We start from the raw sequence: 71782 nt of genomic DNA, 5'->3' as shown, positions 1-71782 counted from the left end.
TTCTATTTGTACATAGAAACTTGAAAAGGCTACTTGGCACTTTGGAAGACACAGCATCATCTGGTGTCAATACAGTGCTCAAAAACATGCTAAAGCAAACCACTCACATATGCTTTGCATCCTCTTTTTGAATACTTGCTTGTATTCACTGTTGTTGGTAGCTTCAAAATAAAATTTTGTGAATGGTTTCTCTACCTTGCACTTGGTATTTTAGCAAAAAATGATAAAGGAAGAAATGGCCTCCTCAATGGATACCTAGAATCCCACCACCCCTCATTCTTGAGATAGGAAATAAAAGCCAGTGATAGTAGCATCCTCATATTTAAAGGCACTCCATCACAAGGCACAGATCTATAATAATCCTATTGAAAACCTGCTCCATTATAGACATACAACGTTTGCTATAGTTGCTGGCTAGATTTAACTACTCAGCATGCCTTAACAAGGTAACAATGGCTGAGATGGGCTTATATGTGAAGTGATAAAGGAGCTAAAATGAGATTTTTGGCATATAAACAAAGATGGCTAGTTCTGATAATCCTATAGTTTGACGGCCTACACAAAGAATAAAAAATGGCCAACGAAAACAAAACCAAAAAGAGCTCACAAAGTTGACTTTGGAAGAAACAAAGCCACCATAGTAATACTTTTATACCACTCTTCCTCTCCAAAATCTCGTTCTTTCCTTTGGAAAACCTCCCAAATTCCCAACCTTTTTTACTTTTAAAAAAAGGACCATTCATCGAAAATTGAAAGATCGGGATTGACCTTGAAGAGTAGGATGAAAGAACGAATTCATGCATCAAGAAAAGAGCAGATCAACTCCAAATATGAAGTGGAAGTGGAGATTGCATGTTCTTTTTTAGCTAAAGCTTTCGCTTTATTCTTTCTAGAAAAAACTCATATCCATGATGGCGAGACCTGGCGAGACCAGAGTGAGAAAGGTTAATCATCAAAAGTGAGGAAAGGGCAAGGAAAGGAAAGATGATTGTTGAAGACTACACACACAAGTAGTCTTTGGATTTGAAGGAAGTAGACTCTGATGTTTATGGAATTCCTTATTTAGAATTCACAAAACTAGAAAACCAAACTCTCAATATAGAAACTCAGTTCCATTCTATTAATGACTCATTAAAAACTCTAACTGAAGCCATATCTAAGGTATCAGATTCTCAATTTGTAACTCCTATTGAAACTCTAATTGAAGCCATATCTAAGGTATCATGTTCTTAACTTGTAACTCCTATTGTAAATCACCAACTCCTGCATGTTGAATTGAGGCATCAACCCCTATTGTAAAATTTCCAACTCCTCCACATCAAATCAAGGAATCTACCTCTTGACCTAAAGAAATCTCAAATATTTTAAAGTACCTAAAGGCACCAATTTATAAGGATTCTATAATATGTTCTTGCAGAAATTTTAAAATTTTCATTATCTTGGGAATATCCCTCCTTAAAATGAAGTCATGGAAACCATTATTTCCCTTGGTAATAAAGAGTATAAATCATGGATGTGAATTAGATAAATTGATAAAATTACAAGGTATTGGGATGAGATAAGATAGTGTCAAGGTATAAGGAGGACTTTAAAGGGGGAGTAAATATATGTTACAATATTGAAATGGAAATGGAAGACATATTTGCAATGTTTATAGAGGAAAAAACAATGTCAAGACAAATGCATCTTTGGAAAGAAATAGGCATTAGTGACAAAAGATGCAAATATTTAAACACTGCCATTAGAGTGAAGAACATGTTATGCAGTCTCAAATCTAAAGGGAGCATTCCAAGTAGCAACATCAAGTAATGAAAGTGACTATTAGGTGTATGCCTTTAAAAACTTTACCCTACACCAAGGATTCATCAAGTGACAACTCTACCAACAACCTAGGAAATGTATGCCCAAGAGACTTTACTCTCTAACTAAAAAGATAGCCTAAGGCAAGGGTGCACATATTAGCTAGTTACAAAAGATAATTTTACTTAAAAATAAGTTTGAAAGGGCATGGGAAGCTTGGGATAATTGTAATATGGGTAAAAGTAGTCTAGTCCAATATATATCCATTTATGGAGAGGCAATCCTTAAATTAAAGGGATAGATGAGTTTCAAGAATAGTATGTTTTATAAGGTTGAGGTGAGAAGAAATTATCACAAAAGCTTTGAAGAAGCTATTAAGCATTTAGCAAATATATGATGATACGATTGGGAGGTCTGGAAGTGGGACTATAGAACAAAGTAGCTTTTTTTTTAATTCCCAATTTAGAATGAAAGGGGCAATTTAAAAGGGGGATTCTCATGTGCATCCCAAGAATTTCCAAATACAAAGGTATCAAGAGGATTATGAAATGGCTATGCAAGAAAATATTTACTTCAATGTTAGGCAAAGATCCATGAGCCAAAGTCCCAAATAAACCTCCAAAAAACAAGCACATGCAGTATCACTTAAAGGTACTGAAAATTACACAAAGGAGATTTTTATCATGAGGATATCACCCATGTGTGTTGCCTATCATCGGCAATGGGGTATCCCACTTTCAGTCCTCATAATTTTGGTCCTCTTTAAAAAGGCTAGGTTCAACCAAGTAGCTCACCTTGGTCTTTAGTATTACCAGTAAACAAAAAGGATATGTGCTTATTCATAGATTACCAAGCTTTAGATAGAATCTCATTTAAAAATAAATAAATATTATGCCTAGCATTGATAAGATTTTGCTGAATTGCAAGGAGCCAAATATTTTACTAAAATTGATTTAAGATTTGGATATCACCAAGTACAAATTAGAGAAGAGGATATACCTAAGACATCATTTTATACTAGGTATGATGGGCATTATCAAAAATTTCCCCCAAAAAGGAGGGTTTTATATTAAAAAGTCAAAGTGAACTGTTATAGTAGATACAACTGTTCCTTTCAGAAACTGGGACCATTAATGCCTAGAGAATCTAGTATTCTTACTTTGGGACATACATGCCAGGATGAAATCATGCCATCGTGACAAGCGTCCTTGACTACTTGGAATCTTGTCCTTCTGCCTCCATAGTTTCAAAAGGGAAAATAGTTTTTTTTTTTTAAATTCTCCTTTTGTTATGCAAAAAAAAATTAAACGACAGCCTCTGCTGTACAGAACAACTCGACTGCAAACTCAGATTTTGACCCCAAAAAAAAAAGGACTACTCCCTGGAAGCTCCAGGCAGGCTAAGTAGGTGCGTTCCGCCCTTAAGGTCCTAGGTGCCTTAATTTTTTCCCATTTGCCCAAATCTGTCACGTCAATTCATATATTGCCGACTGCACTCAGAATTAACTTGCAAATATATGGCCTGGTTTCGTCAACGGCGCCTGTGTTTTGGTCCTTCCAATTCATCACGACGGGTCATCGCCCCGCTCCATTTGCACGTCATTAATCCACCAGGGAGGTCCAGGCCTGGAATTCGTTAACTAATCGAATCCCTGTAGGCTTAGCTTCTGGCGTAAGCACTACCCCGCAAGGCCCATCCGTAAGGGTGCGCCACACTATCGTAGCTCATGTGTTCCGCTCGTCGAAGGCCTCCCTCACACAACTCAACCAGCGCACTATTCTGCCTGGAACCAATTTCTCGTCGTCACGTACCACCACGAAGATCATCGTCACGGGCAATGATCTTGCAATCCATCACACGTCACGAGCAACCGTAAAATTTTTTTCTCTGCCTGCTGTCCGTCACAGCCTACGAACCCCTTCCCTTACCTTGAGCTCTGATACCAATTGACACATTCTCTATTTTAACTCTCTCTCAGATCACGGGCGATGGCACTAGTTATTTCCACCCAGCCATACTCTCGTGGATCGTAGGTTTTCAACAGATACGTCTTTTGTTTTTTTTCATCATGCATATCCACAAGACCCACAACTCCCTAAATGGTTCCCCTTGCCACATGTCAACATTTTAGCCCTTTTCACTTGGTACACCATTTACCCCTCTCTTGGGGCACATTAAAGCCATTTGGCCCTTGGCATTTTTGCACATTTAGGTGCACCTAGGCCTTAGCACACAGAACCACCTAGTCAATGCCATTTCACCCTCACCTAGGACCTTGGCAGTTACTTCTCTTGACCATTTCATTTACGCACATTAAATATTACAAAAGTCAGTCATCTAAGAGAAAATGCCCATCGATCTTTCCGAGGTCATGCTATCTCGGCTAGAGCATAACAGACAACCTTATACCATTTTCCCTCCACAAGCAGCAATGCCTGGTGAATATCCAAGGCACCAAACAGTAACACTCATACTGTTGCTCTTTCACAGAGAGCCATATTAAACCCACCAATAGATAACTAAAGCTACTATATGTACTATTGTCCATCCCGAACGAAGCTTAAACCCCAAAAGAGGGTTACTTGCATCACCAGAAGCACCGCACCAACAAAAGGACCAGCTAAGAAGAAGGTGATCTTGACTAACGAACCTTCCATACAAAGGCAAACCCAATGAAAGCTAGAAGTGCTACATCAGCAGAAGCACCAAGAAGTAGATCCCGCATGAATCTCCAATCGTTGACCTCGTAGAAAGCAAAGTTTAAAAAAGTAGACCTATCCAACGAAACAACCAGAGCCGGAAGGTGATCCTGACTGACAAATATTCCATACAAGGGCAAACCCAACTAAATTCGATCTTGAAGCATCAACCAGTTCACTAGAAGCTCACCAAGAGGCCATCCCCAATTGTCAACTTCGTAGAGACCAAAGACAAACAGCCAGGGAACGACATGCAAGCTAAAAATCCACTCAAAGGAGCTTTCAGCCTTACACATCACCTTAGTCGATCACGAAGCGTCTACCACGAGCTCACTAGGAGGCCATCCGAATCGTTGACTTCGTAGAGACCACAGACAGACAACCGGAGAACCACATGCAACCTAAAAACCCATTCAAAGGAGCATAGCACCAGATTAGCAGAAGCACCACCATCGCAAGAGCCACTGAACGCAAAAGCTCCATGCAACGGCCCAATCCCAAGCTTGCAACCCTCCTCTCCAATGAATGTTAGAGAGCCACCGCTTGTCGAAATAATGAACAAGACACGCACCAGCAGCTAGACTCATCAAAGCCAGAGAGTTGCCGCTTAGAGGGCATTCTCGCGGGCTCACTGGAGAAGAGGACGCTTTCACGGCAGATTTTCTGCAAAGAAACGAGGGAACACAACACTGCTTTCTTTGCAGCGATTTTCAAGGTGCTCTCATCTCTGCTCGAGGCGATGCAACCCTCTTTAGAAAATCCTATTTATCTGCTTAATGTCCATGGATTTTGAGATTGGGTGGCTTGGGAGCCTCTCATTCTCCCAGTCAGATTTGTTCTTACACAGCATTCACTCTTGTACACCATCTCATGGGGGAGATTGGATGGACAGCTCGAGATGGATCTTTACTTCAGCCCATCTTAGATCTCCCTCTTCCCCTATCATCGCTACCATTCTAAAAGCTTGGGGTAGCTTCAAAGGCACTCTTCAGAGAGTTTCACCCTCCTCTCGCGAAGAATAGATAGGCACCTTGCCATGTGGAATGACTCTATATTGAATGAGCATGGCAGATCACTAGGAGTGTCACATTATATGCAGTGGTCTAGATGGCAGGGGGACCTAGTTCCATAGTAGGTGCTTGGAAGCCCTTTAGAAAGCTTTAGAGGATCAGAGACTAACCAAAAAAGCGTAGACACGAACCCTTCTTAACCTCCATGGTGTAGGTTCTACTGATTACAATTGTACAATTACATGGCTACATGCCAAGACTGGGAACCTCATCCATGCTAGTTCATACAAAATGAATAAGTAGAACCATGCACGAATCAACATGTTCACATTCCATTGGCACGGAGGTGAGAGAGAGAGAGAGAGAGAGAGAGAGAGAGAGAGAGAGAGAGAGAGAGAGAGAGGTTATGAAATATATATATATATATATATAAACAAAAATATGTATATGTATATATATATATTATATATATATATATATATATATATGTATTTTTAAACAACTTTGTGTGTGTGTGTTTAGAAGTTTAGTTTAATGAAAGACAACTGAAAATTCTTTAATATATGTGTGTATGTGTACGTGTGCACGTGTGTTGGTATGCATGTATACGTTTTTTGAAAATTTTCTAAAATTCCTCAAAGTTTGAGATTTATAAATGAAACCTTGGGTTTTATTAAAGGCAATCTATGATCTCAACTTCGAGACCAAGTGGAGTGGGTCTCTAGTCCATCTCGTAGATGAGTCAGGTTACTCATCTTCTTTAAAGCCCCCTTCAAATGGTCCCCATTCCCTCTCCCCCTTTAGCACTTGCCTTCTTCTTTAATGTTCCCTTCTTAAGTGGTCCCTCTTAATTGAAACTCCTCCCTCGCCCCTTTATCCCTTAGTTTAATCATGCCCTTTCTCTCTTCCTTTTCACCCCTCTTCTCATCCCAACAACTAATAAATGGGAATTTCCCATTTTTCAATGTATGGGGCGACATATGGCCTAACCATCCACAACTAGATTGCTTGGCCAGCTGGGCTCTTGATGAATACTTCTCTCTTTTGCTATCTTGTTGAGGTTCACATGAGTCACGTTGTCAGAAATGATGCAGAAGATTGATGTTCAATTGCATGCAACCTTTTCTAGAGATTTCGTTATCATCCAGTCCTGCTTGCACTTGATGTTGTTCATGTCGACAGTAAAACGTAGTTTTTCTTTTTTTTGGAGGAAGACAAATTCCTATTCTTTGCACTGTAAGCAAATCTATTGTCATTCCACTTCGAGCGAACGACGGGGAGATGTATTTCAGAAATGTATAAATAATAAATCAAAACCAAATTGAGACAGAAGCATGCAACTGTGACAGGAATAATCCAAACCCAAAGCTGCATTGCATGTACGACAAAAGTTCCAGCACCATTTGCAACTTCATTGGATCCCTTTTTTCGAAGGCACAAATGTTTATTTTTTGGGTCAAATTATGTTCCTGCGCTTTAGAAAATAGTACTTCCGCGCTCTAGCCGGATGGCCCTCGAGCGTGTTGTAACCTAATGGACCTACTGTGTTGTGGCTCCTTATGTAGTACTGCTCTAAAGTTCGTGCTTTGTCTACAGTGTCTGTTGTTTCCAAAACTTTGATTTCGAAATTTTCTTTGAAGGGCTTGTAATGCTGCAAGTCCTCTTTCATTTTCGCCGGTGGTTTTTTATTGTGCTGTTTGATCCTCCGCGGTAGGTCCGTCGTGCTCCCTATGTATTTTCTGTTAGTTTCTATTGTTGGGTTTGCACGTGATGCAGTAGACGACGAGGCTCGCACGATTTCCTTGCGCGGGCGCTTCAGTGGAGGCTCCTCCTTCATCTCGAGGCTCGCGTATTTCAATGTCGTACCTACGTCAACATTGACAATTATGTTAGTCATCGAGGTTTTCGGTCTTTTTTTTTCGTTTGAGGTCCATAATAGAATGCATTTATTTACTTGCCCTGGTTTTTCTCTGTTGGCATGAAAGGATCGTTTCCAATACCGAAGCGCTCCTCGTATAAGTCCCTGTCGAAAATATACGTAAGCTTCTCCATTGTCATCACTGAGTGCGTCGCGTCGTGCGTCCCTCCAAATTGTTCCATGAATTGTTCGAGTATAGCCGTTCCTTAATCGTGCGTCGTGTCCCTCAGCAACTCCAAGGATACGTTGTACCCGTAATGCAGCAGCTCGCACGCATACACTGTGATCCCTTTCGTCTTCGTGTCTAGTAGCTTCTGCCCCTCCAAACTTTCCATCATCCTATCGGTCTCATCGAACTCAATGTCAAGCTCGACAAGGATCTCTTTGAGGAGTCCTGCAGGAGGAGTGCAATCCATGATGAGTTTGTTGTTCTTGCAACTCGTTAATTCTTTTTCTCAATTGTTGCAGTTTTTTTTAATTTTCGGAAGCATTACGTACCATTTGCGAATCTCAAGTCTCCCGGCTATCTTTTAGCTGGCAAACGCCTATTACAGTTGTCAATGAAGTCGCGTAGTTCCGCATACGTGTTGAAGCCGTTGATGTAAGCTCCCCGACGTTCTCCTGCATTGTTTGCTAGTCGGAATTGCTTTGTGGTTAGGAAGAACCTCCTCTTTGCTGGTGGAGGTTTTGTTGCCTTCGCGTTGCTTTTGTATAGCTCAAATAGCTGCTTGCAAGCACGACTTATTACACCGTCTTTTCAAATGAATCTTCAAGAAAAAAAGATTCTTTCATGCTAGTGGAATTTACCTTGTCTGCGTCCATGTCTTATGCTACAATGTCCCGAGCTTTCTGATTCTCTACACCTGTTCTTGACAACAGACAAGATATTAAAACCATTTTCCTTGCACGCATGTTTGACGTAACATATTCATGACTTGTCTCTGCCTTTTTCAATCTCTGGTAGTGAATACCTTTATGCGCGTGGTTGTGTTGTCGGCTGTGAGAACTCTTGTGGAATTGGTCTAAATATGTCTGGATGTGGGCAATGTAGTATGCGCAGCCTCGTTCTCTCAGTCACTCTGGACAACATCACGTATGCTAGGCCAGGGGCAAACACTCCTCGAAATATGAGCAGCGCTTTGTTGGATATGGTTGCGCCTTGGGATTTGTGTCTCGTGATAGCGTATGCTAGGGTTAGTGGAAATGTGGACTTGTGGAACCATTTTCCATTTATTGCCTTTCGCTGATGCTTTGAGTGTCGTAATGTGAGCACGGCCGCTGTTGTGTCCACGACGACAGTGATACCGTTGATTTCTCCCCTGCTAGATGCATTGATGCTCTTGATTTTGCACATTGCTCCATTTGCGGCACCTATTGCGAGGTCGATGTTTTCCGTAATCATTGCCTTCGCCCCCACACAAATTTTTCCTATCTCGTTGAAGCTTTTGTCCTCCAACCATTCTTTGAGCGCTGGTTCGCTCGTGGCGTTACTGTGTATTTGAACATGCACAATCATCTCAGGAGTGTTGAATTTCTCCACAAGCTCATCGTTGAAGGTAGCGACATCGACTCTGTACGTGCAAATGATGGTTGTTTCGGCATCGATGAAGTGGCATGCACCTTCCTTGTCGACAATGCACTGCCCCAAACAGTCGGAAATCTCGTCAGTTGTGGGCGTCTTGAGTCTTATGGTATGCAAGAATGCCAGGAACAGCATGTCTCGTGCATATCGCACCGAGAATTGCATGTGGTACATTTTCGCTTGAGCCCAATGCACGGAGGACGTGATGTGGCACGGCTCGCAGAGATCCTCGCGGTGTTTGCAGACTGGCGGTAATTGCGCCAGGTCACCAAAAATTATGAGCATTTTGTGTCTGAATGGCTCATGCAATGTGCCATTAGTCACATTGACGATTTGTCTTACCACGAGATCGAAAGTCATCCTTGTTAGCATGGACATCTCGTCAATGATGATCGCGTTGGCTACCTTCATTGCGAGGTGTCGCTCATCCGTCTCATGGATGTTCAGTGGGAACTGACTGTTGCGCACAGGGATCTTGAATTGGTAGTGTACAGTGGTTGCAATCCCACTCAGCCGCGTCGCAACCGCCCCTGTTGATGCACAGAGTATTGCCGTTTTGTTTTGCACTACCAGATGCAAAACATAGTACCGTATCAAGAAGCTTTTGCCGCTACCTGGTGTTCCACAGACAACGTGCAGCCCCGAGCTTGTTGAAGCTAGGCTTTCGAAGACTCTTTGTTGTTCTACGGTCAATGCGGCATTGGCGACGGTGCGAAACTCGGCCATTTTTCCCAACATCCTCGCGCGTGTTGGCCCTTTGACGGTTTGCTAGTCGATGTTAGGCGCTTCCATCAGGCAGTCTCGGATGATCGCAACCTTTTGCAATATCATATTGATCAACTGGTCCGTGTGGTCAGTCGCTAGCAAGTTCCTTTGCGTGTATTCGGTCACATATATCTCGAGGTCCTCGTTGCTCAATATGAGGCCGCGCATTTGGCATTCGACAAAGTAGGATCCAGCTGTGTTGGCAGGTGATATGAGCTCCGTTTCATTCCTGAAGCTGAGTTTTCGCAAGAGCACGTTGTAGAAGTACCCCTCTGGTTGATGTCCAGGGTGGTAGTCAGTGAATCTGACTACTCGCTCACATTTTGCGATCTTGTTGCCTAAGAGGTCAAGACCGACCGTTCCACATTGCGTTTCCTTGGGCTTTCGGATCACATATTGCCTATGGTAATCGTAGAACGTGCTATCCTCAATGACGCTCGGTCTCCTGCAGTATATGTCGACCGGGTGCAGGGTGACGTTGTTTCGCGAGATGATGCGTTGTCTTAGAGATGGTGGGGAGGAGTCGACATAGTGAACGGTCTCGCTCCTTGTGATTGTTGGTATCTGCATGCAGTTTAGCGCGGCCTCTGTTGGAGAGGTTGGTTTTGATAGGAGGCTCGCGGTGATGAGTTTCAGCTTTACTTCGTCGAGATGTTGCAACCCCAAACGCGAGGCGTCTTCTGAACGGATGTTCAGTTTGCCCATTGGTTTAGATTTCATCGCGTACTTGAGGAGGTAGTGAGAGATTGAAGAGTTTGTCAAACACTGTATGTTCATGTGCGCACCCCACAACAGTAACACGGAAGGGTGGTAAGGGACGACGTTTTCGTGCTCATGTCCTGGCCCTTTCGTGCTCATGTCCCGGCCGGTAATACAACCAACGTTGCGTCAGAGGGTCGAGAATGGGTTCATATTCTGGTTGTGTTGCGAAAGGGAAGCCGTGCTTGCAATTGTGGTGTGACGGTCCGACGTAGCACGCTTTCCTGCATACGTGCAACTGCTTCCTGAGAACTAGTTCTCGCAGCCTTGTGTTTCGAGGATCCAGGGCCTCGTCCCTGGGGATGTAGGCCGCAATCTCATTTGCAATTCGCCGACGGTCATCATGGTGGACCCACAATATGACATGGGCGTGTAGGGAGCCCCTGTTTTGTATCTCATAACGAACGACATGGTGTTGTATTCGGCCAAGCAGACCGTCGGATCAAAGCAAATGATTGCGCATGAACATGTGGAAGCGTGCGTGGAAAAGTGCCACGCATTCAACAGGACAGTCCTTCCAAGTGAATTGCGCATTATAATGTGTTGCGATGCTCTCGATCACATTAATTTCTTGCCACCATGTATCGGTGACCTCGTCTGCAGTGAATGTCAGAAAGAAATCTGGGAGGCCCCAAGCATCGACCATCGTTATGAGGTCCTTCAGTTGCCGTCGATGCCATGATGGGGACCCCGGCATTGTTGATGGCATGCTGTAGCAAAGCACGTGTCTCATTGCGTCTTCATCGGTCGTGGCAGGGTTGGATTTCCTATATTGGTCGATGTCTCGTTGCAAGCATGTAGAGTTGCTTGAATTGGCAATCATCACTGCCTATTTTAACTGGAACATGATCAACAAGTACGGCTTGTAGAGCGTGTAGATAGAGAATAAGGTGCATATTCTCATTTTCACATAGTTGCTGAACTGTATGCAGCCATCATAGTAGCCCCATCCGAAAGGGAACAAGAAGGGGAACACTGCTGACTCCATGGTTATGTCAACGCATGCACTGCCAGCTGCTGCTACTCCGTCGACGTGGAATGAAGCGACCCTCTCTGAAAGCATTTCTGTACCCCGTAGCTGTATGGAGGCAAACTCATGCTTGTCCCTTGCATCAAAGGCGCGATGGTTCGCGGGGTCCACCATGTTTTGCAAAAGCAGGAGCTTAGGCTGAGATTTCGCTATTGACATTAACTCGAAGGGAGCTGTCTCATCGTGTACTTCCAAGATACCTGCAATGGTTTGAGGACTCAAGATGCACATACCCATCTTGATGTCCGCACGCTCTGCTAAAGAATTGTACTTGCGCAATATTGGATTGTTCTCGATGTTGTATGCGAGCACACCTGACAGCTCGTTCGTCACGATTTCTTGAGCCGAGCTTAGTGGGACGTTTCGCCAAGATATCAGAGGATTGTCTAGAAGTGACCTTCGATCGAGTATGCCACGAGCAATCGCATTTGCAGTCATGGTAACTGAAATGGATATATCTATGATGCTTAGCAGTTGCGTGTGGAGGTGGTTTGTTTTAAGCAACTGCCGAGAGTACTGTGGCATCAACCGCACAATGTATCTGCTCCACTGGGCATCTCGTGTGCAGCTTTGGCATTTCCAGTAAGTCACTTGCATGCCCATATTCTCGTAGGCATCCAAAAGTATCATGTTTCCGAGTGCGGCGCTGTGGCTCAAGATGCCTATGCCTTGCGAAGAAACGATCCTTTGGTTTGCAGACAGTAGCGTGGTTATGCCACAGACACCGCAGATTTGAAGGCTAGAGAAAATAGCCACGCAATTACTAACCCATTGATTGTATCTATCTGCGATGGTCAACCACGATGACGTAGCTGGCCTCAAGGACATCTTTCTTGATGTTATATCAAGTTGAATAGCTCGACCTCTGGCTGCGCTGAGCGTTGACGAATGGTCATGTTCGAAGGAGTTTCTGGTGGTCATTTCTACATCGTGACATGAATCGATGTCTTATGTTCGGGTTTAAACACCTACAGGGATTAATAATAAAAACCATTCGAAACTTTGCTACAATTTCACTCACGTGGTTTTGTCTAAACGCAACAGGAAAAACAAAATGGACTGAACCTCTATCTTTAGAAGGTGAAAGAATTGATAAAATAACTTGAATCAAGCAAATACATTTTGTTGTGTGTACCTTTAGGAGAAGACACTCGTTTGGAGGCTGCAAACATCTCGAAAACAGAAGTGTTGCAGACATGATTAGTATGTTGGTCGAACCAAGCAAATGTAATGTTCCCTTGCAGAAACAAAATGTGCGAAGAAGTGTGCATGCTCAAGATGAGGTGTAAAAAAAAAAAAACCATACGTAATGTATGGTGGAGAGCTGGCACATGTCTCTCCAAAAATTATATATCATAGGGGAACGTGCCATCCCCCCATTTTGAATAGTCACCTCCAATGTTGGAGGTGTAGCGCATTAATGCGGACCAGAGCAAGAGACGGTGCAGAAACATTTCAGAATTGAAATGACCGTACATTCTATTTACGTGGAGTATCCTTTGTGACGTCCACAGCTCGACGAGAAGTCGCCTATTTCTTTGCTGGAATGTTGGAATCTGAAAAACAATCATGATTAGTCAATATGCATTCCTCATGTTCTGCATGTTTGGATATGTTGGTGAGCATATGTGCAATTTCCTAAAGATGATAAATTCAAGCACAAAAGCTATACACAATCCAACGATCAAAGATGTTCAAACCATCAAGGTAATCATCTTCACACATCTTCGAGCAGTTGTAGTTACAATTTTTGCCTTTGCAAGATTCCAAAAAATTACGACTATGGAAATATAAAAGTGCGTATAAATAACATCTTATTATATCTAAAATGATTCACTATGTCCATGATCTTATGAGCTGGCAATAGTTATCATTGACACTTTTGCAAACTTTGATCAGATCGCAACAATTATTGATGTTTGCAACTATTCATAAAGATTACAGGGATATAATCAGAGAAGGAGATACTTTAATAACATTACTATATGATAGATTGAGATCTGGGGATATCATTCAAGGTCTTCCGAAAGTTGAGCAGTTGTTGGAATCTCGTTCGATCGCTTCTGTTTCAGCGGGAATCGAAGATATTTCTAGAAAATGGAATAGGGGTGTTATACGACTAATTGGGAATCTTCGGAGTCATTTTCTGAGTGCTAGAATAAGTGTGGAACAGCGTCAATTGGTTCTGATTGACTAAATCTGAAAGATTTATGGATGTATATCCGTCTATATTAAACCCCTTCAATAGATCAACGCTGGTTTATAAGATGAAGGCTGTCCTTCTCGTATTCCTCCTCCTAAGAGTTTAACATCCCCCTACCTGCTCAAATCTCAAACCCTCCGTAGCCTTGAGCATAGCGTACGTCACAAACTCTACCTTGCCTCCTTACCTAGCTTCCACAAAGATTTGCTGCGAGAGGAGAGCTCTCTCAACAAGGCCCTACAGCATTTACTTGAGCATCTCTACCTCGCTATCAGTCTATACGCCATGTTTCAAGGGGACATCTTCACAGCTCTGGCGTCATTGCTTCTTCAATGAAAGACAATCACGGAGCCTAGTCCAAGCAGCACGTCTTCTTGTTATGTTCGTAAATTTTGACACTGCAAAATGAAAGAAATCGTTGGCAAAGATCAATTGTGCCCTTCCCCCTCCCCAAACCTGCCAGAAACGAGTAGCCAGGAAGATATAATAAATTGCGAGGATGATGACCACCTTGCAAGGAAGGCAACCGCCTCAAAAGATACGCTCACTAGGAGTACCTCTCCCTCCCTCGAACAGCAATACAAACTCACCCTGGTCATTCTAAAAGGCCGAATTTGAACTACGTCTGAATGGAAATAAGTCCCAACTTTTAAGCTCCTAATGTTTAAATATGGCTGAGAAAGCGGATGGCTTAGTTGAATTTGAGAGCTTTCCACTGCGCTTGAACCTTGCAGATAGAAAACTTATAGCGAACCTTGCAGATTTTTGTCCACGAAAAGGTTTTGGGACTCTGCGGGCACATACGTAGAAGGGTTCTAAAGGAAATCTACCACATCGTTTTTCCTGATTGACAAGTTACCATTTGTCAAGTTCTCTCCACCACAGTGTGATTGACGATTGACCATTTTCAAAGTTCCCTCCACCAAGCAAAGTCTTTTGAAAATCTTCTACAAAGCCATCTATGCTTGTGAGCCCCGCCATGCTGTTTCAATATCGCTATCCTTCCAACGGCCTCATCTAAGAAATGAGTAACTTATTGGTGTGTGGCAACGCCATTGGGAGGATCTAGATCGATGGGAACACAAAGCAAGAACAGACATAAGAGAGACTAGTACACAGTTGGAGCCAAGAAGAAAAAGGGACACAAATAAAGAAGAAGAGGACCTGAGCGATGAACGGTGATCAAGAAAAAGCAAGTACAAAACCAGCAATGAAAAGTAGCTGCCAAACCACCTGATTCTGAAGCTCATCCATGTCGCATGACCGAAAGATATAATCTCGATTCGGGCCTTGGCTTTTTACGCAGCTTTTCAAAAGCTTTCAAAGCTTTTGGGCTTTCAGAATTTAAAAAATCTAAGGGTGTATATTGTGCCATGTGGAAGCAAAGGATTTCAGAATTTGAAAAAACGTCCTAGTGCTGGCCAAGTAAAAACCACGTGTAAACCTAATACTATCCGAGCTGATAACCCTAAATTTGCACGCTTAGGCACAATTCCCGTTAATAACACCATTTTTGCCAACGTTAGCTTAGACCCTGCCATGGCAGACCAAAAAGTAGTCCATAACAATGTTAGGTATGTCCCAATGAAAGTTTTCATGAATGAAGGAGGAGCCACAGTGCTAGTGAGTGAGCTCCCTTGTTTGAACGTGATTAAAGTATCGTCTTAATTTTACAGTCTCAGCAATAACATAAAACCAATGGCGCTTTATCTCTGTTGGGTAGCTTCTTCGTCGTTATCATCGGCGCCTCATCTTCCGATCGAGCCCATATCCTTGGAGAGATGGCACGTACACAGGTCAGTACGTTGCGCTCCGGCTGGGGATACGGAAGAAAATTTTGATATGCACAAGGGTCGGATCCTGCGGTCGTTGCCTGTTCCAACCGAGCTGCATTGTGATTGCAGTGCCAATATTGCAGAGGTGGTGGTAAGCCAACTAAAAGGCAGCAAGGCTGGTCATTCCGATTCTTTAGATGGGCAAAATCAGAATGGCCCTGGGAGGAAGGAAGACTGCTCTCCTAGAAGCTTGAATCAGGGGATCCTTGGTCAGCTGGGTCCGGAGACGGACGTTGCTACCTATGCCTCGCTTCTGAGGAGTTGCACTAAGGCCAAGGCCCTGTCTGACGGTGAACGTGTCCATGAGCACATGACAAGGCGAGGGTATGCGGGCAACAGATTTTTGAGTAACCTTCTCGTTGACATGTACAACAAATGTGGGAGGTTGAGTTATGCACGTGCTGTGTTTGACAATATTGCCCATCGGAATTTGTATTCTTGGACAATTATGATTGCTGCTTTTGCCCAGAACGGGCATTGCAAGGAGGCCTTGCAACTTTTTAGTGAAATGCAGGCAAAAGGATTTGAACCAGACAAGATCACTTTCCTCTGCGTGTTGGATGCCTGTGGCAGTGTGGCAGCCCTAGAAGAGTGTCGAGAGATGCATGCTACCCTTACTGGCAACGCATGGGACTCGGACGTCGTTGTGGGGACAGCCCTAATCAACACCTATGGCAAGTGTGGGAGCCTGGATGAGGCTAATGCCGTCTTTGCAGCGATGCCGCTGCGGAATGTGGTCTCATGGAGTGCTCTGATGGCAGTTTCCGCCCACAACAGGTACAGCAAGCAGGCCCTACAACTGTTTGGTCAAATGCAGGCAGAAGGCTTTGAACCAAATGAGATCACTTTCGGCTGCATTCTGGACGTGTGTGGCAACATAACAGCCTTAGAAGAGGGTCGAGATATGCATGCTGCTGTTATAGGCTGCGGATGGGACTCAGATGTGGTGGTGGGGACAGCCCTCGTCAGTATGTATGGTAAGTGCAGGAGACTGGATGATGCGAAGGCTGCTTTTGAAGGGATGCCAGGGCGGAATATTGTCTCCTGGAATGTCATGATGGGAGCGTATGCACAAAATGGGCACCGCAGGGAGGCCCTACTTCTGTTTGGTCTAATGGAGACAAAAACCTTTGAGCCAAACAACATCACATTCATTTGTGTCTTGGATATATGTGCCGGTATGGCAGACTTAGAAGAGGGTCTAGAGATCCACGCTACTATTGCTGGCAGTGGATGTGAATTGGATATTGTTGTGGGGACAGCTCTCATCAATATGTACAGCAAGTGTGGGAGCTTCAATGATGCTAGGGCTGTTTTTGCAGAGATGCCACTTCACAATGTGGTCTCTTGGAGTGCCATGATGGCAGCATGTGCTCAGAATGGGCATGCCAGGGAGGCCCTACAACTCTATGGTCAAATGCAAGCAGAAGGTTTTGAGCCAAACAAGATTACCCTAATGTGCACTTTGGATGCATGTGCCAGTATGGAAGCCCTAGAAGAGGGCCAGGAGATGCATGCGATCATTGCTAGCAATGAATGGGAAACAGACATTGCTGTGGGGAATACTCTTGTGAATATGTATGGCAAGTGCAGGAGCCTAGATGATGCAGAGGCTGTGTTTGGAGAGATGCCACTCCGTGATGTGGTTTCTTGGAGTGCCATAATGGCAGCATCTGTGCAGAATGGGCACAGCAAGGAGGCCCTACAGCTGTTTGGTCAAATGCAAGCAGAGGGCTTCATGCCAGACAAGGTCACCTTTTTCTGCATTTTGGATGCATGTGGCAGGGTGGCAGCCTTAAAAGAGGGTCAAGCGATGCATGCTGCTGTTACTGGCAATGGATGGGAGTTGGATATCATAGTGGGGAACACTCTCATCAATGTGTATGGCAAATGTGGGAGCTTGGATGATGCAAGGACTGTGTTTGCAGAGATGCCATTGCGTGATGAGGTCTCCTGGAATGCCATTATGGCAGCGTGTACCCAGAATGGAAATAGTAAGGAAGCGCTAGAACTCTTTCATCAAATGCAGACGGAAGGTTTGAAGCCAACGAAGATCACGTTTATCTGTGTTTTGGATGCGTGTGCCAGTGTTGCAGACCTAGAAGTGGGCCGGGTGCTGCATGCTACAATTGCTCATAATGGATGGGAAGCAAATGTTGTCCTGGGTAATACCCTCATCAGTATGTATGGCAAGTGTGGGAGCCTTGATGATGCAAGGTCAGTGTTTGCAAGGATGCCATTGTGGGATGTGGTCTCTTGGAGTGCAATGATGGCAGCGTGTGCCCAGAATGGGCATGGCAAGAAGGCCCTTCAGCTTTTTGGTCAAATGCTGGAAAAGGGGTTTGAGCCAGACAAAATCACCTTCTTTAATGTTCTTACTGCGTGCACCCATACAGGTCTGGTTGCTGAAGGAAGGCGATACTTCGCCTCTATGACCAGAGACCATGACATAACCCCCTCAGTGGAGCATTATGTGTGCATGATTGATCTTCTTGGTCGAGGAGGACTGTTGGAAGAGGCAGAGGACCTGATTCACAGCATGGCATTTGAAGATTCTGCTCCGGCATGGTTGAGCTTCCTTTCATCGTGCAGAATTCACAATGATGTGGAGCTTGCTGTGCGTGCTGCAAAGTTTATGTTTGAGCTAGATCCACAGAATGCTTCACCATATGTATTGCTGGCAAACATGCATGCTAACACAGGTGGGTCAGCTGATTCGGTGAAGGTGAGAGAGGCAGTGATCAACAATGTTGTGGAGAAGGTGCAAGCTCACAATTGTATCAAGGTGAATAATGTGGTGCATGAATTTGGTGTTGGAGTTACGTCACATCCTCAAGAAGAGGACATACATTCTGATTTGCAGAGATCGAATAGGTGCATGAAGGAAGGAGGCAGGATATGTGCCCTGACACCAATGCAGTGCATCATGATGTGGTGGAAGAAGGGAAAGAATACATGCTTTGCACCCACAGTGAGAAGCCATTGCTTTTGTTTTCATTTCCATCCATAAAGGAATGATTATTTGCGTCACCAAGAACCTTCTTATATTAAGTCCATCTCTATATAGGGTGGTTCAAAGAATTATAGTTATAACATGCTAATGTTTTCCACTGCATTGAGCATGGGGTGAATGTTGGTAAGATTGTTGTCAAACCTCTCTTTGCTTAAATTTTTGCTTGGTGAGATTTATCCTTTCTTCAAATGATTTCATTGTGGCACAAGGACCAGCAACTATCTCCATGATGGCTGAGTACTGCCTAGCAATGAGTATGGGAATGCACATTTCAAACAGTGTGATAATCTGAAAGAGGGTTCTAGGAACTTTTCTGCAAAGATAAGATGATAATACAGTTGTTGCAGAAGCTATATGCTATCACACAGGAGGAATGGGAGTCTGTGGTGGATTATTCTGGCAGGTTCTGCGCCTTGGCTTACCGGTTCAAGGTAGCATGCTGTCCCACAAATGGGTTATTGGTTGATTGTTTTGTGCTCGGTCTGCAGAAGGAATTGATGATGCATCTCTCATGACATGGTACAATCAGCTGCTTGAGTGGAAAGGACAGAGTCAGAATCCTCTGTAAATGAGAAGAAAATCAAGAAGGATAACAGTGAATTGGCGGGTAGACTGATGGAGGCCTTCACCCTCAGGCAGAAAGCCATGGAAGATGGTTCCCAGTTCCAACCCAGAGTGTAGTAGAGTAATCGCTTGCTATTATTGCCGGCGTGTGAAGGGCCCTCGCCGGAATGAGCATCCCTTGTGGCTGAAACACCAAGCAGAGGTCAAAGAAGTACTCAAGAAATGGAAAAATGAGCAGTGGGAAAGGAGCCGGAGACCAACATGGTGGTTGTGAGCACAATATCGGTTCAAATTCTAGTTAGGATGCCCTAATGCCCTAGTAGTAACTCGCTCCTAGAAAGGGAAAGTGTGGTTTGCCTTACTCGGGAAAAGTCCCACCAGAAAAAGGAAAATCAATGAGTTGGGATGAGCAAAAGGCGGGGCGGAAGAAAGCTACGCAACTTATCTGGAAGGCTCATGCGAAGCAATAGGAATGGAGGAAGAATGTTTCCCAAAGCTCGGATTTGGAGGAAGAATGACTTTGGATGGCTCCTTTTCAGGTGTGCCAAGCTTAGGCTAGGCTCACACCACCCGCTGGCCATCCTAGGTTTTGTGAGGGATGCCGTCATAGTTGGCCCAATATGAGGGATGGCCCCAGACACTGACACAAAAGATGGCCAATTCCTCTGATCGCTACATGATTGGTCCATTCCATCTCTTCGAACCGCTAGACCAATCATATGTTGGTGCCATATATAGCAGCCTAAGATGGCCATTCCTCCAATCGCTACATGATTGGTCCATTCGATCATTTCAAACCGCTACACCAATCATATGTTGGTGCCATATATAGCAGCCTGATGACTGTAGGGTGGTGTGAACAACACACCGGGCAGCCATCCTCCATCTCCTCCATGAGCGGGCAGGTGGTCTGAACCCATCTTTATTCAGCAATACTCGAACTTGCTGTCAGGTGATGTGACTGGTGATTTCATGACGCAAGCCTATCCTCCCTCCCATGCAATGGATGGAAGCTAAGGTGATGGACAAGATAAGTGACAGTTTGTCGCTTGATTTGCTTTCTTCGATGAGTCAGATAGACTAGGAGAGCATCGGCTCACTCTTTTTCTGCTTCGGCATGCCAAGATACTAGAAGCTTCTTCATCAAGACAGACTCCCCTCCCTTCGCCCCCCAATGGAGAAAGTTTGCAAGCGGAAAATACAGGGGGAGGTGGGCTCAGTGCCATGTAGAAGGTTTCTCCGTGATCAACTCGGCTCAGTTATGCTGGGGCCCTCTAAATTAGTCGGTCTCTCTTCAAAGGATCGAATGGTAAGAAAGGCCAGGTGACTGCTAAACTCATGACCAAGATTAGAAGCTGGTGTGGGAATGCCATGAGACGGGAGAAGATCCTGCAAGAAGAGAAGTCCATGTCGGACCAAGGAAGTCACTGTGATGGAAAGAATGGAAAGTTTGTATCGGGTACGTGTCTAGTCGTCAAAGTGCACACTGGTTTCATAGACGAAACCGTCAAGTGGCTCAATTCGCATGCTGTAGTAGGTGTCATTCATGGTCCCCATCCTCCCGTAGCCTTGCTCGAGGGATGGGTGTGTTCAAATTGGCTTAAGAAAATAGCTGGATTTAGCTGGATATCAGGCTTATGCGGTTATTGTTTTTCTTTTTGCAAAGTTGGAAATGTGGTAAGAAGTCGATAAGAAATCAACTCCTATTGGTGCAAATGTGGGATGCTGATTTCAGTCACGATATACCCCTGCCCACTTAGGCTCCTATCTGGGAGGAATTCCCTGATCTCTCCCATTAGCCTTCTTTTCCTAGCTAGATGTTCTCTGTGCTTCTCTAGGCCAGTTTCTAGGGAATGAACATGCATGTTCCATTATCCCTGGAGGCAATCCGCAAGCATTTGTAATGGACTTGGTTGTGGAACCACCACAAGCTTTAGTTTAAAAAGATGAACAGGGAGGGAGGATGGTGCATAAGATCTTCTATAAAAAGATTTTGAATTCATGTTTTTTGTGTGGGACAGGTTCAGGTAGATCCAGAGAAGAAGGTAAGTCAGAGATACGTCCAAAGAATTTGGATGATAATTCAAGTGTTCACGAAGGGGTGGACAAAGCCATGAAGGTGAAAAGTGTAAAACTATTCAATCATTCCCTAATCCTTTGTTCTTGAGGATCAAGATGATAACTCAGACTCAGATACAGATAAAGGCTCCATGTGAATGGCTCATTTAGAAGATAAAAACGAAAATCTTCAGATGGTAGGGACTCCAGCCTTCTCTTGCAAGGAGGAAGGTCATACTAAACCATCTCCTTTATCCCTCTATGATCTATTCTTTGTCATGCTGATGACCTTCTAAAGCAGGCCTACTCAAATTCAACTCACATTTTAGAGACTTTCGTTTGGGGATGATAGGTTAGATGGGAGGTTTCCACCTTACCCAAAGCTGAAGGAGGATTACCTTGAATGGTTAGTTGCAGGTTTTATGGGGACGTCATTAAAAATAAAGACTCCTACTAGAAGGCACTTTAGGTATACTAGGCTAGCTCGTTATAAAAATTGGATGGAGTACCCAAAGTATTGTCTGCCTTGTTTGGAAATGAGCCTTGTATTAATAAAGGTTCAGGTTTGTAGAGGGCTAAGTAGAAGGGTTGGGAGTTGATGGGAGCTTTATTTTTCTGGAAGGCTTTTCTTCTAGAAGGACAGGTACCTTTACTTACAAGGACTTGGTTTGGTTCTCTATCATATGGAAGGAAAGTCAAGTTGAACAAGAAAGAGGTTCGTCCGTATGTGGGACAACAAAGAGCAATGTTCGTTGCAAGATAGGGAGCTCACCCAAACGATCAAGTTGAACAGTTTTAATCTATTTTTCATCAAAACTAGGATGCAGATACGTCTAGGATGGATGGGACGTAGGCATATGAATTCTTAGTGAATTCCACTAGAAGGGTCAGAAGAACCTAACCCATGTTCCTCCCATCTTCTTTGTTCATCAGAGGATCTTTGATTCTTTGAATAGAAAGTGGTTAAGGAGAGACGATGGAGAGGTTTGGAGGATGAGTTTCCTAAAATTCGAGACAAAAACATTTACCATCTTGCTTGTTAGGGTTAGTTGTATATTAGGCTGTGTGGACAAGATGCAGGGTAACAAGAAAAGGTTAAGGGCCACCCACTTACCATTGTTGGTTCAATGCTCCTAAAGACACAACCCACCTTTCCTTAATTGCAGGTTCTCCAAATGCATATGATCTAGATTTTGTTAGTTTAGTAGTTGCCCACCTCTTATTGGGGGATACTCCACCTAGATGGCAGGGGGTTGGAAAGTTGTGAGAAATCGTAGTAGCCATGTTTCTCGTTGACCCTATTTTGCTTAAAAATGATTACACTCAACGAACATGAGACCTTCAGTGGTGGACAATGATATACACTGACTTCTTAAATTCTTGAAGCTCTAGATCCCTCAGAAATTTAAGTAGGAAAAATGCATTTCTTTAGAAGTTCATGGTTGTTTTTTGTGCAATTAGCAAGAATCAAGTTACAACAAGGTGTTGGCACCTTAAAATCTATGACCAGATTGCGGCAATAATGCAAATCAAATTATTGGCATACGAATTTCTAGGACCTGCACACTGCATCCATGGTAGCGGCAATGAAGAAAATCAAATTATTGGCATACAAATTGACCTGCATCTAGTACACAACTACATCTATGGTAGCTTCTACAAACTCAGAAAATGAGGTTTCTTCCATAAATAGAACATCCTCTCCTTTGTGTCCATTTGTTAGATTTGGATCACAATATGCACGTACCATGTCCTACACCGCATCGGGGAATGGCAAGAAGCGAGTTTGTTGAGCGAGTTTTTTTTTGCAACCAGCATGTTTTGTTCCACCTATTCCACTTGGGACCTCTCTCTCTATTCTCTCTCTTTGCAGCATCCCTCTCTCTCTCTCTCATATTGATCCTCATCAAGTCTACATGGTGTGTAGTTTGTAAACACAAAAGGCCTTCATTTGATTTTTATAGCTTCTCAATTACATCTCTCTCTCTCTCTCTCTGTCTCTCTCTCTTAGCAAGCTTGTATGATACGTAGTTTGTAAACACAAAAGCCTTGTATTTTATTTTTAGAGCTTCCCAATTTCATCCACTTGAAGTCTCTTTCTCATTTCTATCTTTGTTCTCCGTATAGAACCTCTTTCATGTATCCCAGATTAGCAAAATACTTATTGATTCTTCTATACCAACCTCTGGGTGCTTGCTTTAAGTTGTACAGCCTTTTCTTGAGATAACAAACCTAATGCTCTTTCCCTGGTTCAACATACCTTGCTGGTTATTGCTTGTAGACCTCCTCATCTAGGTTACCATAGAGAAAAGCATTTTCAACATCTAGCTGGTATACATTTCATCTACTCAGTGTGGCTAGTGATATCAAAAATCTTATGGGGTCCATCTTTGCTTAAGTCTCATCATAATCTTGACCATATTGTTGTGCAAATCCTATGCAACTAGTCTGGCTTTGTATCTTTCAATGCTTCCATCTAGATTGTACTTTACTTTGTTACCCAATTTGTTTGCAATGGCCTTCTTTCCTAGTGAAAGGTCACATAATTCCCAAGTGTTGCATTTTTACAGAGCTTCCATTTCTTCATTCATAGCAGTTTGTCATTCTGGCTTGTCAACTGCATCTTCAAAGTACACTAGCTCTTTTGTAGCCATGATGGTTGTCATAACATCATAATTGGTGGTTTCAATATGAATTGCTTTGCCTTTCTAAGCATATGTCATCATTGCTAGTGGTCTACTTTTCCTAGCATACCGTCTAAGTTGCTACTCTTCTTGGGGATTCTCTAGCAATTCTTGCTCTTCTTCATCAACTGTTTCTGTAGGTGACTGAGCAATCGATGTGTCTATCTCTTGTGTATTTGATGTTTTCCTTTCTAATTCCTCATCAGAAATTACATCTCTGGAGATTATGATCTTTTGGTTAATGGGGATCATAGAACTTGTATGCTTTGCTCTCTTCACTATAGCCAACCATGATGCATTATTGTCAAAGTGCGGATCGTACTAGCCTAATCTATCACTTAATGAGCATAAAGATCATGGAGGATCGAACCAAATACTGAAAGCCATGGGGAGAGGGACATGAGTATGAAACACTCAATCTATTTCAATCTATATGTCAACAATACATGATAGGCCTCTTATATAGAGAGTGCCCTTTGAATAGTCAACACATGTGTGCTCCTCTCATCCACAACTCTCCTTGTGGATATTCTCAATCCACATCTCCACATCATGTAGTCCACATCCTAGGGTGGCTACTTTAATTCTTTCCTATACCATAGCTTAGCCCTTTAATCTATGTGCTCATCGCACCATATCTCAACACCTCCCCTTGGAGCCATGATACTTTGGCTACTGCAAGGTGGTCAGATGTGAGTTACATTCCATTACCTCCCCTTAGTGTATGCATTGCTACTTAAGGTGGTAAAGTGTGGTTTACATGTCAATACCTCCCCTAGGTGCTTTCATATCTACTCTCAAGTGGTCAGGCTTGATTACAAACATATAGGCATGGTTGGCAAGGGTTTTCGCTTTTCAATGCTTCATGTCAATGGCGTTTGCTTCTTCGCTTGACGTAGCTTGATGCATGATGCTTTGTTCTTCCATGTGCCTTAATGCTTTATGTGTGGATGCCATGCTTCGTGCTCTGGTCATCTCATGCACTTGTGCTTTTGGCATGCTTATGACAATGATGTGTGCATTCATGCTTTGCTTTTCCATTTGTTGCAAAGGACTTACCAATTGATTTCTTTCAATATTGGTAGTGTCTAATTGCATACAATGATTCTGACTTGACAGGCGCATAGAGCTCAAAAAGATGATCAGTTTTCCTTTTTGGAGCGTGTCCAAATTCTTCCTGGATTGCAAGTTACGACTTGTCGAAGTTTTTGCGAACAAGGGGCCTTTGATGATGTGGCAGCATAGGGAGTCACATGTAGGATTTCAAACTGTGCTTGGCAGGGTCTATGATGGAACTTAACTAATCTTACCCTAACCATGGTTATTGCAGGTGAGTTAGCCATGGTTTCTTTTGGGTTGCTTGACCATTGATCAAGGCTCAACTAACCCTAGTGACTACAAACTCAACCATAGTTACATGTTATCCTGTGCCACGTGGCATTTTTTTGGAGAAGATATGAGAATACGTTCATCATTTGGAGAAGAAGACAGTGGAGCACTCGTTCTGCTCTCGGTGCATATCACTTTGCTGTATGATTGCTACGTATTGCTCGTTCACAAGTCAAGTTTCTACTTCTCGTGATGCTCATAAACTGCATAGCCTATAGATCCGAGAGCTACCACTCCTGCTAGTTGTGCCTTCGTCTTGTGCCTCAACTGCACTCGCTTTACTGATCTGCTCGTTGCGCTGGAAGGTCTTCTCCTGCCCACCAAAAGAGTCGCATTCCTCCGTTTTGCTCTAAGGTTGCTTGAAGGCTGGAGCACGAAGACGTTGGCTATGTGGACCTCAAGCCACGTTGATGGAGGTGTGTTGGTTGAGCATCGCCTGTGGGGCGTAGAGTGGCAAACGGTCATTGGGACTATGAGCAGCCGCCGTCGAGAAGGAGCTCTGTTTCCACCATAGCTGTGGTCAAATTTGGCCAATTGTTTGCTCACCTCGTGCCGGTAGAGATCTTTCCAGCCAGGTTCAACACTGAGTGCCACGTGATGTTAGCAGCGGTGGGCAAGCTGGGAGCGGTCCTGGGAGTGTTTAGCTTCCAATTCACAGTGGACAATCCCAATTTGAGGCTAGATTATCCCAGTTACAGGCCTGGCCATAATATTATCATCTCTAATGCACAGGTCTCTACCCATGGAAGCCTTGCTTGCTGCAATTTTCCTTCGTGTTGTAGCAGCAGAAGGTAATGCAGAGAGGATCTATGGAGGCGTTGAGGCTTGTGAAGTCATTGGCGATGTAGGCGTTGGTGGCACAGTTGACTCCGTGTGCGAATCTGCTTTGCAGAAGAGAGTCGTAGCAGGAGATGTGAGCTTTGTTGCAGAAGGGCGTGCGTCGGAGACGATTGATGCAGTAGCAATTGGTTGTTGGCGCGATTGGCCTTGTGTTGCTTGTTACATGCCGAGGTGGATGAAGCTGCAGAATCGCATGTGGGCTGCGTGTGTGCTAGAGGCCTTAATGAAGCCTTGCCTTTGAGGAACTGGGGTGACTAGCACTAGCAAAGCTCGACTCATGTCTCCTTCTCAACAAAGCTCAACTTATGTCTCCTTCTCAATGTAGAAAGCACTCTCTCACTCCGATCTCTCACAAGAGATATCTTTCCCTAAGGTTTACAAATCTCAAAATAACTGAACTCTCTCTTACAAAGGAAAGAAGATATGAACGGAAGTTTTCTCTAAAAAGTGGACGGAGATTTCTCTAATGAATGGAAAATTCTTCTCACAAGGATGGATGAAGATCTCTCTCTCTCAATCTCAATCTAGGCTTAGCTAAACCTAAGCTCTGATACCATGTCAAAGTGCGGATCGTACTAGCCTAATCTATCACTTAATGAGCATAAAGATCATGGAGGATCAAACCAAATATGGAAAGCCATGGGGAGAGGGACATGAGTATGAAACACTCAATCTATTTCAATCTATATGTCAATAATACATGATAGGCCTCTTATATAGAGAGTACCCTTTGAATAGTCAACACATGTGTGATCCTCTCATCCATAACTCTCCTTGTGGATATCCTCAATCCACATCTCCACATCATGTAGTCCACATCCTAGGGTGGCTACTTTAATTCTTTCCTATACCATACCTTAGCCCTTTAATCTATGTGCTCATGGCACCATATCTCAACAAGTACGTGTCTTCACGTCCAACTTTCTGCGATGATCATCATATATGTGGGCATATGCTATGCAACAAAAAATGTGGAGATGCCCAATGCATGGCATGTATCAAGTGAATGCTTCATAAGGTGTCATACCTTGAATTGGTTTGGTCGGAAGCTGATTAAGCAAGTGGTTTGTAGTGGCAATTGCTTCTACCTAATATTGATTCAGATGATGATTTGGACTGAGCATTGCTATAGTACTGTCTGTTAAAGTCCCATTCTTTCTTTCAGCTATTGAATTGTATTGAGGAGTATCTGCACATGTGAATTGCCTTTGAATGCCAATACTTTTGCAAAAAAGTGCATGAATGTTGAAGACATGTATTCATCTCCTCTGTCTGATCTCTCTACCATGGCTTTGAATTCTTGTAAAATATTATCGATTTCTCCTTCATAAAGTAGACCCAACAATATCTACTATAATCATCGATGAAAATCAAGTAGTACAGTGAATCATTAATGTTCTGCAACAAGCCACCAAATGTATTTTTTTCATTGCACAATAAAATCTTCCTTAATCTCCTTCATCTTTGCATGCTTTGAGGTGTTATTTATAAGTGTAATGCTCATCATCTCCAACTTGTGGCTTTATGCAACTTCACACTCACCTAGCTTTATGACAAGCATAGGCTTGCTTGTGGAATCTGCAAAATTGTAAAAAGCAATGTATTGAGAATGACCATAAAATAAAATTAGCTTAAGAAACAAGAGAAATTATACTTACTCCTTGCTTTCATATTGCAAAATAGCACCATTGTCGCTTGGACTTTCTATACATCCAAAAGAACATTATTAAACTTCATGTACTCAAATGTAATTTGTCTTTGTTTTGTCTAATTTATGTCATCTTGTTGGTTCTTTTACTTTTGTAGTTTTGTTCTCTTGGTAGCTTGTCTACAATTTTTGTCTATGTCTTGCGTTTTGCCGTATTCATCCTTTCCAACACCATGGTACCTCATATGTGTAAATCTTGGATGTTGAATTGGTTTTTCTCCTTGCTAATCTAAAGTATTTTAGTCTTGGCAAGAATGGATCCTTTAAGCCATGTCATCGAATTGCTTTAAGAAAAACATCATAAGCAGTCAAGTACCCTATGTAAACTTAGCTCACCAACAGGAAGGAGGAGATGCTTGAATCAACAGTAGTGGTAAAAAAGGGATCAACAGCCTCCAAGAAGGACTTTATCCCTTAGGCTTTGGAGGAAGAAAAGAGAAGGACCAGCAAGCCACTGAAAATTTTGGTAAGAGGCCTCACAATAGGTGATACCCAAATGGCATATGCTAAAAACCTTGATCACTAAGATGGGGGTCAATCTCATATGTGAGGTATCTTGGAGGTCAGGCAAGGCAAAGATACCAATGAGGCCATCAGTGGTGAAACTCTATACTACAACAAACATGTCTACCCTAATGATCATGAGGGCAACTTTGAAAGGGACTAGAATATATTTGGATGATGATCTTACTCTTCTACATCAAGAGCATAGAAAGGCGGGAATGGTATGCAAGATGGCAACAAGAGAAGCATGAAATGGGCTACCTACACAGATGGTAAAGTAATTATCTGGAAGAGAGTAGACAAAGAACAGAAGGAAGATGGGAGATGGATAGCACATAATGTATCAGGCCCATGGCATAAGTGCACAAGGTGGATTGAAAATAGTAGTATAGAATTGCAATGGATTGAAAATGGTAGTATGGAACTGCAATGGCACCCTTTGGTCTTGATCTAGGAAGTTTCTCAGAGACATACACTGATAGGGACATGATTTTCTACAATGAGACACATGAGAGCCTAGAGAGAGGGCTGCCCATAGTGACATGATATACGTGGGATTCAAACCTATAGGAGGGAGCCTATAGGACTTGACATACACATGAGAGCCTAGAGAGAGGGCTGCCCATAATGGTATGATATACTTGGGATTCAAACCCATAGGAGGGAGATGAGGAGAAAGTGTGGGATTTAGGGTTCTAGTCCTTTTAGATCATACCTGAGAGAATTCATATTTGTGTACGCAGAGAGGAGCATGCACAACACATGTGGATTCAAGACTAGCTACAAAATTCACGACTAATCTTCATGATTGTAGCGTGCTATTTTCCCCTCGATACATTATCCTATGCACATGAGGTCACTATAGAGGGATACATGCCATATGAGATGATATATGATGACATCACAAAACTTTCTAGGTAGGGAGACATCCTCCTCTTGGGTGACTTCAATGTACGCATAAGGGATAGACAGGTGGCTTTCTAGACTTTGCATCGAATTCCCTTATAGTACCCAAGCTAGACCCAAAAAAGCTTGGGATAACGAGGCAAGTTATAACATGATGAGTGATATGTGCAATCAAAGAATTGTGTAAGTTCTATATAGTTTAAACAATGGAGAAGGGTGTGAAAATTGGAGGATCTACAAAGGAAGAAAAGTCTCTTCAAATCCAAATACTACGTGTTCTATTCAGTTTAGAGCAAGGCCACTAAGGACCTTGAACTAGAAAGGATTCAAACTAACTAGAGGATTAAAATCTAGAGAAATGATCTAAGGCTAATACATTACATCTCAAAGAAGTATTTGTGAAACCATAGTATATTTAGTTTTGGTTGTAGCCGTACTCTTAGTGTCACTAGATCCCAAGGCAATCAAATGTAGAGTTTTAAAAAAGTCCATTCTTGAACACTAATATTATTGGTTCTATAAAATATTTTTCTGTCATTTATTTAAGGTTGAATTGGGAGCTTTCATAAAGGAGAGGGGTTTTTTTTCATGTTGTTTTTGGTTTTTTAATTATGACAAAAGTAAACGTCTTAACAATTGATCTCTTCTTGATAGTGCAGGCAATTACACTCCGCCGCAATGTTGCTACTCACTAGACAAATAGCACTTTGCCATGAGAGGTGGAAGTAAGCACATTACTTTTTCTTCTATATGCGCAATATGTTCAATTTTGGTGCCATGTGACATGTTGCTTCGACAATCCTTGATTGAGGAAAAAGTAGAATCAAGTTTTGATATTTATTGCGTTTCTTTTCTAAGGTATTGGCTGAGTAAAAGTTGCTTGGTGTGAATAATGAATGGGATTTGGTGGAAGTAGATTAAGTTCCCTAAAGGTCAATAGGAACAATGTCTCCTTGTATTTTCTCATGTATAATGTGAGTAGTTTAGGTGAAAATATTGTGTGTCCTTGCATAATTTGTTAGCTTTTAGGGTAACACTTTGAATCACATGTATGGCAATGAAATAAAACACCATGGCCTGTCATGGGACAACTGTTGTGGTGGAATTTACATTCAACACTTTTGTGAAATTTTCGTTAACACAGAGAGAGAGAGAGAGAGAGAGAGAGAGAGAGAGAGAGAGAGAAGTGTATGTCATTTGCTAAGGATTAACTAAGATCCATCTTGAAATTTTTGATAAACTTTCATTGAATATTAAAATTATAAATAAAACTTGAAGTTTTATTTCTTGAAGTTTATGATATCTTAAGGTTGAGACCTAGCAAAGCGGGTCTCTAACCCATCGTAGACGGGTCATGCTACTCATTGGTTTAAAGCTGCCAAGGCTAGTGGTTGGACCACCTTGGAAAGGGAGAAGGAACGTTAGAGAGGAAGAGTGGTATAAAGGATTGGTGACTATAACTATATTTGGATATTCCTAGCAAAGTTATGAATTTCTTAAAGCCCAAATTGGCATTGGTGCCCTTCTCTGGATACCAAATTGGGCTTAAAAGTTTTACTTCAAATCCTTCTCTCTCTCTCTCTCTCTCTCTCTCTGATGCCAATTTGAAATTCTTTTAAAGCCCAAATTCTCTTGTTATTTTTATGAAATTCCATCTCTAGTATAATTGTGTGCATGCTAGCTCTCCTTTGGAAGCCTTTTTGAGCTAAAGAATTTGCCTAAACTGGTGGAAAAAGAAGATAAATTATCACGACAAAAAAGGGGAGAAAGAGAGAGAGATGTAGTGGATCAAAACACATTGGTTGCCCAAAAAAACTCGCTCCTCACACACACTCCATCGCATCATCTTGCCCATGAATGCTCTCCTCTTGTATGGGTACATGTTCAAGTTTTGGGGCTTCTATTGTGCTCCTCCTATTTGCCTTTGCTTCTTTTGGCACTACAAAGTTCAAGGGAAAGACATTACTATTACACTTTTGTAGCAAGATGATCTGATTGTGACAAGAAGCCATGAATGCTTCATCAGCAAGTTAAATAAGACTTATTTGTAGAGTTTGACATGAAAGATCTTGGACTTATGTACTATTGTCTTGGAATTGAGTTCTGGAGAGACTGCCCTTTATCCTCATCTTCACCCTTCTTATTTGTTCATCCTCTTTCACCTCTCTCCCTATCGGCTTCCATGCCCCTTTGCTCCTCCTCTTCTTCTCTACCATTCTCCTCCCACTTTGCTCTCCCCCCCGATTATCACTGTAGCAAAGCTAGGGATCACCCCTTCCATTACCATAGCCTCTTCCTCCCTCGCACTGACAATCCTTGCCTCTTAATCATAAAGCGAAGCTAGCAGTGCCTACAAAACTTAAAATTTTATTTCATGAAATTAAAGCCATTTAAAAATTTCACCTTGAGACCCAGCGGAGCGGGTCTTTAACCCGACGTAGACGGGTGAGACTGCTCGTGCCATCTATGGCCAGAAGGGTGCCGCACCAAACTCCCTTGGAAATATGCCTTTAATTTTCTTCCCCTCCCACGTAAGGATAAATAGTTTTTGTGGTGGTTGTCGAAGTCAAGAATGTTTGAGAGCCTCCTCCTTGGGCATTTGGATGATGGTGAGAGCTCCCTCCGACCTTAATATGTGCGATGAGTCGTTCCAAGGAGCTTAGCACATGGTAAGAAATAGGATGGGAATGGGAAAAGGTGGTCCCATGCATATTTCTATCCTATTCCCATCCCACCATGTGCTAACAAAAAAAGAATTAGGATGAGTTTCGGAGGAAGAGGACACATGGCATCATTTCATGTGTTTAAGAGGTGGGGACCTTGTGGGGACAAGGACACATGTTATCCTTCCATGTTTTTGAATCCCTAAAAAGGGGGAACCTATTTGGGTTGCCAGGGTCTAGAGGCCATGGTCGGATGGGAGAAAAAGTGGCTACTCCCACTCTAAATCCATCCTAGACCAATCATGACAAAAAGATTCCCTGTGCTAAGGCCCTAAGTCTGGATGGCTGTTGGGTCGGCTATTCACGCTTAGAAAACTGGCCACTCCACGGCCATTCCCCTACTACAGCAGCAGCACAGTGACCACTATTCTATTATATTCAGTTTCAAGGGCACGTGAAACGTGGCAACCCTTTCTCTCTCCCCCGCCGCCTCTTTTTTTCTTTCGTGCTCCGCTCTACGAGTTGAGACAAGCTCAAGAGTAAGATAGCGTGCAATTAACTGCAATAGGAATTTAAGCTCTCTCTTGTATTCGGAGAGAGAGAGAGAGAGAGATGTGGGAGGGCGGGTAGGCAGGCGGCGGGTTGTGTGTGTGTGTGTTTTTTTTTTTTTGGAGAGAGAGAGGGGGAGCCGGGGGCACGGTTCTTTCGTGCCTGCTACCTGGTGTGCCTTATAGTCTTGCCCTCTGTGTAGGGATTATGTCAGCTGATCAAGAGCTCCATACCATACAATGCCATCTCCGCACCACTTGTTGAAGTTCAAGCCATCGCCTTCTCGAACCGAAAGTCGAAGCAAGTTAAGGTCTATTTCTGAGAATGCCAGCCATTCTTGTTTCGACCCCAAGCCATCTTTTGATCTCAGACACTGTGAATCATCTCCACCTTGCTGGTCCGCATACAGGATCTTCCAGTCTCAGTTTTTGGGATACCTCATCAAACCTTCAGAGGTGGCTGACTTGTCGCTTTGGCAGGGGAGGTCCCTCCCTGCCTCCGAAGCTGTATCTCGTGTGTTTGCAACTTCTTCCGTGCAGGGGCCAGTATGGCAGAGTTTTGGCTATCATTCGCGCCGGAGTCTGGTTGAGCAAAATCAGACTGCACGATTGAAACAACCTTTAAAGGCGACTCTCACTCCCACAAATAGTGGGATTATAAGGGGCAGGCATCTAAACACCTGGGCTCTTGATGTACAGTCAGAATGTCTCACTTCGGCAATCATCAGTTACGGTCCGTGGGAACAGGAACTGCAAGTTTTGAATTTCAGAACTTACAGGCAATCAGAATTGACAGGAGGCCTGAGGCTCAACTTGACAGCCAGTTTGCGAGAGGGGGGAGAAATTGGTGGTAACAAACATACGTCCGACAAAAGTGGGGGGGGGAAAGGAATTCAATCACAGCTCCAACGGCTTCTAAGCACGACGGTAGCTTTCCATGTTATGCGTGCTAGACAATGGCTCCCTGTGGTAAGCGAGCTATTTCAAAAAGCAGTGCAGGGTGCTACTGCGGGATATGCTACTGTATCACCTCTAGGCTTGATCTTTGATTCTTCCCAAGAGGATGATAACGCTGAAGTAAAGGAGACAGACAGAGACAGGTATGTGCTACTTTTAGTCCTTCGTGACTTTCAATCGTAGTTTCCTTGTAAATTTCCTCCTATAGATGCCCATGTACCATTATAGGCATTTTCTGGGAGTATTTTCTTTTCAAAACAGTTCCTCTATGCAAACGATGTTTGTCATCATGAAGTCAAGTTTTTATGCTTTGCGGTATTATGCCTGCCCATACAAGGAATTCTGGCGAAAGGTGAAAAATAAAAACATGAGAGGATAACAGAGAGAAGAGGGATGGAAGGGAAAAAAGAGACACAAGGGTTGGGTGGGTGGGGGAGAGAGAGTTTATTAAAGTCTATGAAAGACCAAAGGGTCTATGAGACTAAAAGAAACCTGATACAAGGAATACAACATAATCACATCATATCAAATCTAATACATGAGAGAAATCTGAACCTGTGGTCGGGGTGGGGGGGGCCAGTGGTGAGAGATGACATGAAACTTGTGATGGAGCATCGGCAAGTGGTCTGTGCATGTGGTCTGCAGCGGTCCTAAGTCTAACAAGAGCGACAGTAACACCCGTTGCTCATGCCCCCAACCAGCGAACATGGAGGGAAGATCCTCAAGCACGATCTGTGTGTTAACATGCTGTTGAGTTTGTTGTGTCACTGACTCTAGTTTTCAGCCTCAGTGGGCCAACACAGGAAGAAATGTGCAAGGCAATGATTAAGGACACACAAGATTGATCTGCTGCAAATAGAGGATGCCAGTCGCTGGCTGCAATGCATGAAAATACAGCAATGAAGCTGCTCCACAATACATAGTCATTGGGGATTTCATATTAGCTAGTCCTTGCTATGAGTGATGGAGTTTATGGTTTCAACCTAATGAGCAACTATCATGAGATTGGAACTGTGTTATGCTCTAGCCGAGATAGCATGACCTCGGAAAGATTGGTGGGCACTTTCTCTTAGATGACCGACTTTTGTAATATTTAATGTGCGTGAATGAAATGGTCAAGAGAAGTAACTGCCAAGGTCCTAGGTGAGGGTGAAATGGCATTGACTAGGTGGTTCTGTGTGCTAAGGCCTAGGTGCACCTAAATGTGCAATAATGCCAAGGGGCAAATGGTTTTAATGTGCCCCAAGAGAGGGGTAAATGGTGCACCAAGTGAAAAGGGCTAAAATGATGACATGTGGCAAGGGGAACCATCTAGGGAGTTGTGGGTCTTGTGGATATGCATGAGGAAAAAAAGAGAATACGTATCTATTGTAACTTGCGATCCATGAGAGTATGGCTGGGTGGAATAATCAAGTGCCGTCACCCGTGATAGATATTGATCCAAGAGAGAGTTAGAATTGAGATTGTGTCAATTGGTATCAGAGCTCAAGGTAAGGGAAGGGGTTCGTAGGCTGCGACGGACAGCAGACGGAAGAAAGGCGTGGAGCGCAGAGGTGACGCAGGGTTATCATTTGCATCGCCTGTTCGTGACGTGCGATGGACGGGAGGATCGTTGCCCGTGACGATGATCTTCATGGTGGTACGTGACGACGAGGAACTGGGTCCAGGCAGAATAGCGCGCTGGTTGAGTTGTTGTGAGGGAGCCCTTCAATGAGTGGAACACGAGTTGCGATAGTGTGGCGCACCCTCTACGGACGGGCCTTGCGGGGTAGTGCTTATGCCGGAAACTAAGCCTACGGGGATTCGGTCAGTCAACGAATTCCAGGCCTAGACCTCCCTGGTGGAGCACCGACAGGCGATGACCTGCGTATCATAACTATCCTGATGAATTGGAATGGCCAGAACAAAGCTGCAGTTGCAGGCCATATGTTTACTATTATAATTCTGAGCGCAGTTAGCAGCAAATGCTTTGGACGTGACAGATTTGTGCACAGAAAAAAAATAACGCCCGGGATCTTCTGAAGGAACGCCCATACTCAGTCTGCGTGGAGCTTCCAGGGAGCGCTTTTTCGTCTTTTATTTAAAAAAATAAAAAATAAAAAAATTTTGAGCTGCAGTCGATTCGTTCTGTACAGCAGGGACTGTCGTTTATTTTTTCTGCAAAACAAAAGGGAAATCTTAAAAAAAAAAAAAACTATTTTCCCTTTTGAAACTATGGAGGCAGAAGGACAAGATTCTAGGGTGAATCCTAGTGAGTCTAGAGCACGGTCTACACAACAAATGTCACATCACACAACACCTACTTTGGTCGGTAGGATTTCGGTATTAGAAGATGCTTTACAGCAAATTATGAACCAGCAGCTTCAAGTGAACGCTGGTGAGAATGAGATTAGGGAGATGGTGCAAGCCTTGTCGGCTAGGCCATCTAGAATTGATAAGGGCAAAGCTCCAACAGAGCCAGAGCCCAGTATACATTCATCAGAGCGTGCGAGGGTCAAGGTGCCTAATATTGCTAACTATAGACCGGAGAAGTACGCTGGTCGGATGACCGAGCGCAGTTCTGATGTGATGGAGGTTTGGTTACACAAGTGGGAAGAAGCCTTCGCCATTTGTGAAATCAGATCTGATCTGAAGAAAATCCGTGAGGCCACTCACCTGTTTATTGAGGCAGCGAATAGATGGTGGATAAAGCAACAGAAGGATGAAGTTGCTCCTACCACCTGGGAAGGGTTTAAAGCTGAATTTAAGAAACACTTTCTTCCACCTGATGAAGAGTCCCGAGCTTGGGATGCTTATAGAAACCTTCGTCAGAGGAGTCTGTCGGTGGTAGAGTACATTGACAAATTCAGGGAATGTGTTATGAAGATAACAGACCCTCTCCCTATGTCGGTTCAGTTATCTATGGACTGAACGACAAAATTAAAATGGAAGTTCGGGCTAAATATGTGACTACATTAGATGAATCTATTGCAGTAGCCCTGAACTATGAGGATGCCAGAGGCAGATCTAATGGATTTGTGCATTTCAGAGGAAATGGACTTCAAAGACACGTGTCTCGCAGCCAAGTGGCCAAACCAAGCTGGTGAAGCCGGTTGAGGGACCAACAAAAACAGGTACCACCGTTGGGGTGAAAAGGAAAATAACTCCAATGGCAGGCCGTGCTTGGTCAAAGTCCTCGTTGACCCCTGAACAAAAAGAGAAAGCTAGAAAAGAAGGATTGTGCTTCGGCTGCCTTCGGCGACATCAGTGGAAAGATTGTCCACTGAATAAAGACCGTCGCACGGCTAATATGATATTATCTGAATGCGACGTGGAAATGCAGTAGAGTCCCAATGCGGAACATATGCAGATGCAATTGGCGGGACCTTCTCAGAGGTTAGTACTTGTGTTGTTAAGTGTGTCTGTTACTAAGTTAGTAAGCGGTGTACCTGATAACATCCTTTCCAAGCCCGCAGCAAGGGGGTATACGGTTTTCGATGAGCCCGAGTTGATTAAAATGAAAGGGCAAGTAGCTTGTCGTGATATGATTGTGTTGTTTGACTCAGCGTAACACACAATGTAATCAACTCCAAGCTGATTAAGAGGCTCAAGTTAAAAACTAGTCCGTCTGACTATGCTTATACGGTCAGGATGGCGGACGGAAGTTCAACTGAAGTATGGGACCAAAGGGTTATCTAGTTGGAACTTCGAATTTAGGACTATGTTGAGAAGCTGGACTTTGAATTGACCAGACTTGCTCACGCAGATATAGCCCTGGGCATGGCTTGGCATTTTCGAAAAAATTCAGTCATTGATTGGAAAAAACATATTTACTAGTTCAAGATGAACGGGGTAGAATATGTTTTGCGAGGTGAGAAGGATGTACCTCGAGGACCATTGATTTCAGCCATGGAAATTCGGAGGACTCCGAAAGAGTTTCTGTGTCTGTGTATAGCATCGGTAGAGTCGATTGATGATGCATCGACTAGCACTGAGGCTACCCAAGATGGGAAGATGGCCGAGTTGGCTAAAGAGATATCAGAGAAGTTCTCTGAATGTTTTAGGGATGAACTACCTTATGGGTTACCTCCAATGCGGAAAGTTCAGCATAAGATTGAACTGATCCCGGGGGCAGAACCTGTAAATAGGCCGCCCTATAGAATGAGTTTTACTGAAGAGGCGGAGGTGCGTAGACAACTGGAAGAATACCTCAGGTTGGGGCAGATTCAACCAAGTTTCTCACCTTTTGCTTCGCCAGTGATATTAAAGAAGAAAAAGGATGATACGTTTCGCCTCTGTATAGATTACAGAGCATTGAATAATATCACTGTTAAGCACAGGTATCCGATGGCTCGGATTGATGATTTGCTAGATGCATTACATGGAGCCGTGATTTTCAGCAAGATAGATCTTAAGTGTGGCTACCATCAGATCCGGATTAGAGCCGAGGATGTGCATAAAACCGCTTTCAGAAGTAGGTTTGGTCATTATGAGTTTTTGGTAATGCCCTTCGGACTTACCAATGCTCCAGCGACATTCGTCATGCTTATGAACGATTTACTGCGTCCGTCTATCGGAAAGTTCGTAGTACATTTTACTGACGATATTCTGATATTCACTAAAAGTATTACTGAACATCGTGAACACTTAAGAGTAGTGTTCAGTAGTTTGAGGAAAGCCAGTCTTTATGTAAATAAAAAGAAAACTATACGGTGTATGGTTAGGCTTGAATATTTAGGGTTCATAATTACTCCACAGGGGGTAGAAATGGATCCGAAGAAAGTGGCTACGATACTAACTTGGCCAATCCCTCAGAGTCTGACCGCGTTGTTGCGATCATTCTTGGGATTTGTTCAGTTTTATAGAAGGCATATCAAAGGATATTCCGGGATAGTATCGCCATTGACTGATCTGACCTCGGATAAAGTACCTTTTATTTGGGGACAGAATCAACAAGAAAGTTTTAACACCATAAACTAAGCTGTGGTCACAGGACCGGTGTTAAAAATAGTTGATCCCTAGAAACCGTTGTTCCTGGAAACCGATGCAAGTGGCATTGCGGTAGGAGCAGTCCTCCTTTAAGAGGGAAGGCCAGTAGCCTTTGAAAGCAAGAAGCTTTCTCCCTCTGAAAGGAATTGGCCAACTCATGAATTAGAGTTGTATGCAGTTATCCATGCTGTGAAAACATGGAGGCATTATTTGTATGGTTCAGAGTTTTATGTGGATGTGGATCATGATACTCTGAAACATTTTGTAAACAGCCTAACTTGAGGGGCCGCCAAGCTAGGTGGGCAGAGCTCATGCAGGAGTTTAATCTAACGATTCGGTACCGAAGAGGAAAAGATAATAAGGTTTCTGATGCGTTGTCTCGCATTATGCACAATCTGAGTTTCACGGTATTAGAGAGTGCTCTAATGACCGAGATCAGAGAAACTCAAAAAGTGGACGAGTTTGTCTAGAGCTTATGGCCTAAGGCTCATGTGTTAAAACCCGGGGAAAATGGAAAGGATGACCTGGCATCCAGAAAAGGCCAAACTTATGCAAGATATACCATAAGGGATGGTATGATAGAAAGAAATAGCAAGGTTGTAGTACCTAGTCAGAATGATCTCAGGCAGAGAGTCATTCGACAGTGCCATGATAGCCCATGTGCGGGACATCCAGGAGTCGAGAAGACATGATCTCACAAAGCGAGATTTCTTTTGGCCAAAGATGAAAAAGCATATTCATGAATATGTGACACGGTGTTTCTGGTGTCAGGTAAGCAAGGCCGAGCGGGTGAAGCCACCCGCACTTTTACAGCCCTTGGAGATACCACTAGGTAAGTGGGAGAGCATTTCCATGGACTTTATTGTAGGGCTGCCTACGACACAAGGAGGGTATGCCTACGACACAAGGAGGGTATGATTCTATCCTTGTGGTGGTTGATCGTCTAACCAAGATGGCTCACTTCATTCCGACTAGGGAGTCTGTTAGTGCACCGCAAGTGGCGGATTTGTTCATTAGACATATCTTTCGTCTGCATGGATTGTCTTGATCCATAGTATCAGACACAGATGTCAGATTTACCGGTCATTTTTGGACAGCGGTATTTGAAACACTAAGGATTGAGTTGGGAATGAGTAGTGGGGATTATCCTGAGACGGATGGTCAGACGGAGAGAGTCAACCAGATTTTAGAGGAATGCTGAGGGCATATGTGTCATTGAGGCAACATACGTGGGACAAGTGGTTGTCATTGTTGGAGTTTGTCTACAATGATAGAAACCATTCCTCTACAGGGTTCAGTCCATTTGAGATGAACTATGGTTATAGACCAGCAAATCCAACTATAGTTGGAGTACCTCAGAAAGTGCCTAGTGCCGCGAACTTTGTGGTTCAGATGCGGGAGATGCTAGCACTTGCGAGAGCTAATATCCGCCAGGCTATGGATAGAGCCAAGGTGTATGCGGATGAAAATCGGTCTATAAGAGTATTTAAGGAAGGAGAAAAAGTTTTTCTCAAAGTTCCTTCGCACTCGAAGTCGTTGACTTCAGGAGAGTGTGCTAAGTTATCACCTCGATAATGTGGGCCGTGGTTAATTCTAAAAAGAATAGGCAAGGTAGCCTATAAATTAGAATTACCACCGGGGTGTAAGGTGCACCCAGTGTTTCATGTTTCTCGTTTAAAGAAATTTTTGCATATTGGTGACTCACTAATCGAAGGTGTGGTTTTGTTTCAGGAGGTAGAGGATAATGCAAGATGTAAACCAACAAGAATCCTGGACCGAGGAACAATGCAAATACGAAATCGGAAGATACCCACGGTGTTGGTTGCATGGCATGGTCAGCCTCTATCGGAAGCTACCTGGGAATCCGTATACCAGTTACGGAGAGTGTTCCCAGATTTCATCATCGAGGACGCTGATGCTTGAAGAGGGAAGGAATGTTATGCTCTAGCCGAGATAGCATGACCTCGGAAAGATCGGTGGGCACTTTCTCTTAGATGACCGACTTTTGTAATATCCAATGTGCGTAAATGAAATGGTCAAGAGAAGTAACTGCCAAGGTCCTAGGTGAGGGTGAAATGGCATTGACTAGGTGGTTCTGTGTGCTAAGGCCTAGGTGCACCTAAATGTGCAATAATGCCAAGGGGCAAATGGTTTTAATGTGCCCCAAGAGAGGGGTAAATGGTGCACCAAGTGAAAAGGGCTAAAATGATGACATGTGGCAAGGGGAACCATCTAGGGAGTTGTGGGTCTTGTGGATATGCATGAGGAAAAAAAGAGAATACGTATCTATTGTAACTTGCGATCCATGAGAGTATGGCTGGGTGGAATAATCAAGTGCCATCACCCGTGATAGATATTGATCCAAGAGAGAGTTAGAATTGAGATTGTGTCAAACTGTTAGAGACTCACTGTTCCCACCTGTGAGCCCCCGTTTTGTGGGGACAAGGGGCAGTGAGGGTAAGGAGGGATGGGAAAGAGAGACTCAGCAAACAGCAGCAATTTGGGGGGGGCTCTATGCCTTCCTAGAGGCAATGGACTGGCTGCACAGGGCACCCTTTTATAGGGGCCTGTTGCAGGACCAGTCGGTCCAACCAGGGCCACCGACCAGGGCCGACCCTGGTCGGCCCATACTTCCCTTCATTCAGCTATCCAGTGCAGGACAGAAAGCCTCTGTTTTAGGCTGTGCTGTGCACTCAGATTTGGCATCTTCTGACAGAGAGAATTCCTTCAGTTTGTCTCAGACTGACCTGGTCGGTTTTCCAGACTGACCTGGTCGGTCCCCAGTCAGGGAACCGACCCTGCTGGTCGGCCATACCAGCAGGCCTGGGCAGTGCCTATAAAAGGCCCATACTTCCCTTCATTCAGCCATCCAGTGCAGGACAGAAAGCCTCTGTTTTAGGCTGTGCTGTGCACTCAGATTTGGCATCTTCTGACAGAGAGAATTCCTTCAGTTTGTCTTAGCACTTGGAGTTTTGTATTGCTCCCCTGGAGCCAGTTTTCTGCCCACCATCCGGTGGATGAATATATGCTCTCTCTGCCTAAGTTTTCTCTGAGTGAGTATTGTATCTGTGATCAGTTATCTGGGGGTGCCCACCATCCGGTGGATGAATATATGCTCTCTCTGCCTAAGTTTTCTCTGAGTGAGTATTGTATCTGTGATCAGTTATCTGAGTTGAGTGTTGCTAGAGCGGGAGAGATCTTGGCTGGAGGTTAGAGTGATTCTTTCCTTCTGTTTTTCTAACACAAACTGCACTATGTGTTGTACTTTTAGAGGATGAGTTTTGGCATGTTTTTGGATTCATCTAGATATATGCTTTTGCCATATTAGCGGACATGCAAATTTCACCTTGTGAAGTTTTTGTCCATGTTATGGCCTGTTGATATTGCGATAAATTCTTTCTATCTTAAGTGGTGCATTGCCCTATCAGCTAGATTGTTTAGGCATTTTTTTGCTTGGGTGCTTGTTTGGGAGAGACTAAAATGAAATCATATAGTCTTCACAAGTAGTTGTAGCTTGAATGAATAGAATGTGGACTACTTTTTGATAAGCCTTCTCCTTTGGAGCTAGCCTTTGTCATGATTGAGTGTCCCCTTCACCTCGGGAGTGCTGACATAAACCTTGTACGGAGACCTTTGTATAAATGGCTGCTTAAGTATGTGTGGGTGTGGATTTGTATCTGTGAGAGCATATGTTTATACCATGGTCTACACCCATTGTTGGGCGTTGATGACGTCAGTGGGGATGTTAGAGTAGCTAGCCCCTGCTATGTGTGATGAGTTTATGGTCTCAACCTTATGAGTGACTATCATGATTATTGGAACTGCACTATGTGTTGCATTTTTAGAGGATGAGTTTGGGCACGTTCCAGGATTCATCTAGATATATAATACATAGTGTACCTAGTCGAGGAGGTGCGACGGAGAAGCCACCTTTGACCCCTTAGAAGGGCTAGGGTCAAGCCTTCCAATGTCAATGATTTTGTGTGTCCCAATTAGAATGCATTGACACCGGCCCGAGGTGCCGAATGCCACATGTTGACCAATACATAAGTGCTGTCCCATCTGTCAAGAGAGGGGAGCCCTAAAATAAAATTCATGGCTATATTATCCTGTGGCTGAGCCAGCCCAAAGATTGTTGTCCACTTTGCTGTCATGCTACTATTTTGAGGCATACTTCAAGTCATCTCTTTAAAGACATTGCGGTGGGAATCTCTGCTTAAACCCATGATAGGTGTAAGAAGCTTGCTTGCAGAAGCATGATTTCCTTTGTTCATATCTTCATACCTGACAATTCACAAATCGAAATCTAGTATTGAAAATATTCACATTCACATTCACATTCAGATTCATATAATCCAGTTTCAACTACACAGATCACATAGAGCTAGAGTTTAAAGAGAGAACAAATAGTAGTAATATTGATGCAGCATGAGGTGTGAATAAGAACAACTACAGGTGTACATACAATGAGTATATAGAATCCTCCAAAAGAGTCATCTCACGTTGCAAGCAAATTGGAGTCGCAACGGTTCAAATCTGCAAAACTTCCCACAGGGTCAGAATGCGCCATTAGATTCTCCAAGATGGAACAAATCTGAGCTATCCACCAAGGTGAAAAGACTATCTTCATCGAGTCTTCAAGCCAATCTCCTACGTTTCTTCACACATGCACAACACCGCGTTTGCAAACCAAAGTCACCAAAGTCCTAGAGCTGGCGATTTTGAGCTAGAAGCATGGATCAAGCTGAGACTTCAGTGTCCAAGGCCAAACATCAATTGTAAGAACTGAAAAGCTTGTGCATGTGCCAAACTAGATCAATTACAACAAACAAGGTGTCTTCAAAGCCACACATAGCATAAAGAGGTAGACGGTGAAGCACGAAAGCTAGCGGCCTGTTTTGAGATGGACTTTTAAAGGTGGTGGTGGAAAAGTTCTTCCAGCTGGATAGAGAAAGATAGAGCACTATTGGAAGATTACCTTGGCTCATGGATTGAGTAACAAAGCCTAGAAAGGTATTGCAAAAAATAGAATTTGTGATTACAAGTTTAGGGTTGGGATTAGCCAAAAGTAAAAAGCAAAAAGTAGAATGTAAGAAAAGCTAGCTTATGTAGTCCAACAGTGTGCACATGGTGACTTGTGTCATCTAGTTTTACTAGGGCTTCCAAATACTTTGTGGGAGCAAGAGAAAAGGAGAGAGAAATGAGTATAATTATCAACCACAAGTTACGGTTAGGATTGATTAACGGAGCCTAGATGAGAAAGATATGCCAAAAAATGGAATTTGTGAATGCGTGGGTTAGGATTAGCCAAAAGTAAAAGCACAAAGAAAAGGTAGCTTATCTAGTTCAACACTGTGCACATGTTGACATGTGCCATCTACTACTAGGACTTCATAATACCCCTATGTTCCATTCTATAGGAGTCTACCAATCCAAGTGTTTGGCTGGACTAGGTGGACTAGGCATAGGTGTGTTCTAGGTTTTGGTATCGTAGGGAGTCCACCTTGGGATCCCCACAAATGAGCCCTCCATATTTACACGCACCCCCCCCCCCCCACACACACCCACCTTTTTAAGGTCATATCATTTGTGCTTCAGCGCTTGTTAGGACAACTATGGCATTCCTGAAGAAAATCCGTTTGTTCATCTATATTGCTTTTGTTATGTGCCTTAGTAAGGCAATCTACAATGTACTGAATTTGGAAGGGATGATCAAATGAACTCTCAACCCAGTGCCATGTATTGCTACAATGGGAGTCTTGTTCATTATGTAGACTGCTGTAGCAACTGCTTCAACTTGCTTCTACCGCCTCGTGGGCCTCTCCTCTTGCAAAGCTATAGCTTTCTGTTGAATTTCGAGTGGTCCCACGCGTTGGTTGACTGGTTGACTGGTTTTTCTCAGCTTTGGAGGACTTTTCGGTGATGAAACTTCTCCAAAACCTTCTCAATGCATTCCTCTCTGAAGCATGCTTCTTTTGAGCCCAAGAACTCCCATTTCTTCGCGACAAAAGTGCTTCCTTTCGCATTTTTCAGTGGAATTCTTGCTGGTCGGCTCTTGTAAATGCTCTTTCTTCATGCCTTTGCACTCCTCCTTGGCTGAGAATGCAATTGGGCATTGGCTACTATGTCCTCTTGGCGATTGAGGACTTGGTTCGAGTTTTCAGGGCTTGGTGAGTTGTGATTTTGCTGTTGCAATTTCTTTTTGCCATAAGCTATTGGTTGGCCTCGTGTGCCGCCTCTTTCTTGGCTCACAGGTGCCCAGGCGGTGCTACATGAGTCATTCTTTGGTTGGGTACTTTGCTGATTTTATTTTGGAGCTTTGAAAAGCTTTGTGAATGCCATCTGGAAACCACTCAAAGAGAGTGCAGCTGGGATGCAGTGTGATTGCATCTGGACAGCCACTGGAATTGCACTCGGAAAAGAGAATGCCTTTGGGTTGAGTCTATGGGTTAAGTGCACTTATGTGATGGTGTTCTATGCTTGAAAGCCTTGCGAAGGCTTAGTGAATTGGGGCTGCGTGCTTAGTTGCAAGGAAGGTCTCCCAGATGCAACTTGTAATCATTTCACTGTGAAATATAAAGAAATACCGAAAGGGGCGCCATGGTGTTTAGGGCCAATCGGGTGCACTTGTCTATGTTTGTTGAGCAGGGGCATTCTAGCCTTCATCCCTTTTTTAGTGGTTTTGTTTGTGAACAAATGGGTAAATGCCAAATGGTGATCATGCAATGGTTAATGGTTGTGATATATGCTTTGTGAGCTGTAAATAAGTACTGAAGTGATTAAAGGTTTAGTTCCACTGCCCTCTGAGTGATTAGAGGCTGGTTTCACCTCTACTCCTTGCAAGGGCCACCCTTGAGGAGTCTCTGAATGAACCATGAGCTTTGGTCAAAACAAAATTGAATTTCCTTATCTGAGAAGGTGCTGATCTTAATTCAGAGGCTGCCTGGTTGGCCAGATTTTATAATGAAGGCCAAGATTGGGCCAAGTTAGTGAGGGTAAGGCTAATTCCTCCAGGGTATATTTAGGCCTAGGAAGGGCAAAAAGGAGATAGTGTGGAGGAAGACTATACAAGTCCACCTCCCCACCCTTTGTACTGACTTTTTGATGTGACATCTAATCCTATCTACGGCTGCAAATCTGAAACATTCAAGGGAGAAGCACCCTCAACACATGGCAACTCAGCTGGAGTTTGAGAGGGCAACCAACGTTGTCCTTGGTGAGGTGGGTTAGGACTTTAATGAAGGGCCACATGTCAGGCATGCAGGTGCATGCCCTTCTTCCACCTACCATCTCTCTCCCCTCACCCTCATGGAGCATTCCAGACCTAGCAGAAGCACTCTTGGCGGATTTCGACTCTTTGGCTGGCCCTTGTTGCTGTTTTGCTGCTGCTCTAACTCTTCCTACAGCTCTTGCACACAAATCGAGGCAGCCGAGTTGTCGGCACGCAAACTGAGGCATTGTACGGCTGTTGGTGCGATTTTCCTAGGCAGTGTGCAGCGCATTTAATGCGATCTATACAGCTGTACAGACCTATATGGACTCAAGGTGCAGTTTTTGAGGTTGTTGTACGGACTTCTTGGCATGCATCTCGATGCAGGCACGGATCTCGAGGTGATTTGTGGCTGGTTAGAAACGAGGTTCGAGGCCTAGATCCCAAGGTCGAGGGCCGAGGCTTTGGGGTAGATCTGCAAGCCTGTGTTTGTCTTCAGCCCTTTCCTGCCTCCCTTCCGCCTTCTTTCTGTTCTTCCTCTCTTCCCCCTGAGGCTGGAAGACACCTACCCCCTGTTGGGAGGCTGGTTAGTGGATATGCATGAGGAAGGATCTTACCCCTCTGCCACGAACAACGGGTATTTGGTTATTGTCTTCTTTTTATTGTTATTTCTCATTTTGAAGTTAGCTGCAATGTTCTTTTCTTGTGTTTGGAGTCCTTTCTGGTCCCCACAGGCTTAAGTAAGCACTCAGAAGCAAAGGGTGTGCCTAGGGAAAGGCCAGAGGGATAGTGTGTTGCATGTGAAAGCCTTGAGGTTGCTTGGGTACAGTTTGCTAGTGGTTTGGATGCTTGGATGCCCTTTTTTTTTTGCAAAAAAGAGACTTCTATTAAGTAAGAAAGAAACTCGTTAGAGCAAGCTCTATGCGGAAATACAACATGCTAAGCATGTAATAAAAAACCTCAGAGGAATGAGGTAGAAAGAAACCAAGGCTGAGGTTAAAAATGCCAACTCAACCCTGTAGAAGTCTCAGCAAAGAAGGGAGAGTCTCTCCAATCTCTGAGAAAAGTAAATCTCCTAGAGGAGGCTGCTCGAGATGATCCTTGCATGGTTGCCCAAATGGCCATCAGAGTGTGTACCGTATCTGTCCAAGTATTGGCCAAGATCTGAGAAGGGTGAACCTGAGAACCCTCCAAAGCCTCAGTGCATCTGGCTCTCCAAATGTGCCATGCTGCAATGCTAGCTAAGACCTCCTATGGAGAGTCGACCGAGGAATGAGCAGCCTTGAAGAGAGTGGCCGGAACATCCTCTAGAGAGCACGACTCCACAAGGTGTCGTCGGATGTGAAGAGCCGAAGAGGAGTCAAGTCTCTCAAAAAAGACGTGGGGCCCTGAAAGAGTAAGCCAATCCACTGATCCCCAGGTCATATAGAAAGGTAGGCGAACAAAAGTGCTGAAAAGTCTTGCAATCCCCTTCCATATGATTCTCGCCTGTCGGCAATCCCAAAGGCAATGCTGTATTGTCTCCAAAGCAGAAAGGCAACGAGGGCAAGAAGGGTCAGCTCCGAACCCGGATCTCCATTGGTTTACTGCTATCCCACCATGAATAGAAAGCCAAAAGAAGAGAGTGATTTTTCTATTCCGGTGGGATTTCTAGAGCCTCTGTCAAAAAATTTTCTGCAAGTCAGCCGAAATCTAAAAGTTCTCCCAATGATGAGCTCTGGTAGGCCTCCAACCCCTACAGCTGAGCTGGAATTTTTTGGCATTACTAACCGTGTAAGGAAAGAAGGGGATGCCCTTCTCTCAGTGCTTGGATGCCTTTGGGTCAGGTCAGAAGTGGATGCCTAAGATTACCTTGCTAGTTGGATCATAATGGTGCACTTGGATTAGATGCCCAAAAGACGGGCAAAGAATTTGCAGAGAGGAAGAGTGCGGGGGTGAGCCCCTAGTGTAAAGCATTTCCATTCAGAAGCATTAAATAAATATCGAAAGGGGCGCCAAGGGCCAGTGGGTGTTTTGTGTACTGTTTTCACTGAGCAGGGGTGTTCTAGCCTCCCTATTGTTGTTGTTGAACTTTATTTCTAAGTACTGTTAAGTGATTGAAGTGACTGAAGCTTGCATTGTGGCTATTTATGAGGTTTATGACTAAGTAGACGAGGATTACTGCCCTTTAGTTTCTTGAAGGCCGGTTACACATCCCCCAGAGGAATTAGCCTTGGATGAAAACACAATGCATCGTGCAGAACAAAACCCATGGGAATAGCTGGAACTCATGTGATTATGAATGATGATCTTGCCAGGATGGATTACCAGCCGCATGGTCCCGGAGGTACCACAACCTCCAAGGCAAAGGAATATATCACATTTCCTTTTGACCCCGGTGGTATGCATGCTAAAGTATGTCCTTTTTATGGCAGGGGCCTTGGTGCCTAACCATCACCTGCAATTTTGAGGACAAAATTGTTTTTGAGAAGGGATGGATGTAATGAAGGCCAAGATTGGGCCAAGTTAGTGAGGGTTCATGGGAAGCATTGCTTGCGTTTCCATATACCCAACATCTTCGCTTCAATGAGCTGTCTTTGCAGTGCATCTCTAGTTATTCTGTCCTTGCCAAATGTGAAGAACTGAAAATCGTCTTCATTATAGCTGCTGTGTTTAGTCGCAAACAACTCCATGAGTTTATCTAATCCGTCAGCATCCCTTGGATCTAGAGTTTCACGTATGAGACAACATAGGGCTCCAAAACTTGGATGATAGCATGTAGGCCTTTTGTATTTCTTCCAAAGATGGCACATTTGCTGACACATGATGCATCCAGCCTCTGAACAGCCAAATAATCTGAGAGAGACAAATCAGGCCTGCTAGGAGCCATGTAGGCATGGTCCCATGAAATTCCCTTGTCACTGGATACACCAAAGTCCAACCCTTCGACAACAAAATAATTACACACATTGTTTGAACCTATTTTGGTAGACCAAGGAGGGGCATTGGATGAAACAACAAAATGCTAGATTCCGTTTGACCTCCATTTGCTTTGGGCTGAAAAGGGTTAGCTGTCCATGTTGTCGTAGTAGTAAGAAGACAGCGCCAACATGCACGGAGAACAAAGGCTATCAGCCATGTGCAACCCAAAGTGCATGTGCTGACCCATAGTTTTGCATTTGCATGCCATATCGACTGCATTTGAGCATCATTGAGCAAGTCGTCTCTGCTATAGTCCTCAAATACAACTAACCAAGATCCAGTCAAGCCCTCCGAAGAGTACGCCTTCTTTGTTGAAGGAGAGGCATGGCCTTGCATACATTGATATTCAAGATATGCTGCAACCAAATCTTTAACCAAATTACCATTGGCTGGTTGGATGCTTCTGCCCCTTTTCCCGCACAACATCGCAGGTTGCATGTGGCTTGAACATTAAACTTGGAAAGAAAAGGCCTAGCCATACATTCTCGTGCAATCATTTTGTTCCAAATGGCTCCTTCAAGTTTAGCTAGTTTTCGTCCAAGTTGCGGCCTGTTGGTATTGCGATAATTCTTTCTATCTTAAATGGTGCGTTGCCCTACCAGCTAGATTTAGATTTAGATGCTCGTTTGGGAGAGACTAAAATGAAATCGTTTAGACTTCACAAGCAGTTGTAGCTTGAATGAAGAGATTTGGACTACTTTTTGATTAGCCTTCTCCTTTAGTGCTAGCCTTTGTCATGGCTGAGTTTGCCCTTCACCTCCGGAGTGCCGACAGAAACTTAGTACGAAGACTTCGTATAAATGGATGCTCAAGTATGTGTGGGTGTGTGGATTTGTATGTGTGAGAGCATACTTTTATACTATGGTCTACACCCACTGTTGGGCGCTGATGACGTCAGTGGGGATGTCATAGTAGCTAGTCCTTGCTATGCATGATGGAGTTTATGGTTCTCAATCTTATGAGTGACTCACGTGAGATTGAAACTGCACTATGTTGTGTTTTTAGAGGATGAGTTTGGGAATGTTCCTGGATTCATCTAGTATCTGCTTAAGCTCTCCATATAAGGGACAATTCCCAAGATTGAAATCATTGTAGGGTTTCCAATCAGCTGATAAATGAGGTTCCATATATCCTTGTTGTGAATGGACTGAAATAGTGGCATGCACATAAGGCTGTGTAATGCATTACCCCTTGTAAAGAATTGCATCAAAAATTTCAGATCCATAGCCACAATGCTCAAATCTGGAAGTACAATGGCTTCATTCTCGTCCAGGCTTGAAAGCATGTCTATTGAGCAGCCATTCATTTCAACATCATGATTCCTTTCTATGATTACATTTTGCATGTGGGTAAGTTTACTTTGGCATATCCCTTGCTATCAAATGTGTGGTCTTCTATATTTTCGTCCTTTATGGAGACTATACAATGCTGGATACTCACCTCCTCAAAAACTGTCCCCTCAAAGTTTGCATGCCTAGAAGGATTGAGTGTAAGTGCATCCATATCCTTATTTCGTTCTGCATCTTAATCAATATCACAGATTTGCTCATCATTGCTCGGCGCCTCATCTATATTTTCACCCATCAGGCCTGCTTCATTGGCACTGTTATGTAGGCTAGTCTAAATATAGGCATTTCTTCCATTAGTTGTCACATTCACCTTGGCTACATAGACAAGTGCGTAATGGTTCCCTAATAGGAGATTTTGTCGTATGCTGTGACCCCTTTGTGAATCCTTGTCCAGGGACAGTCAGGCACAAGCTACGTAAGTCAGTCTCTCAGCCTTAGGTCAGGTTGGAAGATCAGTCCTTGTTCACTAGTACCCACTGGAGAACCGTACGGTAGTGTTTCCATCTTAGGTTTAGGGATAGGTTTAGGTCCAGCCTAGGATAGGAGCTCTTGGGATGATCCATGACTTGCAATGGTTGGCCACGATAGCACCAGTTATGAAGATTGCCTCTTGGGATGATCCATTTCTGGTAATCACAGACGCTAGCAATGTCGCCATTGGGACAATTTTACAGCAAGAGGATAGTTTCGGATTACAGCAGAAAGCTTAACGATGCCGAAAAGAACTATTCAGTGTGTGATAGAGAGCTCCTCGGTGTCATCCAGACATTAAAACATTGGAAGCCTTTCCTATACGGACGGACTTTCACGGTTAAGACAGATCACCAAGCCCTTAAGTGGCTTTAGACAATGCCTAGTGTGCAATGGAGCGTTCGGCAACAATGGTGGAGCCAGATATTTCAGTAGTATGGGGGAATGATTGAGTACGTTCCCAGCAAAAACGACCCTGTTGCCGACGCTCTCAGTCGAAAAGGTTCCATCTAGACCATTGAGCATGCCACTGTGCTTGAAATTAAAGGAAAGGATCTTGATAGCATGAAGGCACAGTACGCGGAGTCAGCAGAGTTTGGCACACAGTTCCAATTAGCCACGACGCTTGCTCCAGGCGACTACTCATTAGAGGATGGTTGGCTTTTCTGTAAGAAAAGATTATGTGTACTCAAAGACAAACGGCAACTGTTTCTTCATCATGCCCATGACGCCCTTACTGGTGGTCATAGAGGTATCAATGGGACTTTGGAGAAGTTAGAGCACTATTTCTATTGGCCAAAGATGCGGAAGGACGTATACGGCTATGTTCATAATTGTCAGATATGCCAAAAGGTCAAGGCTTCCCATAAGAAAACGGCAGGGTTACCTATGCCATCACCAATCCTCGACGGTTCTTTTTAGGACATAGGTATGGATTTCGTGGGGCCACTTCTAGCATCCATAGGTACGCGTAATACTCAATGTCTTACTATTGTTTATCGCTTTAGTAAATATTGTATACTTATTTCCTGTAAACAAACGGCCAGCGTTGAAGATGTAGCTCGTTTGGTTATCAAGTATTGGTATCCCATTGGAGGGTTGCCAAAGACCATCACATCCGACAAGGACTCCAAGTTTACGTCTAACTTTTGGCGAGCCTTGTTTGATAATTTTAGTACTAAGTTGCAGATGTCCAACGCTTTTCATCCGCAAACGAACGGCGAGACGGATAAGTATTATGGTATGGCATTTGATATTTTGAAATCATATTGTCATGATGCTCAAGGAAAGTGGGAGCAGTTTGTTCCGCTTGTGCAGGCCATTCTGAACGGTACCTATTCTTCGAGTATTGGTCGCACACCTTATGAAGCGACGTTTGGATGGCGGTTTACCTCACTCCTCAATCGGATGGTGTCTCCATCTCTTGAAGCCAACAAAACCACCAAATCAATGGCAGAGATTACAGAGTCCGTGAAAGCCCCATCGCCAAAGCTCAAGCATCGTATACGCGCCATGCCAACAAATCTAGACGAGATGTCCAGTATAAAGAGGAGCAATGGGTGTATTTACGTATTATAAGCAAAGATTGAAGCAGGTGGGCAAGCGATGCCCTAAGCTGTCCTTCAGGAGCTTCGGACCATTCCCTATTATTCAGAAGATCAACGATGCCTCAATGAAGTTACGCCTTTCAGACAGTTGGATTATGAACAATGTGTTTCATGTAAGCTTGGTTGAAGCCATATTTTGAACCTCCTCTGTCAGAGATTTATGATGAGCAACCACCTGAAGTTCTTGTGGAAGTTGAAGTTTTGCAGCCAGAACTGACCCTTCTTCATAAATTCAAGCAGGGTAAGGATGCAGAATCCGAGAGTTTTACACCAAGTTCTGTAATCGAGATAGCCATGAAGCAGTGTGGTTGGACGAAGATTTTTTCCCAACATTTTTCCCAGATATTGGTAGACTACTTGGAAGCAATGAACCTACCGCCAAGTTAAGAAGGAGGGAATGTCACATGCATCCTTGCACTTGGGAGCAAAGTGACACACTGGCTACATCGACACGTGCGTAATAGTTCCCTAATAGGAGATTTTGTGTTATGCTTTGACCCCTTTGTGAGTCCTTGTCCAGGGATAGTTAGGCACAAGCTACGTAAGTCAGTCTCTCAGCCTTAGGTCAAGTCGGAAGATTAGTCCTCGTTCATTAGTACCCACTAGAGAACCACAGGGTAGTGTTTCCGTCTTAGGTTATAGGATCTATCACTCCTAGATTTCACTCTCTCACTCACGCAGTAACCCTGCATTCCAACGTTGTTTACCTGCATTCTAGAAGGAAATAGCGTTGTTGACTCGGGCTGACAAAACGGGCATAGGTCGGGCTAACATGATGTCGGGCCAAGTAGGGCTTGGCCGTTAGTGAGTGGTTTTGTGAGTAGGGGGTGGTGCTAGGAGCGACAGGGAGTGTCGATCAAAGGTTCTGCTGCTGGACGATTCAATTGCTCCCGTTTGCATTGTTGGGATGTTTGGTTCTAGTCGCTAACAGTCGATGCTAGTTGCTTGTTGAATCTGCTATCATTGTTCACCCTTGTGTATTGCCAGTCACCTTGCGTTGTTGCTGATCGAAATGTGTGCTTTTGTATGCTAGTACCTTGCCCATACTGTAGTGCGGTGAAGGTACCCAAATGAACAAGTGCTATGGGAATGAGGAGAACTCACAGAGCCCTAGGAAGGTGCTCTGATACCAATGCAATGGAGGAGGCAGGGTGGATTGGAGAAGGGGATAGAGGGAAGAGAGAGGAAGAGGGAGAAGGAGTGAGAAGTGAGGAAAGGGGAAGAGGGAGAGGAAGAGAGAGAGAGAAGGGTGAGGGGAAGAGAGGGATAGAGAGAGGTTGGGAGAGAGTGAAGGCACCTCGTAGGAGGGAGAAGGGAGTAGATAGGATTAGATGTCACATCAAAAAGTCAGTACAAAGGGTGGTGGAGGTGGACATATATAGTCTCCCTCCACACTATCTCCTTTTTGCCCTTTCTAGGCCTGAAACATACCCTCACTAACTTTTTTTTGCCGAAAAAACAGTGCTAATTATATTACTTCGAGAACAAGATACAAGAGGTCAGCTTATAGCTGACGGGCTGCGTTCACAAATCGGACACAGCCCTAAAAGGTAGCAGAATAAATCATACTCTCACGGAGGGATAAGACGAGTGTGAAATGAACAGCCATCGGGTTGGTGAGTAGTGCCACCGAAGGCCCTGCGTAGTCTGCTCGAAGAAGAGGCCCTGTGTGTCCCAAGCCCGGAGGAAGCGTCTCCGCTTCTCCTGACCGGCCCGGGAGTCTCCCTGAATCTGGTCCCACTGGCCTCTGAGGGTATGAATAATCTCACTCCAAATCTCCGCCATGATCTGGGCAGTCGATAAGGAGGTGCCACCGAGGATCTGCGCGCAGCGCGAGGTCCAGATGTGCCACCCTGTAATGCTGCTAATAATCTCCCAGACTGGTTGCCTCTCTCGAACTCCTGTATCAGCCTCTGCTAGGTGCTGCGGGATGCCCTCGAGCGGCCCCCACGTCCCTGTGTGATAAGGAAAGTGAGGTCCTGCTGGCATGCCTCGAATAAGTGATGAAGACCAGGTGCGGTGCTGCACCAGCAGAACGCGCCCCAAGTGATCAATCCTAGCTCTGGTGCTGCGCGAGTAAGAATCCCGAAAGTCCACCTCCACACTTCCTGGGCGCGAGTGCAGCTCCACAGGCAGTGTTTTGGTGACTCCTCATCCGCATGGCAAATCTGGCAGCATCCGTCTTGGCCTATCTGCCTCAACCAGCTCCCCACTGGAAGACCTTTGTGGGCCAGAAGCCACAGGAAGTATGAGATCTTCTGCGGCCGCCAGCTCTCCCACAAGGCCTTCCAGAATGCCTGCAAAAAGAACCTGGAAATACCCTGTGCGTACCAGATGGGTCGCTGGGTGGGGGGGCGGCTCTGCATCCTCCCAAGAACTCGCCTGCCCAGAGTCGTGCTGTAGGCGAAGAAGGAAGTCGGCCCTTGTCCTGTCACAATCTCTGGCCACCACCACTCTCCTGGGTCCCAATCAAGCTCTGACAAGGCCCGCCCCTCCCAGAGCCAAAGACGCCAAAGCTGCATCTGGTCCTGCTCGATGCTAGGGTCGGTACGCCAGACCTTCCCCAAAAGGCCTACGACCCGAACCCTCTGCCATGGGAGTAGGGGGTCGATGAGCGCATCCTCTCTCCTGAGTCGTCCATCCCCAGACACCGCGAAGAAGGAGATAGAGGAGTCATCCATACGTCCTGCGATCACCAGTGGGATGCCACGGGGGGTGAACTGTCCCAGCCAGCGGGCGTCACCAGGCATGAGGACCTGAGGCTCAGGTGGAACCAACCAAACAGCTGGGATCGCGCCGTCGATCTCCGTGCGTCTCGCCTGGGCTCCACGTGCATCTCCAGCTGCGTCTGCAAGATCAGCCGTCTCCAGATGTCTGTACGTATCCCTCCAAACTCGAAGGGACCGGGCTGGCCCCCTCATCCAGCCGTCCCACCTGATATGTGATCTCTCCCCCAACTGAAGGCCCTCGGCATCTCTGACCTGACCGTTCCAGATAAGCGGCTGGCGATCGATCTCCTCCTGACAGCTGAGAGGGGACTGAATGAGACTGAGGCGGAGCCGCCTCCAAACCATGAGGAGGCTACGAACGAGTGGGGAACGGGGCTGAGTGAGCGGGGCGGAAGTGAAGATCCACCTGAGGGACGGTAGCCACTCTCCACCTCGGTGCGGGACACAAGAACCGACTCCCTGCTGAAGTAACATCTTCCACGTCTGCCCCCCCGGGGTCAAACCGCGGATGACAAGCTTGCCTAACAAGGCCTGACTCTGAAGCTCTGGATCGATGACCCCCAGGCCACCCTCAGCCTGCGGAAGAATGACTGTCTGCCAAGCAACCTTGGCTCTGGTATCTCTAAGACCATCCTCCCCGAACCAAAGGAAGTTCCGAACCAACCTCTTGAGCTGTGCCACACTGGATCTCGAGAAGCACCAGCAGGAAGCCACATACCAAGCCGTGGCTAGGAGGATCTGGTTAACTACCAGGGCACGACCTGCAAGAGAGAGCTTAGCAGTGCTGCAGAAAGCCAGCTTCCGTCGGATGGAGTCTAGCACCGGGAGAAACTGCTGAGCTGGCGTGATGTCTAGGCCAACCTGAAAGCCAAGGTATCTAGCTGTCTGTCCCCGTGGAATCCATCTGAAACCCAGAAATCGCCCCCACTGAGAACACGCCCCAGGGTCTGTGAGAAAACCAACTGATTTGTTCCAGTTGATTTTCGCACCAGCGGCCGAGCAGAAGACCTCCAGGGCCATCCGCACCCTCTCTATCATCCTCTCATCGTCCTGGACATAAAGGGCTGTATCATCTGCGTACTCCGAGTCCAAAAGCTCCGTGTCCTCCCGGAGTGGAAGGCGAACACCCCTGATCCCTGTGGACCTCGCCCGAAGGTAGTAAGTCATGGCCTCGGCGAAGAAGAGAAACAGGTAAGGAGCAAGGGGGCAGCCTTGACGCACTGATCTCTCCAAGCTAAAGCGCTCACCCATCCTGCCTCCAATGATGACCCTGCTAGACGCTGTCCTGTACAAAGCTGAGATACCCTGAATCCAACTTGCCGGGAAACCTAGCCGCTCCAGAGTCCCCTCCAAAAAGGACCAGTCCACTCGATCGTAGGCCTTCTCGAAGTCGAGAAGTAGAATGGCAAGGTGTGATCCGCTGTGCTGAGCCCACTCCGCCGCCTCTGAAAAGGTGAAGACATTATCCAGGATACTGCGATCCTGGACAAAGCCTGTCTGAGTGTCATGGATGAGGTCTGGGAGTAGAGGCCGAACTCTGGCGCTGATCATCTTGGCGAGGATTTTGTAGGCAGTGGTAAGGAGAGTGATCGGACGCCACTGGCGGATCTCCTGTCTATCTCCTCCCTTCGGGATGAGGCAAATCAGTCCCGAGGAAAGGCTCTCTGGCATCTGACCACTGCTGAAAATCCCCTGCAGAGTTGCAAGGAGGGGCTGATGGATCTGGTCCCAGAAGGAGGTGAAGAATGCCCGGGATAGCCCATCCTCACCTAGGCATTTCTGTTCGTCGATGGCCATCAAGGCCTCCAACATCTCATCCATGGTGAACGGTGCCAACAACGTCGCCTGCAATCTAGGCTGGACCAGGGATGGAATGTGCCTCCACACCTCCTCACGGGCACGACTAGCACGAGGGGCAAGCGGCTCCTGCTGGAAGAGGGTCCTGTAGAAGTCAGTGGCCAACCCCAGGACCTCCCCCGGATCCGTAACGATGTGACCATCCGCTGTCCTGAGACTCCGAAGCTAATCACCTGTAGCTCTCTGGCCATGCGTCCTGAAGAACTCCGTGCACATCCGGTCACCCTTCCGAGCCCAGAAGGAGAGAGAGGCGTGATAGGAAAACTCTGAGCGACGCTGGAGTGTCTCCTCCAGAAGGGCTCTGGCTCGAAGGGCCTGGATCCGAAGCTCCTCCGAGCCCGGGGAAGCCTACTGGAGTCGTTGAATGGAGGCGAGGTCCCTCCGAAGAGCTCTCTCTCTGCCCCACCAATCCTGTCGAACCTGTAGGGCTGCGAGCTGGCAGATTTGGCTGGACTCCTGCAAAGCCTGCGCAACCGAGTCAACCAGATCCACGCACTCGCCCCAGTCTCTGTCCCAAAGACTGCAAATACTGCTGCGCACGTCCACCCTCGAGAAAATGGAGTCGGGAATCCTGCATGACCGGGGGGGAAGGGTCTGGGCTGTCGAATCTAATGATAGGAGCACAAGCGCATGGTCGGAAAGTGTCGTCCCTGGAACTATACCCGCGTGACCGCCTCTGCTGATGGCCCAATCACTGACATAAAATCTATCAAGCCTCTCTAGGAGTCTGCCTCCTTCCCTGCGGAAGCCCCATGAGAAGTCCAGGCTCCCGTGCCAACGCCGGAAGGACGGGTCTCTCCAACTGTCCCTCCCTCCTGTCGCGAAGATGAAAGAGTCCCAAGCTGACTGCTCTGCCTGAGCCATACCTGTGAACTCGCCTGTTGGTCCTCCAAGGTCTCCAGATTGTTGAAGTCACCTCCAACAATCCAGGAATCCATGTCTGGAAGAATCCCTGTAAGTGTCCTCCAGAAGGTGGCTCTGCATCGGAGGTCTGTGGGAGCATAAATGTTGAGGATTCCTATTTTGGATCCCTCCAAATCCAGGCCTACCCAAAGGGCCCGGCCTGGGATCAACGTGCCATGACCGAAAACTCCCTGGGCTAACTGCTTGCACACGGAGGTACAGACTGTTGGAATATGGAAAAAGAACTAGAACTAGAAACTGGAAATGGAAATGAGATGACAAGACTGAAAGATAAGAAATACCTTGAGAAGAGTGTAGACAAGACACAAGCTAGACAGATAGATTAGAATGATGTGACCCATTGAATATATGGGCCAAAGTACAAGACATAATGCAAGAGTGTTTATGGGATAATTGTAGAAGTGCCACATGGCACACACTCAAGACATAAAGACTAGACTTAGACTTAGACTAGGAAATAGTACACTTAGTGTGCACTTATCTCCAACACCCTCCTTAAGTGGACACTAGGAGTAAGAAAGACAAGACTAGAGGACAGACATAAAGACTGATAGACTGAGAGACAAGATAGAAGACATGACAGACAAAAGATCCTGAGACACCCCTCCTCAAGTGATATCCTCATATGGGTCCACAAGGGTAGGGACAAGATGGATCTAAAACATAGTCGGATTGATAGACAAATAGACAGACAGACAAGACTAGATAGACAGAAGACTGACTATAGACAAATAGAAAGACCAAGACACTAGAACCCCTTGACCTACATCATCGGTGGTCAAGGTGGTAGACAAAACATAGAAGTAATCAGAAAGCCCATTTTTCATCATGTAAGGAAGGAACAGCAGGATCAGCTGATGGAGATGTTGCAGCAACATGGGCTGAGGTAGATCCAGGAGCTGATGTAGAGGTTTTGGAGTAGCAGTCCCTCTCCCGGTGATTATCACGGCCACAAATGGTGCATGGATGAGCCTTGAAACAGTCCTTCTCCAGATGATTAGTCTTCCCACAATGGGTGCAAGGCTTTCTTACCTTAGAACTGCCTTTCTTTGCTAAAAAGGCAGTGTCAGTTACCTTGCGTTGTTGAGTTCTTTCTTCCTCTTGGAGAGCATTGATGATACCCTCAAGAGAAGGATTATTATGATACTTGAAGGTAGTGACAAGAGTAGCATAGGAGTCAGGTAAGCTTTTGAGAAGCACGGCAATAGCAATATCTTCGGAGATGGGAGACTTGACTGACGCAAGCTGAACCATAAGACTGCGAAGATAATTAACATGAGAGGCTATAGTAGCTCCTTCCTGCATATGTAGATCAAAGAGTGAGATCATAAGTGCAATTTTAGAGTTTTTAGATCGGGCTCCAAAAAGAGTATCCAGAGTGATCCATGCTTGAGGAGCAGACTGTATGTCGGAGATGTGATGAATGTAATCATCTCCAAGGCCAAGCAATATGATAGCATAGGCTTTGTCGTTCTTGGCAGTAACAATTTGCTCAGATGGACCTTCGGGGGCATCACGGTGAACAATGTCCCAAAGGCCTTCTTTCATAAGATGGCACTTGAGTTTGATCTGCCAAGTATGAAAATTGGACCCATTGAATTTGTCGATAGACATGAGAGAATGAGAGGAGGATGCCATGTGGGAAGGTCCATGTGGGAAGGTCTTACCTCTTGCTAGGATGCAAGGGCAGTGTCTATTCCCTTACAATATTGTAGAAATAAATGAGAAGAAGAGATCCTAGAAGCCAGTTCTCTCACCACTTTGTCAGGGCCATAGCATATGACAGCCCATCGAAGCAGGAGGAACCAGCAGTTTGCAGATATGAGGATTAACAAAGACTGCTCAGCAAACTGAAAGAGACAATGTACAGTACCTTAGCAAGAACTGAATGCAGGTTGGGCAGAGATAAAAAAACTTCAGCTCCTCCTTTATTTCGAACAGAAAAGGTACGGGCAGCAGCTTCAAAAGTCAGGGCAGAAATGGCAGACAGATCTGCAGCAGTAGAGGCCACCTGAACTGGGACAACGGGTGCAGGTACAGATTCCGTACAGTCGTACGGACTGTACGGACTGTACGGAAGCTGACGAAGACGGCGTACGGCGGTCGTACGGAGAGCAGAGCGCAGATCTACAGCGCAATGGTGCGCAGATCTGCAGCGCAATGGTGCGCAGATCTGGAAGAGGGATGGCGAGCAGATCTACAGCGGCAGCAGGGTCAGCAGCGTGGAGAAGAGGGGCGGTGCGCAGATCTGTTGATGACAGCAGGTTCTGCGCAGATCTGGCGCTCAGATCTGGCAGAAATGATGCGCAGATCTGGAGCGCAGATCTGGCGCAGATCTGGAGCAGGAACACACAGATCTGAGAAAAAGGCAGACTGCAGCGGGGGAGAGTTCTGAGAGAAGACAGACTTGAGGGGAGAGAAGAGGGAGAAGAGGGATCAACCTAGCTCTGATACCATGTTGGAATATGGAAAAAGAACTAGAACTAGAAACTGGAAATGGAAATGAGATGACAAGACTGAAAGATAAGAAATACCTTGAGAAGAGTGTAGACAAGACACAAGCTAGACAGATAGATTAGAATGATGTGACCCATTGAATATATGGGCCAAAGTACAAGACATAATGCAAGAGTGTTTATGGGATAATTGTAGAAGTGCCACATGGCACACACTCAAGACATAAAGACTAGACTTAGACTTAGACTAGGAAATAGTACACTTAGTGTGCACTTATCTCCAACACAGACACCCCCACTCCTCCCCTGTGCGCCGATCGAGGGCTCCCAATAAGTGTAGGAACGTCCAGGGAGAACCTTCCCGCAGCTACGGGAATGAGCCGCAGAAAGCTTGTGCTCCTGGAGCAGAAGTACATCCAAACGACCAATCACTGCAGGCTGAAGTTCCTGTCGCAAAATGAGCTTCCTGGGACCACGGGTGCCAGAAGAGTGAAACCCGTTCACATTCCAGGATACGAGGTGTAGGCTCATGGAGAGGGATGGGAGGCTGCGAACAACTGTCTGCTCGCGGTCGAAGTCGATGAAGAAGCAGACATATCGGAATGGAGGCGCTGCTGCTTATGAGAAGGTTTGGAGGGGGAGACGGGGTCGTCCTGCCCGTTCTTCAACACCTTCAGCAAAGGCGAGAGGCCTTTGGTGCCATGAGCAAATGCTTTCTCGAGCTAGCTCGAGATCTCTGAAGTGGTCATCCCATAGAAGGTTCGGAGTTTCTGAGGGGACCAAGCTCTGACATCCTAGGGGAGGGGCCATGACAGGGGAGGTCTGAGGATCACATTCAGTCGGAAGCGTTTGGCGGCGCAACGCCACCGCAGGCGCACATCGCCCCGGACGGGCCTATCCAGGAGCAAACCTGGGCGTGTGTCTGCTCTCTGAGAGCCTCCCAAACCGAGTCGTCTGTCCAGGTCTCGGTGCCATCGCTGAGGAACGTGAAAGCGAAGCTAGGGCCATCCCTAGGGGCCAAGGCGGCAATCTTCCCATCCGCCCCTTTGCGGAGCAGGAAGATACTGATGTCGAGACAAGCCGGGAAGGTCCCAAGGTCGGCCACATCCAAGTAGTCCCAGGGGCCAGATCTGTAAAAGTCTCGAGGAAGCTCTCTCTCCTAAAGCTGATCAGAGTCTGCCATTGAGGGGCTAGCGGATAGGGAAGCCTGCTCTAGTGGTGGTGTAGACTCCGGGTGTCCTGCCAGCGGGGGGGGAGGGGGAGGAGGCTGAGGGGTAGGCGACTCGGACTCCACGGAGGCGACTAGCGGAGGAGGTGGAGGAGGAGGAGCGGGGGCTGCCCTCGGCTGGGAAGCCGACGGTGCAGCTAACTCTGTAGGAGAGTCGAGGGGGACCGGGGGGGGGGGATGGGGATGCATCTGGAACTGGGGCTGAGAGGGAGGAGGAGGAGACTGAGGAAGAAGAGGCGGGGGCTGAAGCTGCGGGTCGGGCGAAGGGGGGGGGAAACTGGGGAAGGGGCTGGGACTGAGTGGAAAGGGGCGGGGGAGCGGGAGAGAGGGGGATCTGAGGCTGTGAAGGGCGGGCTGCCGTCGAAGAAGAAGCTCTCCCAGGTCCCTGGGGCGGCTGCCTGTCAGGTCTTTGGGGTGCTGCTGCAGGAAGGGTAACCTCTGCCTCCTTGCCTTTATCCGAAATCTTCTTGTTCTTTCCTCTTTTCCTTCTAACCTCGGTCCAACCGCCCACTAACTCTGGACCGGACTCCGGCTGCCTCGGCTCCTCCTGACGTGGCTGTCCGGGGGGGGGGCGGGGGCGGAGGGGGCGGGGGGGGGTCGAGACGAGCTGGCGAAACGTGGATAAGCAGCCGCCAAGTGCCCAAAGCCGTGGCACCTCAGGCACTGACCTGGCTGTTCGGTGACTATCATGCTCTGGGTGATGCTGCCGGCATCTGTCACGATCTCGATCACTGCAGGGAGAGTCGCAGGATCTGCCATAGCCACACGGACTCGGGGGGCTTCTGCCGTAGTCACCGCGTCGGCGAAAGTGTCGTGCATAACCCAGCCAAAGTGGGAGCCCAAGTCCCTGACAATCGGCCGCAGCTCAGCAGCAAGACCTGGAAAAACTAGTGTCACTGGGTGGCGAGGTATACGGAACCGAACATCAAAATCCGCTGCGCTGAATCCACGGTACCACGGGACTATCATGATAATCTTTCCATCCACCGATGTGGGGGAACCGGCAATCAGGTTGCTCGCAGCTTTCTCATTGGAGAGTTTGAGCCAGAAGATGCCCCTTCCCATAAGGGCCACCTCCTCAATATGGCCATCCTCTAGCAGGAGAGTGGACTGGAGCCAGTCCCTGATGGCTGATCTGGAGGGAGAGTGTCCAATGACTCTACCGTAAACAGAGGTACGGGCAAAGTCAATGGCAACCTCCTGAACACGAGATGATTGTTGCTCTGTCAGGATAACGCGGTAGGCATCTGGAGAGGGAGGGTCCGACTGGGCCTCCGGATCCGGGCAGGGAGCCGCCATACCGCCAAGACTAACTGCAAGCTTCCGATGAGGAAAAGGCTGCCACCCAAAAAAGGGGGGTCGAAGCGGGAGGGTGGAGCCTGGGTGTGGAGAGGACGGTTGCGGAGGCGGAAGGTGGAGAGAATGGAGGGCGGAGGACGGAGGGGCGAAACGGAAGGCTGGGAGGCGGGGGTGACGCGGGGGGAGTGGGGGCAGAGAGTTGGTGAAGTGAGGAGGCGGCGGAAGCGGGGTGAGGCGGGGCGGGGCGGAAGGGAGGGGGTGGCGGGGTGGAGGAGTGGAGCGGAAGGGCAGGCGAGGCGGAGTGAGGGGGCGGGGGGTTCGGGGGGCGGGGGGCGGGGTGGAGGGTGCGGGGTGCGGGGAAGACGGGGGCGCGGAAGGGCGGGGGGGGCGGGGTTGGGGTGGCGAGGGGCGGAGAGGTGAAGCGGGGGGCGGGGAGAGCGGAATGGAGGCGGGGGGGGGCGGGTGAAGCGAGGGGGGTCGGGCGGGTGAGGCTGAGCGGTGAGAGGGGGGGTGAGGTGAAGCGAGGGGGGGTTGCGTGAGTCGAGGTGAGGCGGAAGGGGGCGGGATGGAAGGGAGCGGAGAGGTGAGGGGCGGCTGAGACGAGGGAGGGGGGGGAGAGCGGAGGCGAGGGGCGGCGATGGAGAGGCGAGGTGGGGGGGAGCGGAGGGACGAGGTGGAGGGGAGCGGAGAGGCGAGAGAGCGGCGAGGGGGGTGAGAGCGGAGGCGAGGGGCGCAGCGAGGTGGGCGGCGGGTGAGGGGGAGGGGGGGCGGGGGGCGAGGGCGGAGGGGCAGGGGGTGGGGGTGGTCGAGGCGAGGGGAGGAGCTAGGGGGGGGGAGGTAGAGCTAGCGGTAGGGGGGGAGGGGAAGCTCATACCCTCACTAACTTGGCCCAATCTTGGCCTTCATTACAGATTTTCTGTAGAAACGTAGGATGTACAATTTTAAATATTCAGATTAACTTGCTTGTTCTAGCTGCTAGCCACAAAATGGAAAGTGTCCCTTATCTTAGTGAAAAGGTAATATGGCTTGGAATTCGATTGGCATTTTTGGTGGTAGATGAAGTGGGCAGCATTACAATGGCAAGTGCTAACCAAAGGTGGAAAAAGACTTTTCGATTGCCACATTCAACATGTCTTGCTGAATGTTTAGGAGTTCTGATTAGATTAAAAAGATTAATTATATGTACAGTACTTGCTTCTTTTAATAGTTCACCTCTGAGCTTTTCAGATTCTAATCTTATCCTTAACGTTCATTTCTTATGCAGGAGTTTGAGTTGCAAAGGGCTTAGGCTTTTATCCGGTGCTTGTTGTTTGCCTCATCCTGAGAAGGTAGAAACAGGAGGCGAGGATGCCTATTTTATATGCCCGGACAAACAAGTGGTTGGAGTTGCTGATGGTGTTGGAGGTTGGGCTGATGTGGGTGTTGATGCTGGGAAATATGCTCGGGAGCTCATGAACCAATCTTTGATAGCAGCTCGGCAGGAGCCTCGTGGTTTTATTGATCCTGCCCGTGTGTTGGAGAGAGCCCATTCCAAGACTACTTGCCAGGGATCATCCACAGCTTGCATTCTTGCTCTTTCAGATTATGTAAGGGTCTTTTGCATATGTCTCTTTCGATCCACATGGAATGCAATACATTGGACATCAAAGTTGAGACAGTCATTGTGGAATTTTTTTTACAGGGTTTGCAAGCTGCAAATTTGGGAGATAGTGGCTTTCTTGTTGTGAGGAATGGTCGGATGGTCTTCAAGTCTCCTGCACAGCAGCACAAGTTCAACATGCCATTTCAGCTGGAAAGTGGTGGCAGCGACCCCCCTAGTGCTGCAGAGGTTTGTTACCATTGAGCTAATACTCTGTTCCCTCCAGTCTTTTTGTGCACTTAGGCATACTCATGCATGTGTAATTTTTCTTGGGACAATCAGAAAAACATATCGTGACCCTCCAAAACTTAATTTTAAATTTCATGTTTGGATATAATTGTATATCATGTTTGGATATAATTGTATAGAGATAGGCTGACAGATTTCTTATATGAACTGTGGAGACCAAAAGATATAAAACCTGGGAAAGTCTTCTGCTGTGCAGATCTAACAATATAGGTGCATTCAGGCAGCTCCACCCAAATGCTCGGGGGAGCGACATAGGAAGTATGGTAGAAATCAGGTCCTAGTGGTGTCAAACCAAAAGAGATCCTGTTTGATGATCAGTTTCACTCATCTTTCAGTCTCGTAATTTTGATAGGAGTTGCCTAGAAACACGCTCTATTTTTACATTTAAAATACATAAGTATATAAAGTGCGTATACATAATTATTAATATATAAAGTCCATCAATTATATGGACTCTCTCTCTCTCTCTCTCTCTCTCTCTCTCTCTCTCTCTCTCTCAACTCCCCCCCTTCAAAACTGCCCTCTCTCTTCCCCCTCTTCACACACATATGCATGCACACAGTCACGCGCGCACACACTCAAACTATAGTGTACGGTGTACGTACACATGACAAATGAATAAATTAAGACGAGGAAAGAGAGTGAGTGAGACCTTTCCCAAAATGGAAAAGATACGAGGGAGAACTAGTTGGTTGTCCAAAACAGCTAGCCTGTACTTCCAAAAGCTCCAAACTCTTCAATAGGGGACAAAGACGTACAATGTCTACAAAGGACACACCCAATGTCTCCGAGAGGCAAGGGAAGGACAGGCTTAGCAGAAAGAGGGAGGATGGGGAGCAAAAAATATGAAGAGGGGGGAGGGAGCAAAAACTAAAAAAACAAAATCAACACCCCCCCCCCCCCCCCGGTTCAAAAAAGAAGAAGAGAGAAGTTGGAAAGTGGCATGTTTCACGAATTTCGAATAAACGTTACGTCGCGTTTCAACTTGGCGAAACACGTTTTTTGGTCACTATGGTACTTTTTGTGTTATGTTGTGAATTCTGTATACCAATATGAAGTTCCTCCCACGTGGCTAATTTGATAGGGCTAGAGCCAGCCATGGAAGCTTGGTCTGATTCTATGGCAAGCTGCAGGAAAGGGCTTCTACAAAGGAATCGGAAGAGGAGGATGATTTGTAGGTGCTCAAATTGAGGCAAGCGTAAACCCTTGTAACCTCTCTCTCATATTGTGGCTGCATAGGTGGCCGTTGGCCAAATCAAGGTTTGAAATAGGAGGGATATACTTGATGCCTTGGAAGTGTGCTTGGAGACATCAACATTTGAACTTTGATAGTGTGCGCTCTTCTGAGGAGGGACTCCGAGCAAGTCATGGTCCCACAAGCTCAATCCCCATAAGAAATTAGAATATATCACCTTAACTTACAATCCCCGAAATGTGAACGAGTATCCTTGCAAGCTTGCATTGGAGTTTGAAATCGTATACGGCAAATTAGTCAATAATACTCTTGACAAGTGCCTCTCCTCCACTTCTCTTTGACCTTAGTTGTTAAGACACATAAGGTACAACTTCAAAAACTCTTCTGAATGCAAAAGTAAAACATATGGAGATATATGAAGGAATATGAATACATACGCAAATTGTGCATACTACGATGTAAACTGTATAAACAAGTAACAAGTTACAATCCACAATCTAGATTCTAGATTTTGAAGGTCGAAACTTTCAAGGCTCAAGAATCACAACTTAAAGTTGAGAGTGTAAATATCAAGATAAAGACTTAAACAATGTCACATATAATTCACATGAATAATGTTAAGTAAACTCACAACCGTAGTAACTTGCAAGTATTGTCAAGATCAAGAGAGTGATTGCTAACAATGTCGAAATGTGTTGATGACGTCTAAGTAGAGTCTGTGACAAGTCACAATTGCACTGTGACTTAATGGTCATCTCTTCAGTCTGGATCCAGACTCTCCATTAGTGGTTGAGGGGGATCTGCAGCCCATGGCTGTGTTGCAGTCCTCCAGCCCACAGCAGTAGTTCAGACAGTAGATCAGTCAGCAGGTCAGAATATGCTGTCAGTCTGTACAGTGGCCGACATCAGCACAACAGGACACCAGGCAACAGTCTGCAGACAGGTGCAAACACCGGGAGCAGTCACGGGCTGCCATGTGGCAGGTTGGGTGAGGAGCCACGTCAGTAACTCGGCAGCCAGCAGGGAAGTTGGGTGCTACATGAAGTTGGGCCAGTCTGTGGCCCGAATGGGTCGGCCAATATTCATCCCTATTCCTATGAAACAGCAGTCCTCCCTCATTTCAGCCTCCCCTCCTTCAGCAGGAGACTTCCCCAGAGCAGCAGCATCAGCAACAGGAGACGCTGTCCATGCAGCATCTCCAGATAGCTTCACAACAGTTTGCACAGTCCTCCCAGCAACCACAGTAGATGCAGTAGCCCCAAAAAGCTCTCGCAGCTCCAGTAGCAGCAGACACAGAAGCCTCTATGCTGTAGTCATTACAGCATAGCCTCAGCCATAGCCTCGGCCATGAATAGCCTCACAGCCTCAGCTTAGTCCTTGCAGTGGGTATCAGACGCCCTCTTCAATGAGGAACACTCACACATTACAGGGGGGGATTACTAGTGATTGTCAGGACCCCACAGAAGTATATGGTAGCATAAAACATGATGTCCACAGTTCTCTCTCTCTCTCTCTCTCTTCACAGTCAGCATTCAGGACAAGCACTGCTAGTGAGAGAGTAATTCAGAGCCCTTGCTTGTTACAACTATACCCACTTCTACCCCCTTCTCCTGCTGGTTATTCCGCCCTTCTGTGTTTTGATAAAATTCATTCATGCTTTCTGGAGTTGAAACCCTGGCTTGTCTTGTAAGTAATTTTCACTGAGATTCGAGGTGCAGAAGTTTGTGAATGATTGCACAGGTTGAATATATTGACTAGGTGCAGAAGTTGAGTGGTGGCGCTGGGGGCTGAAATATTCAAGAACAGATAATCACTATGTTACAACCTTTCAGCCATCCTTTCTTGTATTTAGCAAAAAATACAGCATTTTCCTTGTTGGTTAGTGCAATTGTCCTATTTAATTTTTATACGAATTATCTACCTGTAAGCAAGTGCATTAATCACTAGGACTCCCAGCATGGCAAGCTGCCTGGCTTCCATCGTAATCTTTAAAGATTGCCAATGGGCATATTAGATGGTTGGAGGTCTTGCTTGTCTAGCAAACTTGGAGAGCAACTCAGCATGTTATTCGATGTAGTACTCTCTAAAAGAGTTGGCCAAGGAAAGCCTCTTTTGATGTGTGTATATCTGCCTTTCTGGATGTCTAAGAGCGCATTTTTGGTTACTGGTTTAGGATGAACTATCAGAGTCTACAGCAAATAGAATACTGTACATCTTGCCTATGAACAGCTTCTACAAGCTCCCTGCCTATGTATTTGGATTGGCCTTTTGGCACTGACAGGATGGTCGTAAGTTTAGATGTTTGAAGTTCGAGTTATCTGCATGAGGTAATAAGAGGGATCTTTGTGTCCCATATGTAAAAAATTGGATTGATCTCTTTTGTGGTTCAAGATGTGGTGTTTCTAGAATTGCTTAGGTTGGCATACCTCTTGGCTCCAATTGTAGATAACAAGTTCCTTGCAAGTAACGTTAATTAAATGGGGTTAGCTTTGTGTATCCAATGAGACTGCCATACTTCTTCAGGCTGATTCTGACCTTTGGTTCCCATTTTTACAGTGGAAAACTATATTATTTTCTAAGATGATGATGACTTGATACTGCACCAAAAATCTCAGCATGTTCTGAGGGAAAGGTCTGTAAGGGATTGTTTTGAACTGACATGTGATGCTTTGTGCAAATTGTGCTGCAGGTCTTCACTGTAGAGGTTGCAATGGGGGATGTTATCGTTTCTGGCACAGATGGACTGTTTGACAATTTGTATGATACAGAAATGACGACTATTGTGGTGCAAGCAACCCGATCTGGTCTGAACCCTGACATGACAGCACAAAAGATTGCAGCTCTGGCAAGACTGCGGGCACGAGATTGCAACAGACAGACTCCATTTTCAACAGCTGCACAAGATGCTGGTTTTCGATTCTATGGTGGTAAAATGGATGATATTACGGTGGTGGTGTCATATGTTACAAACTCTAAAGTCACTGCAGAGTAACCTGATGGATTTAGTAGGTGCCTTCATGTCTGTGCATCCTCTGTGATGGAGGAAGCATGAAAGATGTGTAAAGAGGATACCTACATATGCCTGGGATGGTCAGTTGAATTCCTTGTGCTCAGGATGGGAAACCCAACTGGGCCAAAGGGGCGGAGCCTGTTGAAGATCCAGCTGGTACGCTGTGGTATGAGCCTAGCTATCATGAGAAAATATAGGAAGATGTGGCTAGTATATTCAGTGTGTGATATACAAATCGGGAGCATGCCGAGGAGTTGGTAGTTGCTGGTGGAAGGCTCTACCAAACCAAAAGATCATAATGTTATCTCAGTTTTCTATCATGGCCTTCCATTGCAAGAAAGAGAGCCATGAGACTGAATCTGGGTTTTCCTTGTATTGTATTTTTATTCTTGTGCTTATGCGAGTTTTTCATTCTTTGCTTACTTGATGTTCCCTTTACAAGTACCGACCTTTTTTTCCTGTGTTGCTTTCCTAGTATATGTGCTCAGTAAGGAGTCAACGAGTCGTCTTGTAAGCATTGCAGAGCATTGTGTGGTTAGTGTTTTATAAAATGTGCTATGACAAGGAATTGCATGATCTGTCACCTACTGCTTGAACCTGTATGCAAGCTTGTATGATTTATGCCTCAAATAATTTTGACAGTAGCCACATTTCAATAAGGTGAGGAAAATAAAGGTGAATGGATGACAAAATGAAGATTCTTGTGACCATTCATCAAGTGCCTTCTAGATATTGAAATGTGGCTTGCATCACGTTGAAGTGCATGATGGCTATTGCCTTACAACAGTCGGGGAATCTATCCTCCATCTTTGTCGAACTACTGAAATAAACAAAGCAAACATTTGGAACTCTGCATGGTTCTTTTGCATCTTTGCATCATAGCATTTGCCGTAAAAGTTAGCTGTCTTCTCAGCAACAGTACTGTTATTCTGTGTTGAAATGTACAATGGCCATTTTTCTTTCTACGGCAATGTTAGGTAATCTCTTTTCCTAGCCTATCAAAATTGGAAGGACTGCATACGAGCACTTAAACCATTATAAATAACCCAAGAACTTCCAACACAGAACTCTGAGCAGGAGCTTTCACATATCTGCATGATTGGTTTTGGAGATTGATAGTGCGGATGGCTTCTAAATGTTGCAGTTACCCTTTAGGCCTGTAATGTTCTTGTAATAGAGCAAAGCCTTGTGGGTCAAGCTTGTAGATGTTGCAGTCAGCCTTTGAAGGAGCTATTTTGTGAACATTTTTGGCCTTGCAAGGGTCCCAAGGGATGACTTGGTTAGTGAGTTGCTAATCAGGGCCATAGTTTTGAAGTTAGTTCATTTGGTCAATTTGACTTTGCAAATTATGGTTAATATAAGGTTTAAATGTGGGTTAGTAGAAGTGTAAGGGCTTCTAATGTGTTTAGGGTTTAAGGTTTTTGTTTGCTTGTGTTTAGGGTTTAAGGTTTTTGTTTGCTTGTGGAGGTCCTAAATGTTTTTGTCTTTAATCCTAAAGCTTTTGTCTTTTGTTAGGTATTTCTCTCTAAAGATGGAGGCTCTCCTTGTCTCTTGTATGACATCACATTTATATTACTCTTGCTAAAATAGACACATCCTTACTTTTATTTAATGGCCCATCCACCACACTCACACACATACACCTTTTCATCTCTTTTCTCTCCCCTTTTTCACTCGTCTACCTTTTCCGATATTCCTTCACCTTCACTTGCTTTTTCTCTTTTCTTTTCCTTCCAATTTACACCTAATGTTTTCTTTCTGAAATTATTCGAAATATTTATCGAGCTACTTACACTTGGACTTATAATGACACTCCAAAAGGCAGGGCCATAGTGGGATCCCCACTTTGTCTTGTTACATTGAACTTCTGGCTATTGAGGTCACTTGTACAGAGGGCAAGCAGCAGGGTTAATTTTTTTTGTGAATAGTACAAAGAGAGATTATAGTGGAGTCGCTTTTTGAGAAGAAAAGGGATGTTGTTTGCAAGCAACTTCATGTCAGAATTACAATGGAAACAAAGCAACAAGATTGAGTAGATGGAAGAGCAAGATGTTAGACAACGTCCTTGACACCATTTTTGTGAATAGTACAAAGAGATTATAATGGAATCGATTTTTAAGAAGAAAAGGGATGTTGTTTGCAAGTAGCTTCATGTCAGAATTGCAATGGAAACAAAGCAACAAGATTGAGTAGATGCAAGAGCAAGATGTTAGACAACGTTCTTGACACCATTGATATGCTATCCTTCACTATGTTAATTGGTGTGTTGTCTTATCAGCTAGATTATCTAAGCATTTTTTGCTTAGATTGCTCATTTGAGGAGACTCAAATGAAATCGTACAATCTTCACAAGCAGTTGTAGCTTGAATGAAGCGATTGGACTACTTTTTCATTAGTCCTTTGTGCTAGCCTTTGTCACGGTTGATTTTCCTTCACCTTCGTACAAATGGATGCTTAAGTATGTGTGGGAGCATATGTTTATACTATGCTCTACACCCATCGTTGGGTGCTAATGACATCGGTGTGGATGTCATAGTAGCTAGTCCTTGCTATGTGATGCAATTTATGGTCTTCAACCTTGTGAGTGTCATGAGATTGAAACTGCTTTGTGTTTTGTTTTTAGAGGATGGGTTTGGGCATGTTCTCAGATTCATCTAGATATATTTAAAAGGGAATCTTAAAATGGGTATTGATGTTATGTATTCCAAAAGACAAGATGAGGTTTAAACATTACGTTTTTGCAACCGAACCAATCATCTCAAAACTCATTACTATTGATGAGAAGGCAACTCCTTGGCATAGACATATAGATCGACGATTTTAAATGACAAAGAGAAGCTCAAGCAGTATCGATGATTAAGGTCACATTAGCCTCATGACGACCTAGCCAAATTGGACACATTATTCTTATAGCCTAAAGCAAGGAGTGTAGACCCAAGAAGTAAGATGGTTCCACTATGAAAAAGAAGACACCTCTTTCAATCGCTACTTCAAAAGAATATGTTGCGACAAAAAAGCAAGTGGTCCTAGTCCTTCAATGTGATACGTTTAGCGTATGGTGAGTCCACTCATATCATAGTACATATAGCAATACTAAAGTATGAGAATTGTTGTAAACCTCCTACTTGCTATTGAAGTTTTTTCACCTCCAAATTCTCAATAATGTGGCTATAACTTCTTGATTGGTGTTCAAAT

The 71782-nt window shown here is 45.2% G+C and overlaps 2 protein-coding genes across 3 annotated transcripts; both read left to right on the top strand.

Annotated features, from left to right (window-relative positions):
* Nucleotides 1-15464: 15464 nt before the first annotated feature.
* LOC147885157 (pentatricopeptide repeat-containing protein At1g03540-like) lies at nt 15465-19080 on the top strand. Its single transcript, XM_087397281.1, has 3 exons — nt 15465-16885; nt 17084-18386; nt 19018-19080. Exons 1-3 carry the CDS (start codon nt 15465-15467, stop codon nt 19078-19080), a joined length of 2787 nt encoding a protein of 928 aa, XP_087253407.1.
* Nucleotides 19081-32273: 13193 nt separating this feature from the next.
* On the top strand, nt 32274-68987 carry LOC147885156 (putative protein phosphatase 2C 55). 2 transcript variants are annotated; one of them, XM_087397574.1, is made up of 5 exons: nt 32274-32469; nt 32682-33578; nt 63759-64080; nt 64176-64322; nt 68267-68987. In XM_087397574.1, exons 2-5 carry the CDS (start codon nt 32719-32721, stop codon nt 68567-68569), a joined length of 1632 nt encoding a protein of 543 aa, XP_087253700.1. In that variant the 5' UTR covers nt 32274-32469; nt 32682-32718; the 3' UTR covers nt 68570-68987. The 2 variants fall into 2 exon arrangements, with proteins under 2 accessions (XP_087253700.1, XP_087253699.1); XM_087397573.1 differs by lacking the exon at nt 32274-32469 and having other exon boundaries at nt 32574-33578.
* Nucleotides 68988-71782: the final 2795 nt, after the last annotated feature.

Source organism: Dipteris shenzhenensis, chromosome 26, assembly GCF_047967505.1.
Source record: "Dipteris shenzhenensis isolate YYH24624 ecotype China chromosome 26, Dip_SZ_1.0, whole genome shotgun sequence".
Classification (NCBI taxonomy): domain Eukaryota; kingdom Viridiplantae; phylum Streptophyta; class Polypodiopsida; order Gleicheniales; family Dipteridaceae; genus Dipteris; species Dipteris shenzhenensis.
This window is presented reverse-complemented; position numbering and strand designations above follow the sequence as displayed.

Coding starts and splice junctions, on each gene's coding strand:
- LOC147885157 (XM_087397281.1), top strand. CDS start 15,465: ATGGCGCTTTATCTCTGTTGGGTAGCTTCTTCGTCGTTATCATCGGCG. Junction 16,886..17,083: donor CTCATCAATATGTACAGCAA/GTGTGGGAGCTT, acceptor TGCATGTGCCAG/TATGGAAGCCCTAGAAGAGG. Junction 18,387..19,017: donor AAGCTCACAATTGTATCAAG/GTGAATAATGTG, acceptor TTATTCTGGCAG/GTTCTGCGCCTTGGCTTACC.
- LOC147885156 (XM_087397574.1), top strand. CDS start 32,719: ATGCCATCTCCGCACCACTTGTTGAAGTTCAAGCCATCGCCTTCTCGA. Junction 64,081..64,175: donor TTCTTGCTCTTTCAGATTAT/GTAAGGGTCTTT, acceptor TTTTTTTTACAG/GGTTTGCAAGCTGCAAATTT. Junction 64,323..68,266: donor ACCCCCCTAGTGCTGCAGAG/GTTTGTTACCAT, acceptor ATTGTGCTGCAG/GTCTTCACTGTAGAGGTTGC.